General features: G+C 45.7%; 7 protein-coding genes and 2 pseudogenes across 8 annotated transcripts in view; 3 read left to right on the top strand and 6 right to left on the bottom strand.

Moving 5' to 3' along the window:
* Positions 1 to 1,374, bottom strand: part of LOC125513457 (cytochrome P450 76M5) — a 1,676-nt gene extending 302 nt beyond the window's left edge. Inside the window, exon 1 of the mRNA XM_048678573.2 lies at positions 1 to 1,374. This exon is cut by the window's left edge and continues 302 nt beyond it. Within this exon, the coding sequence (XP_048534530.1) occupies positions 1 to 1,317 (1,317 nt within the window). The 5' untranslated portion in view covers positions 1,318 to 1,374.
* A 13,542-nt stretch (positions 1,375 to 14,916) lies between these two features.
* LOC125514133 (histone H4-like) lies at positions 14,917 to 15,456 on the bottom strand. The gene has a single exon (XM_048679402.2). The coding sequence runs from the start codon at positions 15,374 to 15,376 to the stop codon at positions 15,065 to 15,067; it is 312 nt and encodes a 103-aa protein (XP_048535359.1). The 5' UTR covers positions 15,377 to 15,456; the 3' UTR covers positions 14,917 to 15,064.
* Positions 15,457 to 20,841: 5,385 nt separating this feature from the next.
* On the top strand, positions 20,842 to 24,980 carry LOC125515910 (uncharacterized). 2 transcript variants are annotated; one of them, XM_048681396.2, is made up of 8 exons: positions 20,844 to 21,369; positions 22,544 to 22,591; positions 23,022 to 23,159; positions 23,239 to 23,382; positions 23,917 to 23,993; positions 24,085 to 24,140; positions 24,218 to 24,321; positions 24,433 to 24,980. In XM_048681396.2, the coding sequence occupies exons 1-8, from the start codon at positions 20,899 to 20,901 to the stop codon at positions 24,754 to 24,756; spliced, it is 1,362 nt and encodes a 453-aa protein (XP_048537353.2). In that variant the 5' UTR covers positions 20,844 to 20,898; the 3' UTR covers positions 24,757 to 24,980. The 2 variants fall into 2 exon arrangements, with proteins under 2 accessions (XP_048537354.2, XP_048537353.2); XM_048681397.2 differs by lacking the exon at positions 22,544 to 22,591 and having other exon boundaries at positions 20,842 to 21,369.
* Positions 24,981 to 25,197: 217 nt separating this feature from the next.
* LOC125515911 (L-type lectin-domain containing receptor kinase IX.1-like) lies at positions 25,198 to 30,844 on the bottom strand. The gene is made up of 3 exons (XM_087531143.1): positions 30,376 to 30,844; positions 29,794 to 30,271; positions 25,198 to 27,089 (listed from the first exon to the last, which is right to left on the bottom strand). Exons 1-3 carry the CDS (start codon positions 30,703 to 30,705, stop codon positions 25,783 to 25,785), a joined length of 2,115 nt encoding a protein of 704 aa, XP_087387269.1. The 5' UTR covers positions 30,706 to 30,844; the 3' UTR covers positions 25,198 to 25,782.
* A 5,302-nt stretch (positions 30,845 to 36,146) lies between these two features.
* LOC125517397 (uncharacterized) lies at positions 36,147 to 39,307 on the top strand. The gene has a single exon (XM_048682591.2). The coding sequence runs from the start codon at positions 36,246 to 36,248 to the stop codon at positions 39,003 to 39,005; it is 2,760 nt and encodes a 919-aa protein (XP_048538548.2). The 5' UTR covers positions 36,147 to 36,245; the 3' UTR covers positions 39,006 to 39,307.
* Positions 39,308 to 42,951: 3,644 nt separating this feature from the next.
* On the bottom strand, positions 42,952 to 51,287 carry LOC125515684 (uncharacterized). The gene is made up of 3 exons (XM_048681200.2): positions 49,871 to 51,287; positions 48,502 to 48,557; positions 42,952 to 43,350 (listed from the first exon to the last, which is right to left on the bottom strand). The coding sequence occupies exons 1-2, from the start codon at positions 50,988 to 50,990 to the stop codon at positions 48,544 to 48,546; spliced, it is 1,134 nt and encodes a 377-aa protein (XP_048537157.1). The 5' UTR covers positions 50,991 to 51,287; the 3' UTR covers positions 42,952 to 43,350; positions 48,502 to 48,543.
* Positions 51,288 to 56,258: 4,971 nt separating this feature from the next.
* Positions 56,259 to 63,399, bottom strand: LOC125516471 (uncharacterized). The gene is made up of 2 exons (XM_087531142.1): positions 62,255 to 63,399; positions 56,259 to 56,759 (listed from the first exon to the last, which is right to left on the bottom strand). Exons 1-2 carry the CDS (start codon positions 63,360 to 63,362, stop codon positions 56,710 to 56,712), a joined length of 1,158 nt encoding a protein of 385 aa, XP_087387268.1. The 5' UTR covers positions 63,363 to 63,399; the 3' UTR covers positions 56,259 to 56,709.
* Positions 57,031 to 59,713, top strand: LOC125516470 (cell division cycle protein 48 homolog; annotated as a pseudogene).
* A 6,710-nt stretch (positions 63,400 to 70,109) lies between the features above and the next one.
* Positions 70,110 to 70,337, bottom strand: part of LOC147963686 (uncharacterized) — a 1,125-nt pseudogene continuing 897 nt past the window's right edge.

Below are 70,337 nucleotides of genomic sequence, written 5' to 3'. Positions count from 1 at the left end.
GAGGAACTCGTAGTCCTTGCCCCGGAACTCCACCGCCCTATCCGCCGCCTTATCCAGAAACCTCTCCGGCACGAACTCGTCGGGCCTCTCCCACGCCGCCGGGTCCCGCATGATCGCCCACACGTTGAAGATCACCGTGGCGCCCCTGGGCACGGCGAAGCCGCCGATCTCCACGCCGTCCTCCGCCGCCTGGTGCGGCAGCATGATCGGCGCCACCGGATGCAACCGCATCACCTCCTTCACCACGGCCTGCAGGTACGGCAGGCTCGCCGCGTCAGGCTCCTCGAGGGTGTCCGTGTCGACCTTGCCGCCGAGGACGTCCTCCATCTCCGCGCGCGCCTTGGCCATGGCGCGCGGGTGCCGGAGCAGCTCGGCCATCGCCCACTCCACCGTGATGGCCATCGTGTCGGTCCCGGCCGCGAACACGTCGAACAGTATCACCGTCACCTTGTCGCGACCGATCTTGCCTGCGGAAACGAGCTCCAGCAGCGAGTCCAGGAAGTCGCCGTGCGCGTGCTCGCCCGTGCACGACGTCCGGGCATCTGCCAGGCGGCGGTCGATTATGCCGTCAAGTATGCCAAAGACCTTCTGGTAGCGCGCCCCCGCCCAGCGACGCCAGCCCTGCAGGTCCAGCGGCCGGAGGGAAGGGAAGATGTCGGAGACGTTGGGCTTGCCGAGCGCGGCGATGATGTCCTCCACGACCTCCCGCAGCTCACTCGCGGACTCTCCGCCCACGTCCACCACGTCGACGGAGAAGAAGGCGCTGGACACGAGGTTCAGCACGCCGCCGTACACGGCCTGGCCGACGTCCACCTCCTCCCCCGCGCAGCGGCGGAAGTAGCCCACCATGTCGCGCACCTTGCGCTCGCGCACGCCGCGCGCCACGGCGAGGCCACGCGGCGAGAAGACGTGTGAGGCCACGATGCCCCGCAGCGTCTTCCAGAGCGGGTCGGAGCTGGGCAGCCAGATCATGGACCGCCCGGAGTTGCCGACCGCGTTGGCGGCGTCCGGGACGGCGCGCGCGGCCAGGTGGCGGTCGTACCTGGTGAAGGCCTCCCGCGCGGCGTCATGGGAGGAGACCACCACGGTGGTGACCATGCCGAGCTTGAGCTTCATGACGGGGCCGTGGGCGCGCGCCAGGCGCGCCAGCGTGTGGTGCAGGTTGCCGCCCAGGTCGAGCAGGTTGCCGACGACCGGGAGCGGCGTCGGGCCCGGAGGCGGCCGTCGCCCGGTGCCCCCGCGGCGGGCTGCGCTGGTCAGGTAGTAGAGTAGCGCGGCGGCGAGCGTCGCGCATAGCAGCCAAACCTCGCTCTGCATGGCTGGTATGCTCAGGCAGGAGGCTGCCCGGTGGCCTTGTATAGTGACGACACGATAGATAGAGTGCTGGTGCGGGAGTGCGATGCCGTTTGTTTGGTCGAGAGAATTTCGTGGAGGTTTTGCCGGTGTGAGAGTGATGTTTCTATCCAATATCAAATACTAGTATATGGCAATGTCAAATATTAGCATCAAACCAATTATGCTCGAGGCGTAGATAGATAGGCAGCCGTTGCCTCTCCTCGCTTGTTTTTTCAGTTTTTGCATAATTTTTGTCATAGCCCGTCCCACTATGTGGTTATCTTGTTTTTTGGGAAATAATCCAAATCAGCCGACTGATCTCGCGTGTTGCATAGCTTCAAAAAAAAGATCTCGCGTGTTGCACCGGTCACGTGCCGGACTGTTCGATTCGTTTTGATCGGACCAACTACATGAAGGGCGGGCACAGGAGACGTGAAACTTCCCGGAACGCTATCTTCTCGCTCGATGTTATCCACTCTTTCAATCTGTCTTCCTCAGGGCCTATTCGGTTTGGAGGATTTTTATAGAAAACACATAGGAACAAGGATCCCGGAGAAAAATTTTCTATAGATGCATTCGGTTTGTAGGAAATGTATACATAAATTTCATAGGAATACTATTCATTTTTTGTGTTTTTGAGAAAATCACACATCCACTCAAAGCTCATTTTATGCGTAGGAACGAGGTGAGTCAAATTCTTAGAATGGCAAGTATCATCCTATAAAATTCCTATACTAATCCTAATTTCTACATTATAAAATCCTCCAAACCGAATGAGGCTTCAACTTTTCTTTTTTCCTCTTCTCTTCCTACTCCGGCGGTATACAGGGTGGCGCTCTCTCTTTTTTTTTTCTCCTTTGTGCTTCCTTGGACAGATGGTGCTGCGAGAAGATGTTGCGAGGAGGTGTTGCAAGCATTGAGTAGCAAGCATACGCAAGACGCAAGCACACACAAGCGACGATGAAGTCCTCCGCTCGTCGGTTGTGTTGCAATAGCCGAGGACCAGGTGGAACACAGGCATGTGTGCGACCGCGGCTGGGGCACACATGCGTGGCGCGGAACGAGGCAAGAAAGGGGCCGGCCCAAGCTGGAGCTTGTCCATGGCCATGGTCATGGCGGCCGGGCTCGGACTTGCAATTTTTTAATTTTTTGTAACAAGGATTCTGCTATGGCTTTTTGCAACAGCGGCGGTGTTGCAATACAGAGGTTGCAACAACAACAACAACAACAACAACAACAGCAACAGCAACAGCAGCAGCAATAACAACAACAGCAACAGCAGCAGCAGCAGCAACAACAACAACAACAACAACGGTGTTGTTGCAAATGCCAGCGGCGAATGGCGACTATGCTAGTGCTACTGTGACGCGGTGGCGATGTTTCTATAATGCAAAAAAAATATCTGCAACAAAAGTCTTGTTGCAGGAATAAGAGATGAGATAGAAGGTGTTGTTGCAATTTTTGCAATAAGAAATGTTTGTTGTGGTAACACACGGTAGAGGTCGAAATTTTATTTTTGTTTACTTTTGCAACGAAGGTCCTGTTGCAAGGGAGGTTTTACACCAAGGATCTTGTTGCGGGAAAATAGCGAAGAGAAACGATCCAATAGGACGGCGGGCCGATCTCTTGAAAAGATCAGCCAACGAACGCATAGCACACTTTTTTTCGTTTCTTTTTCTATAGTAGTAAATGCGCACGTGCAACACACGTTAACATTTAGATAATATATTAATTACATATGGATATTAGGTATAGCCACAACCGATGGAATAAAGAAAGATAGGAAACTAAACACCTATCATATTACATGACCACCATCCAAACCGGTTGAAAATAGTCCGTGCTACCGTCTCCCAATGGATAGACTCAGTAACCATACGCTCCCTGACATCCGTCGGAGTGAGTAGCGACCACATATGAAACAGTGTAGTGACCCAAAAACTAACCTGGAAGAAATGAATATGTGTAGTTCTTTTAAAAAACAAATCGTTGCTACAATTCCATATAGCCCATAATAAAGCACACACTCCTACACGAATCAGTTTTGCGGTTTCTGATTGTACTCCGTCCAGCCATGTCCCGAATAACATGTGGATGGTATTCAGAGAAGTAATGTTGAAAGCTATATGCACAAACCGCCATAATTTTTTTGCCATTGGGCAATAGAGAAAGAGGTGTTTGACAGACTCATCATGATCGCAGAAACTACATCTTCGCGATCCTATCCAGTTACGCTTAGCCAAATTGTTTTTGGTTAGAATGACTTGCTTGTGAACAAACTACATAAACACTTTAATTTTGAAGGGCACTTTGACTTTCCAGATATACAAAGATCGATGGATAATGCCAGAATTAATAATATCCACATACATGGATTTTACCGAAAATACTCCATTCTGAGTAAGTTTACAGCGCAACTGGTCTAGCTGTTGAGAGAGATGAACATCCATCAATCTTCTCACAAGATAGAACCAAGCTTTCCAACGGTTTTCGGTAGAGTCTTCATGAATTGAATATTAAGAAAAGTGAACTATAGTACTATTGCAATGTAAGCATCTCTACGTTGAACAAAGATCACTCACATAGATGTGTCAAGAAAGAAAAGACATCACCACGCATCCAACCGGAGACCTGGATGGAGTAGTAGCGTAACCGCCACGACGTCCCGGTTTTGCCAAGAAAACTCTAGAGCTACCTTGATCACTGGATTGAGTGAACGTAGACACGCCACATCGCTCTCCTGAGCTGGGACTATATAGACAAAATGAATCGCGTAGTAGTGTTACGTTCTGCTAGCTCCATCACACCCCTTAAGCATAAGTTTGAGAGTCTCAAAGCAAATGCGGTTAGCAATGCTTCCTCTTTGTTCTACCTATATGTATGCCTCTCTTTATCACAATCACAATCAAATTATTCTTTCGTTCATCCCTCAACCGAAATTTTTGAGGTCTTTTATGATACCCTCTGATGAATGCGGGTCGTGCATTCGCAAAGATCCAACAATGTATGATCTCGCGTGATTCGATCGGTGTTAATCTTTAGTGTATGTGTTTAGATCCGGTCTTCTTTCGTTTTTGCTTGGATGTTTTACAAGTTTGATCCTTCGGAACTACGATTTTCTTCATCGGTGATGTTTGCAGCTCTGGGCGCTGGTCCCATGTGGCCCTAACACGACGACTTCTCCACTGTCCGCTACAACAAAGTTTGCCCGACTTCGACAAAGGAGAGACGATGACAGCGACGCGCCTTCGGCTTGCTTCAATGCTTGTAGACATCGCTAAGGTGGTCCATGAACCTAGTGTAATTTTTATTACCTCTAGTGTTCTTTGTACATATTATGACATGATCCAAGAAAAACACAAATTATAATCTGCTCCCTGACTTTTATGAAGAGGAACATGAACAAACAAATAGGAACGCACCTCGGGTCCGAAACACATTCCACATAGCTGCAACCTCGTTGACGCCGGGGACTATGCATTTGGTTTGTCGAGACCTCAACCACACCATTGCCCACCGCCGGTCGAGCCCGAGAAGGATTTTGTCGACACCGAGCAAGAGATGTACTGCCTCCCATTTGGCACGAAAGACTAAAGGAAATAGATCAGTGGCCTTTCGACCAGAAACATCAAGAGCAGCTCATCTGACACCGACAGCAGGCCGTCGGACGCGCCATAGCTCTGCAGCCAAAGCCCTTGATGATGAGCACGAACCCATAGGCGAGCATCTTCTTCTTGCTCTTCCTCTTCTCCATGTCCACCACCTCGAGACGCCTTGAGAAGAATGGGGGCAGTGGATCCACCCCCGAACTCAGGGCACAAGGAGTTCTTGGCTGCCCGGTGATTGCCGGCGACTGGCGTGATGCCGCCCCCTTCTTTTCCTTTTCTCTTCTTCCCCCAGTAGATCTCTTCTCATAGCTCGATCCCGTCCTGTGTCCCCTTGATCCTCTGTTCTTGTCATCCCTCGTTCAGCTTCTCTCACCGGCGGGGAGGCCGCTAGCTACAGAGACTGGTGTTTGGTGGCGATTCCCGGCGATTGTCCGGCGACTGGTGTTCTGTCGTTCCTCCCTGCTTCCCCTTCTTGGTCTAATCTTTCTCTTCCCTTTCTGGATCTGATCTTCCTCTTCCCTTTTTTCTCTTGGACATCTCTAGATCCCCTTTCTCTATTGCCGTGTTCTTGTTGCTTTCTCGACCCCCCGCCCATCTCAGACTGATTTGATTCTCCCCTTCTCCTTTCTTACTCGATTTCTCGCTCTCGCATCTGCGTCCGGCAGCTGTCCCGCCTCCGTTTCTCCCGCTTCAGCCACCAAAGCCTTGTGCCGCCGCCGCATCCCGCTGACCTTGGCCCGCTCGTCTGCGCAGAGTGATCTGGTTGTTTCCGGTGCGCTTCTCCCAGCTCTTGCTGCTGTGCCTTCACACCTCGCTCCGCCGGTTCCTTTGCAAATCGACCTTAGCAAATCAGAGCATCTGCTGGATTTGGTCGGAGGGGCGCTCTCCGCTTCTTGGGGAGCGGCGCACAGCCCTATCGTGCCTCGGGCGCCATGAGGGCCATCGCTTGGAATTGCCGAGGTATGGGCCGACGCCTCGGCAATGAAAGAATGCTCTACCTAGCTAACTTAATGCGATCCACGAAGGCGCGTGTAACCTTTGTTTCGGAAATCAAATCATCCAAAGTTCGTTCTGTTGATCTTGTTAATAGGTTTGATGTTACCGATGGTTTTGTTGTTCCTTCTAGAGGTGCTTCAGGAGGTCTTTGGCTTATGTGGACTGATGATCTTAAAGTCTCTGTTCATAGTTCTGCTTTCCATTATATTTTAGCTAAAGTAGTTCATCTAGCTTCGGGGGTCAACTTTTGTTTAATTTGTATATACGGCGACCCATATCATAGGCACACTACTGGCATTTGGGATCAAGTTTCTTCTTTTGTGTATGATAATCTGGGCATGTCGATGTTGTGTATGGGAGACCTGAATGACATCCTGTATGATATTGATGGTTCTAATGGCAATGTGAATTACTATCGTATGCATGCTTTTCGTTCTCTTGTGAAAAATTGTGGTTTGTTTGATATAGGTTATAGTGGGCCTGCTTATACTTGGCGTGGTAGACAGAACACTTCCAATCCTATTTATAAACGCCTTAACCGTTGTTTGGTTAATTCCGAATGGTGCATGCATTATCCTAATACCAAAGTTCTTAATCTGCCTATCATTTTGAGTGATCATGCTCCCATTTTACTGTCTACTGAAGGTAATTTTGTCAAACCTAAGCAGACCTTCAAATTTGAAAATTGGTGGCTGTTAGAAAAGGATTTTTCTGCTTTTGCTAAATCAGCATGGACTAATTGCTCAGCTCAATCTTTTGCAGCCAAAACTTCCTCTTTAGCAGGGTCACTTAAAAAGTGGTGTAAAAGGAAGAAGCCCCTCCAACAGGACCTTCATGACCTTGAATTGAGTATTAACCAAATACAACAACTTCCCTTGCAGCAGCAAGATCATGCTTTAGAAAGTACTCTCACTATCAGGTATGAGCAAACTCTCTATAAGCTTAATCAGTTTTACAAACAAAGAAGTAAGAAAGGTTGGGCTAAAGATGGAGACTGCAATACTAATTTTTTTCATCAAGCTGTGGTCAAGCGTACAAAGAGGAATACTATTTGTTCTGTTAAGGATGAAAAGGACATGATGCAATTTAAGCCCACTGCTATCACTAACACTTTTGTTAGCTATTTCCGATATATATTTTCTTCTCCAAACAATAATTCTGAGAGACCTTACACTCATTCTCATTGGCCTAATGATTACCTAGATCCTACTTATGCTCTTCCAGATAAACAGGAGGTATTGCAGATTCTCAAGGAGATCAAATTAAATGCTTCTCCAGGGCCGGATGGGTTCAATGTGGAGTTTTATTTGGCAGCTTGGGACTGGATAGGTGATGAAGTTACGCAACTTGTCATTAATTTTTATAATACTGGTATTTTGCCTCCTCATATTAATGACACAAATATTGCACTTATTCCAAAAAAAACTTGAGCCTCATGTTCCCATGGATTACCGGCCTATTAGTCTTTGTAATGTTGTGTATAAGATCATTGCGAAGTCTCTTGCTAATAGGATTAAATTGCATTTGCGTGATTATATTGATCCTGCTCAGCAAGCTTTTATTGAGGGTAGACGCATTAGTGATAATATCATCATTGCCCAAGAAATCACGCACTCTTTCTCTCTTAAATCTTGGAATCATAATGCCTTTATGCTTAAAATTGATTTGGCCAAAGCTTTCGATCGTTTGGAATGGAATTTTATAGTGGCTGCTCTTACACATAAAGGGTTGCATGGTCATTTCATTAACTTGGTGCATGCTTGTATTTCTTCTCCCATGTTCTCGGTCTTGATTAATGGTCAGCCCTCGCGTAAATTTAGAATCTTCAGAGGTATCCGTCAGGGTTGTCCCATGTCACCTTATTTGTTTGTCATCGCTATCAATGAATTGTCTCTTGCTCTTAATGAGGCTCTGGCTGCTCACCATTTGCAGGGAATTTCTCTTGGACCAAACTGCCCTCCTATTCACTCTTTGTTGTTTGCAGATGATTTGTTGGTTTGTGGACAGGCAAGTCTTCAAGAGGTTCATTCTATGGATCAAATCATTAACCATTTTTGTGCCATCTCAGGACAAACTCCAAACTGGGCTAAATCAGCAATTCTTTTCAGCTCTCACGTTCCTCAAACTATAATTCATGCTATTAAGCATATTTTCCCGGTTTCTAACTTGGATAGCAGTTTTGTTCATCTTGGTCATCCTCTTGTGCTTCCAGCTAAGAATAGAGCCTCGGCTTACAACTTTCTCATTGAAAAATTTCTGAATAAGCTACCTACTTATAAAGCTAACATGCTTTCCCATTGTAAGGACATATTTATCCCTAAGTGTTTTGGTGATTGATGACAACGCATTTGCGGACTAATCGTGTGCCATGAGTATTCCAAACACTTATTTGCTAGGCACAAGACGATTGGATGCCCCTCGAAGACTGACGAAGACGGCGTCTTCTCTACGTTTCTTTTTGGTGGATTTGAGTCGTAGGAAAGCCGTACTATTAAGAGGGGGTCCGCGTTGGAAAGGTTTGGGTGGAATCATCACGTACACGTCTCCTTTTATCCCCTTCCTCTTCCTTGGAGCTTCCTCCATTTTCCTGCCTCCTTTGACTGGCTGTTGTTGTGGTTGCGGTAGTACTGCTCCTGGATCAACGGTAGTACCGTAGGCACCCACGGTAGTACCGCGCGGTGGCGCGGTAGTACCGCTGGTGCCCACGGTAGTACCGCTCCCCTGGAGCCGCACTACCGCTGCCCACCAGACTAGTGCCGCCCCCTTTGCGGTAGTAGGAGCGGATGTAATTTTTTACATCCGCACCTGCCGCGGTAGTACCGCTTTCGCCGTGCGGTAGTACCGCGCTATGCGGTCAGGCAGTAGTACCGCCCCTCGACAGTGCTACTGTGTCGGGTTTTTGCTACTTCCGTTTATTTGCGGAAGTAGGCACGGAAGTTCCCCTTCCCCCTGGCTGGGACTTTTGCCTTGCGGTAGTACCGCATGGGGGGCGCGGCAGTACCGCGCATGCAGAAGTACCGCCCCGAGCTTTGCGTCTGTTTCTGTGCTGGGGTCGCGGCAGTACCGTGGGTCGGTACGGTAGTACCGCACTGCCGTGCGGTAGTACCACTTGGTTGCAAGCAGTAGTACCGCGCCGCAGTAGTACCGCGCGGCCTTGCGGTAGTACCGCTGGCCGCAGGCTGGTTGGTGAGTAACGGTTGGATCTTTTCCACACACTATATAAGGGGTCTCCTTCTTCCCCGTTGACTCACCTCTTCCACCACTAAAGCTCCATTATAGCTCCAAGCTCCATTTTCGCCCGATCTCACTCCCTAGCCAACCAAACTTGTTGATTTGCTCGGGAGTGGTTGAGAAGGCCCCGATCTACACTTTCACCAAGAGATATTTGATTCCCCCTTACTAATCCCTTGCGGATCTTGTTACTCTTGGGTGTTTGAGCATCCTAAACGGTTGAGGTCACCGCGAAGCCATAGTCCATTGTGGTGAAGCTTCGTGGTGTCGTTGGGAGCCTCCAATTGAGTTGTGGAGATTGCCCCAACCTCGTTTGTAAAGGTTCGGTCGCCGCCTCCAAGGGCACCAATAGTGGAATCACGGCATCTCGCATTGTGTGAGGGCGTGAGGAGATTACGGTGGCCCTAGTGGCTTCTTGGGGAGCATTGTGCCTCCACACCTCTCCAACGGAGACGTACTTCCTCTCAAAGGGAAGGAACTTCGGCAACACATCCTCGTCTCCACCGTCTCCACTCTTGGTTATCTCATGCCTTTACTTGTGTAGCTTATTTGTTTCATATATCTTACTTGCTTGTGTTCCTATTCGTGTTGCATCATATAGGTTACTCATCTAGTTGCATATCTAGACAACCTACTTTGATGCAAAGTTTAAATTGCTAAAGAAAAGCTAAAAATTGTTAGTTGCCTATTCACCCCCCCTCTAGTCAACCATATCGATCCTTTCACCCATGCTGCCAGATTAGAATTGATTCGTTCGATTTTCTCGGCTATACTTGTTTATTATATGGCTAACATCTTGTTTACCAAGAAGTTCATAGCTAAACTTACTGCAATCATTAGGAATTTCTGGTGGACAGGTGTTCGAGAAAGTGATTCCAAAAAGAGCCTTTGCCTCCGAGCTTGGAAGGATATTTGTAACTCTAAGGAAGAGGGAGGATTAGGAATAAGGAACTTGAAGGCTATCAATGAAGGTCTCCTTCTCACAGCTGCTTGGAGATTAGCTAAGTCTCCTTCTTCTCACTTGCATCTTGTTCTTAAGGCTAAATACTTTCATAATGCCTCCATATGGACAGCCTCTGCTAATTCTGCTAAGTCGGCCTTTTGGGCTTCTATTCTTAAAATTCTACCGAAACTCAAAGCCCATTCTTTTTATCAATTATCTCAAGGCAATATCTCAATTTGGAGCATTCCTTGGTGCTCTCTTTGGATATCAGTTCATGATTGTCTTATTCATCAACGACATGGTTTTCAATATCCATCTTTAGTTAAAGATCTTTGGCTTCCGGACCAAAAAACTTGGAATCATGACTTGGTTTGCTCTCTTTTTCAAGAACCTTTGGCCTCTCTTATTGTGCAAACAGATATTATTGATGATGATAGTCCGGATACGCTTTGTTGGGATCTCACTCATAATGGTATTTGTTCTTCAAAATCTGCCTATAAACTTTGTTTGCAGGAAATTCAGGTCATTCCCCGAAATGCACCTTCTGTTGTTCCTTTGGATCTCTCAAATCTTCTTAAACTCATTTGGAAACAAAAGGATATGCTCCCAAAAGTTAAAACTTTTGCGTGGAGACTGCTTAGGAGGGCTCTTCCTACAGGGTTGAGGGCTGGTAGATTTTCCATTCATATTTCAAAAACTTGTTGCCGATGTGGTCAACAAGAGGATGAGGTCCATCTGTTTTTCATGTGCTCTTTTTCTCGTGCAGCTTGGTTTTCCTCTCCTTGGTTTGTTCGTTCGGATGCTTTAGTCCAGGGGCATTCCACCTTGCATTCTGTTATTGATGTTCTTCGCATGAGGCATCCATATGGTTCTCTTTCTAATATTTTTACGCTTCTTTGGTGTCTCTGGAAAGCAAGGAATGATTTTCTATTTCATAGGGCGAAATCTCTTTCTCATCAAGTTCACATTGTTGCTCTTGCATTAACCTCTAATGTGTATGACAATGCCCTTCTCTTGAATTAGACTCCAACTCCAACTCAGTTGTCTTCTAATCAAATTCCTTTGCCTGGCAGAATCCTTAGGTCTGATTTGTTGGCTGATGGGGCTAAAATCTATTCGGATGCAGCTTTTAGGACTAAGAAAATTCCAGGTTTGTTGCAAGGACAGGTTGGCACAGGTGTGGGAATCTTTATTTCCTTACCCTCTAACGGAGGAGAGATCAATGTGCAAGTGCAAGCTTCAGCTCCTCCAACTTCTACTCCTCTGCAAGCGGAGGCTCTTGCACTAAATTTTGCTGCTTATCTTGCATCTCAACTCAACATTGCTCAGCCTACTTTTCTGACGGACTGCTTGGTTTTAGCAGGGGCTGCTGCTCTAGGTAATGTCTCCACTTCTGAAACTCCATGGAGTATCAGGAAATCTTTGGCTAGTTTTTTAAGACTACTTATCAGCTTCAGCCAAAGGTGTTTCACATTTCTAGGGAGATCAATGGTATTGCTCATAATCTTGCTCAACAAGTTTTCCGTGCTATTGGCGACACTCGACTTTCTTGTTTTGCTGCAAGACACAATTATGGTCTTTGCCCAATACTGCCTCTTCTTGAAAATTTTCAGATTCAGGGCTTTAGAATTCATACAATTCACTGTTATTAATTTTCTCCCTGTAGGTTTTGGTGTGGCAAGTTTTTACCTCAGTTATAGATGGTAGCCTGGGCTTGTTCTTTGTTTCTTCTTGAGCTCTGCCTTCTCTCTGTACTTTGTGCTGTGCTTGGTTTTTATTCGTTTGCAGATCTCTGGAGTTTGATGCTATATCGCGAAGCTGGAGTACATCAGTTTCTTATTTTGTAGGGTTTTCATCTTGATTGCAGATGTATTTTGCTGTTTCTACAGGACCTTGACATGCTTGCTTCAAGAAAGATGGCAGTGAAGCAAAATACAACAGCAATTCATAGTTTCAGATTCAGAGTGTTCTTGTGCTAGAGTGTTCCTGTGCTAGTTCTGACCATGTTGATCATGGTGTAGTGGTCATTCCCACTTTGCCTCATATAGGGTCTTTCTTCAGCTCTCTTTTCTAGATACTGCTGCTACTCCTCTCTACATCTTCAGCAGATCTATATAATTCTCTTTGTACTTTCTCTACGAGCTGAATGAATTTGGCACTTCGGTGCCTTTGCTTGTTCAAAAAAAAGAAGGAGTTCTTGGCTTTGATTCCTGAAGCTGCTGACACCCTGCCACCACAACCATGGCCAGCATCATCTCCCACCACATAAATGTTGCTCTCCTAGTTCAATATCGTTTTATTTCTCTTTTGACCTGCTTGTATAAGGGTTGCCTCATCACTTTGCATCGGTTTTGCTGTTTGTGCCTTTATTTATGATGGGGGCGAGAGCCTGTTTCGAGAAATGCAATGCAAGTTTGAGTTTGAGCTATGCATCTTCCGTCTGAACACGAGCAAAGAGTTTCTTCAGAAATCTTGGCAATGAAAGAGATCAAGCGACAGGTGAGAACATGAGCTGAGTTCATGTGACCAGCATGCAAATTGCCGCACATGTTCATGCCTTGTTATGTGATTCGATCAGATATCTTCAGAAAAATCCCACCAATTTATATTCATTCAAGCATGAAGTTTTAGATTTTGATCTGCATGTGCTTGCCCTAGAGGTTCAGCCGATCGATGGATCGTGCACAAAATTAGGAACTAGGTCGACTAGCGTGGTGGCCGACACGGACATGAGGCGATGGCTAGACACAGAAGGAGAGACCACTGAGGACCATCGTGCCGGCGTCTCCTATTTCTTGTGTACGTCATGTCCGGTTCTGGAATGGTTCTAGAACCTTCCAAAACCTTTTTTATCTTGTTATTTTTTCGGGTTTTTCTTGTTTTCTTATTTTCCTTTGTCTTTTAATTTTCGCTTTTCCTTTTATTTCCTTTTTCTTTATCGTTTTTTCTTTCCAAATTTCATGAGCATTTTTTTCAAATCCCGGAACATTTCTTTAAAATTGGTGAACATTTTGTGATACTCTAACATTTTTTAAATCAGGGTGAACATTTTAACTAAAAATTTGTTCATCAAATTGAAAAAATGATCATACTTTTAAAAATTGCGAACATTTTTTACAAATTCAAAAACATTTTTCTATATCATGAACATTTTTTAATTCATGAACAATTTTTAGTTTGGTGAAACTTTTTTGAAATCATTATTTTTTCCAAATTCATGAACAATTTTTTGAAATTGAAAAAATTTCTTAAATTCGTGAACTTTTAAAAAATTGTGATCTTTTTTAATTCATGATTTTTTTTGTTTTTTAAATTGTAATATTTTGACCATTTAAAAAAATTCATGAACAATTATTTAGTTTTTTCCAATTATGAACATTTTTTTATAATTCGGAAATTTTTGAAATCCTAATCATTTTCAAAAGAAAAAAACTGAAAACATAAAAAGAAAGCAAGGGCGTGTAGGAGAGCAGGGTGGGGGGGTGCGCTTTCGTGGTTTCAGCCGCGCTGGTCGCCATATAGGAGGTCCCAATCATGGGAAAGACGGTGAGCGCAGCAGCGAAACCTGATGTCATACCTAATGGGCCAAAAATGACCCTCCTAGCAGGCCGAACAACACGTGAGCCTACCGTGCCTGTCGGGCCAGCGTGTCGGACGGTGTCATGCCAGGCCAGCTCTGCCTCGGACGACCGCTTCGGCGCCCTTAGGCGGAGTGGAGGGATCCTCCTCTCTCACCTTGTGTAGTAGGTTTTGTGTTGTGGTGGTACTTTCACCAACCTGCAACATAAATTTGTGGACTAGCCCACTGCTTGCATGTCCTTGGACTAATTCATTCCCGCCAGACAAGTTGTTTTATCCAAATGTAAGTTCTATCCGGATCATAATAACGCAACTCTTGATATTTTCTTTCCTAGTATGAATACTTGAGGTATTTCATTTCTTAAAGAGGTAATAGAGCCATGTCCACCATAATGTTGATTTGACTTTAATTTGGCCTCTTCCAAATCTAACTAATACAGTCTAAGAGTTTTTTTCTAGGGATTGAGAAATTTCATGTCTAAATATAGCTAATACAGTGTAGGAGTTAAAATTCAGAGGTTAGCCAACTCATTGGGTACACGAAAGAAGAGGGGGGAAACATCCCAGTAGCAACATGGCAGGTGACAGAGTAGCACAATATGATTGTGAGATTTATTTTTCTTCATATTAGCCCAAGTTAGCTACTGCATACTCCCTCCATCCGGTGAAGAACAAACAAAGTCCAGTGAACATTTGCGCATAACCAAATAGAAAAGAAATGCAATGAAGGGGAGCTGGAATCCCCAAGTCGTTTTGATCTCCACGCGCTGCATTCAGCAGATTATCGTATTGAACGAAATTCCATGTCAGTGAATTCAGCGAACAAAGCCGCAGCCAAGTACTGAATTCAGGTAACAAGTTGGTAGTGGCAAGGAGATAAAAAACATACAACAGATGTAGCAACCAAGATGATATCGCCAGAACAATGATTCCATTGCATTCATAATCATCGCCATCCACAAACCACGCAGGCAAAACCAACCCATGAAACAACATTCAGACAAGTTTCAGAGTTTCAGAACGCAGATCCGCATGGCTGCTGAAGAAACACATTTGAATCCAGAGGATGTTTCTGCATAACCAAATATGAATGCAGCGACAAATTGTGTCGCTCATTCAGCTAAAACCAAATTAAACGACTACAGCGTACTAAATCACACAAGCATCGAACAAAGACGCAGCAGAGTAGGATGTAACACATCGAGAGATGCAGAAAAGATAGTATAATACCAACGCTGATTCCATTGCATTCATACACATCGCCTTGCGCTAACTACACAGACCAAACCCTCACCAACGATTGAACAACACACTACACACGCACTGGGACAGATGGAGCAGCGGGAGCAGAGACTGGACGGAGCAGGGGGGGCTAGCCGCCGAATCCGTAGAGGGTGCGGCCCTGGCGCTTGAGCGCGTAGACGACGTCCATGGAGGTGACGGTCTTGCGGCGGGCGTGCTCGGTGTAGGTGACGGCGTCCCGGATGACGTTCTCGAGGAAGATCTTGAGCACGCCGCGGGTCTCCTCGTAGATGAGCCCCGAGATGCGCTTCACGCCGCCCCGCCGCGCCAGCCGCCGGATCGCCGGCTTCGTGATGCCCTGGATGTTGTCGCGCAGCACCTTCCGGTGGCGCTTGGCGCCGCCCTTGCCCAGCCCCTTCCCGCCCTTGCCGCGGCCGGACATGGTCGCCGGCTTCCTTCTTGGAGCAGATGGGATCCGATGGATTTGGAGGGGAACGGTGGTGGCTGCGTCTGCTGGAGTGGTGTGGGGAGAAGGGGGATTTAACGAGGGAGGAGGGTCGGCCTGCCGTTGGATCCGTACGCAGTGGACGGTCAAGATCTTGATCCGGGAGAGAGAGATTGCGCGGATCACTGACGTGGCTCAATTTTCGTCCGGTGACTCGGTGAGGCGGGCGGGAGCTCAGAAAATTTGGAGACCTGGTACGTACTCCCTCCATTCGAAATTACTTGTCTCGGATATGGATGTATATCTAAAACTAAAATACATCTAGATACATTCATTTCTGTGATAAATAATTCTAAACAGAGGAAGTACGACATAAGAACTTTTACGTAAGTATGACAGTTGAGATCAAGCCGTTTATATGCAAAAAGAATGACTAAGCTGTAGCATGCCATTGGATTAGGGATCGTAGCAAAATCGTACGGCGCCGTACGTGCAGTAATTTTGGAAAAATTGGACCCTATTTTGCCTTCCCGTTTTATTATTTGAAACATTCAATCCATTCATCATGGGTCCTCTGCTTCTTGCAGCATACTCATTCATCCATCATTATAAAATATTATTTTTGTGAACGGTAGCGAAGATCGTACCGAGCCGGAAAGTTACAATGGGCAACAGGATGAGATGAAGAAGACACACCAAACTGAAAGAAAAGGACATAAGGGCTATAGCGAAAGAGTCGCCACTTGCAATCACCAATCTCATCGACACAACCAATGCAGAGGAGGACTTCGTCTTTCATCTTCATCTGACCAAGCAAGCAGGGGCTTGAGCTTGGCCGTCTAGTCGCCACCCGGCAACACCCTCAAGGAAGAGGAGGAGAGTTGATATAGAACGGGGGGATCCAAGGTGGATCGCGGGCTCTCTTACCCGCCTTCAGATGAGAGCATCCGGCTCTTCCACAAACATGGACGATCAATAAGACCAATGCGCACAGCGGGCAGAAGAGCACCTCCAAGCCGCTAGTCCCCACAATCGGAATTCACTCCAAGACGAAGGCCTCAAGAAGCGCTTGACACATAGTGGCGCCATGGTCTGATCCAGAAACAACCGGATCGAGGGTTTCACCCGAAAGTTCGAGAAGGAACACGCCATTGCCCTCGACGACGGCTTCGGGAAGGTTATGGCGCTCGCGAGCATCACCGTCATCGGGCCGACCAAGATCACGCCAAGCTTACACCGACAGCTAGATTGTTTAGATCCGAGACCGGCTAGCCACCATCCCCTACCACCATCACACCGCACCAGAGACCCTCTTCGTAGTCCCACCTCTGCCACGTCTCCACTATCTCACTCGCCGGACCCAGTGGACGAGACGAAGCAGGGCCAGAGCTAGGCGTAGCCAGCGCCGCACCCCATGGACGAGGGATGCCAGGCGTAGCCACAACTAGAACGCAAGCCCAAGGTCCAGATCCGGCACCCCCACGCCGCCGAGCGGCCACTACCAAGGGCCGCTTAGGGAAGGCCTTGCCACCAGGTAGGGACGCCACCCCCACGAGCAGTAGGACCACCAGACCGCCACACAGTGCTGGATCGCCGCGCACCCCCGCCATCATGAGACCTATGCATGACACCGGCGGACCAACGAGGATGCCCCGCCGCCCCCCTCGAGAACATGCGGCTTTGCATGTGTCCCTCCGGCGGCGGCGAAGCGGTGGAGGGGCAGGGGAAGGCCTGGTGACGCGACTAGGGTTTCCCCCGCGTCACTAGAGAAGGGTGACTAAAGATTTCTATTCATGATATTCATTCATTGTTTGTGACAAGAAGCAGAAAGACAAATTGGATATGGAATTCCGAGCGGTAACTAGCACTGGCGATGGCTGTTGCTGAAAGTTTACATGTGCCTTCATACCAAAAAGATTACTACTAGTAGTAATATTATGGTTATTTCAGATTCGTAAAGTGTTTGTCTCCAGTTTGATGTTGCGTGTTTGGTACCTGCATGAAACCAACTAGATTCGCATGGTACAAAAATCGAGCGTTTGGTAGGCTGATGTGCACCAGAATCTTGGCCCGCATGAAACTTAAAGCACTTTCGAGCTAGGCCTGCTAGGAACGACCGAATCGACTGTTTCTAGAGAGCCAGGCTGAATCAAGCACACATGGTGGGTTTGATTGCACGAGAAAGTGCGAGAGGATGTGAGCGAGTACGCAACCTCTACTTGGTTTGTTTTCTTACCGCCCTTAATTTCCTTATCTAATATCTTTTTCTTGGTCTAATAAAAACTTCATAAATGTATTTTTATTTGAGATAAGCTCTATATGAAAAAGGTGTTCATCGATATTGTGGTTCTATTCAGGCAATCAGTTCGTAATTTCGTCAACCGTAAATGCTTAATTTGATGTTGATGTTTGGAGCTATTTTGGATGAATTTTGAAAGCGTTTGAAAATTCCTTTTACCGGTAGTTTCATCTCGATGTTTCACACAACTTTCATGTTGTACGTTCCCTGTTTCAATGATCATAGATGAATAGATCCACATCTATACCTAGTGGACTGTACAAATGCATATGTGTTATGTGTTTTAATGACACTTATTAATCTCCTTCAGCTAGTACCTTCCAATCTGCACATCAGTGCTTCGATTCGAGATAAGCTCTACTCGAAAAAGATACACATCAACGTCGTGGTTTGATTCGTATAGTCAGTTCGTAGTTTCATTTACCGTAAATGTTCAACTTCATGTTCACATTTGGAGCTATTTTGGATGAATTTTGTCAAACTCGTCGTGCACGATCGACCGTTTGAAATTTGATTTGGTCAGTACCTTCATCTCATTGTTTCAAATGACTTTCGTGTTGTACCTTTTCTGTTACGACAGTCGTAGACTATGTGTATCTCCCTATTGTATTGTACTAAGGTGTTCATCGTCAACCTTGTCGCATGGACGCCATGTCATGCCCAGCGCTGCCGTCGGCGTCATTCCTCTCGACCTCCTCGCCCGTGGCCGTCTACTACACTGACGTGACCATATCACACACATACTACACTCCTTCCCCTCAGTGCCTTCCTCCTCATCCCTCCTCACGGACCCCCCCTGCGACGGCGACGCTAGCAACAAGTTCTTTGTGCCGCCGACGAGGTCGCTCGCCTGCGACTTCGTGTTCGTCACGTCGGATGCAACGCCACGACCACTGAACATCATAGTCGCCAAGGCACTCTAGTGTAATCCTGTGTGTCATGTGTACTTGTCAACTCTTAATCACATCCATTGTATGCAAGCAAACACCGTGTAGCTGCATTTACCCCAGCCAATACAAACCACCAAACGCCCGATAGAAATTGTTGCCCTAATGCAGCCAGCCTACATGCGGTATACCAAACAACATGCACAACATTATTTTTATCATGTATGTGCTCAGCGAGACTCAACTGAATCACAGATGCAAGCAGGCAAAAAAGGTGCAGGTAACCAAATACGCCCATGGTGCATCTGCAAAGCAGTGCTCGTGTACTAATGATGTGTTTGATAGCCTGCATCATCCACAAATAGGCTCATTGGGTGTAAGAAAAATATGTTTGGTAGCATATATGGAGCCCTGACCTGCATGCATGAACCTTAAAGCAGCGGATAGCCCGACTTGCTAGGAACGCCTGAATCGGCCGTTTCCAGCGAGCCGGGCTGAGTGGCTCAAAAGCGGGGCACAACGTACGCGACGGTGCAGGGGAATTTGACACCAAGATGGCAGTAGACGGAAATGGATCTGCACGGGATGGCACGGAATCTAGCATCACCCCCTCACCCCCAGAATGATGAACTATGAGTTCTATGCACTTGTGTTATATATGAAAATGTTGAACTATGATACGTATTGAAGTTCAAGTTTAGTTTGTACTATTCATGAGTTTCTTTGGATATGCTCTCAAACTTTTGTTAATTTTTCAAAATTACTATCGTACATATCATATTTGATTGCAGGAGGAGCATTTTGGTGAACACTAATGTTTGCAAAAAATTCTGATTTTTTGTGGATCTTTGTTTAGCGTCGTAAGCATGGTTGACAATTTTCATGCGAAACAGAGCAGTAAATCAGTAATGTTTCGTCGGTGAAAAAACAATTTTGGGGGTGACATTTTATGATAACATTTGGTGTTCAAAATTGTTTTTTTTTGCACATGCCAAAATGTTTAAACTTTTTGCCTCATTTGGATGTGACTATAAATACATAAAAAATTGTTGAATTTTTTTGTCATTTCAAAAATTATTTCTCATGCGTAGGAGCACGTGCTCCCGAGAGCCAAATTGAATTGCCGATTCAATTGCCTGGTGTTAAAAATTTACAAATTAAGGGGTAGTATGACCACCTCGATTAAAAGGGTCATCACAACCCTAATCCACCATTCAACCCTCAAACCGAACACTTCTATGGATAGCCCCAGCCATAATTCATCCTTCGAACTGAACAAAACATCGGCTAACCTCATGCATCAACCAAACAGAAAAAGGGCTACCCCCAGCCAACTGGCTGGGGATACCCATGACCACCCTATCTTGTCCCTATAAGCAAACACATCCAAAGGTGAGAAGCAGGTCCTGCTGCGAGAGATTGAAGTCGTTGCCTTCGTCGCTTCCGTTGATCTGAGTCACCGCCGCCGACCAGGGCAAGACTGTGGTTGGGTTTGTCCTAGCGCTAGAGGTGAGCAAGGTCCAGGTGATCAGATCATGTTATTGGCACTCCTCTTGTCTCACTCTATTGACACTCTTCTTTTTTTTTCATGCGTGACTTACGGCTACTCTCTAGTGTTTGATCTGTTGCTCTTCTTCTATTAGCCTCTTCTACCTTTGGTTGAGACCCTCTATTGGCTACGTGAATTGGGTCAAAGGATAGGGGTTTTGGTGCCATTGAGTTGTTGTCTCTTCGTCTGTTGTCTTTCAAGGATTGTTCGCATCTGGTCTGAGTTAGCTAAGGTGATGCTCTATTCACCACATGCATCGTTGGCGGCTCTTTTGCTGCTTTCGGCAAAACACGACTTCATAATCTCATTTCTCGTTTTTCTTGGTTCTTGCCTTTTTTGGTAGCGTTTGTTATTGTCAATCTCTGCTCTTCGCGCTGGCAACAAGAGCCCGACTTGCCAGTGACATATTGGGTATGCGGCGTCCGATGGCTATCCCGATGATCATGTAGTACGCGATTGCAATATATGTTTTGTGTGACTTAACACGTATCCCATCCTTTGGCGATGGATTGGCCGCATGTGCTTGATTGGCTTTCTTGTAAAAACATTCTTTCCTGTGGGTTGTATCTGTAAATGGAGCCGTGTGCCTACCCAATGTGGTTTAACGCGGAGTTGGTTGCAAAACAGAAATTCCCAAGGGACCAAACCGCCCTCACAGTTTGCAAATAAATAGCCCTCGTCCCCCCTTTTCCCATCCCGCACCCTCCGCACGTTTCCTCTCCACACCCTCGCGAGTCCGCGGAATTGCCACGCGAGTCCTCCAAGTTTCTCCCGCCGCGACGCGATGGAACCGTCCGGTTCAGGAGCAGCAGAACCGGCCGAGGACGACCACCACCAAGAACCGGCCCATGGGGGCTCCAACTCCAACTCCAGCGCCTCCTCCAATGGGGATGGGGCCCCGAGCGCCGCCGCGCCGCCACCTCCCGCCGCGACGCCCCTCGACCAGGCCGGAGGCTCCTCCGCCCCCTCCCTCGACTACGACTCCTTCGGACCGTGGCTGACGTGGAGCGACCACCCCGTGGTGTCGCCGGCGAGGGAGGACCCCGACGCGGCGGCGGCGGGGCCGTCCGGCTCCGGGCTGGCGTTCGACCAGCGGCTGGCGATCGAGCAGGCGGCCGCCGACGTGGCGAACGCGCTGTGGACACGGCAGGTGGTGACCATTGCGATGCTGCGACGTGCTCGTGGCGTTTCTTTGGATTCTCCTGCGATGTTCAACTCGTGGCGCGCGGAAGAGGCGCTCCAGCGGAAGGAACAGGTATGGCATGAATCTGGCACTTCTTTCTGTTCGGGGTGTGGAATTGGAACTGTGATCTCTAAGCCTGCTGAAATCTTGGGGATGATTTAGTTTAGAGCAGTAGAAATGGAATCTTGGGGACAGTTTGGGGATTAGGTATTTTCTGATTGTTACACGAGTTCCTCTTGCGGCCGGCGCGTTATGAGATTTAGAGAAAGGCGAGGCGAAACTGCTCAAGATTTAGGTTCCCAGGCTTGCTACTTAATTTTCTTGTTCTTGTTCAGTGCTAATTGATTCTTCTATTTGGTTTGATAGCATGTTTTGCACTTTTGCTGCAACTGAAAAATGTGGAGATCATGTCTTGGCAGTGGTTGCTGACTGTCATATTTTGGCAATAAATCTTGATGCCAAAATGTATCAGTTTCCAGTGTAGATGAATAGCGTTATAGGGGAAGTTAACCTCAAGGTTTGCTTGGGATTACTTAACTTGATCTTGACGTACATTATCTGAATCTTGGTTAGAGCGTCATGTGGCATCCTTAGAATATAGGGGGAATCTTGGGCATATGTTGGCAGCAGTACACAGGTCCTTGTCCCTCGTGGGTCTTTCCACAATCTGTCATCTTATTCTGAAGCAAACGGCTATCATCTTGTTGAAACTGTTATCTATAAAATGTGGGGAAATCATGAGGTCATGTCCTGATTACTGCAATATTTTGGTAACAGAGCCTGAAGTCGAATGTATGAGCTTCCTTTGTAAACGGATGCTGTTATCAGAAACTTTAATCTAGACATTAGTTCAAGACTGCGTAAATGAATATAATAATTCCTGTAAATCAGTTGCCATTTACATGCAAAATCGGCAACCACTTTAGGATTTAGTCGACAAGTTTTGCCATTTAGGCGATTGGTGCCTGGAACTGATTCAGAAGCCTCAGAATAATTTCATGTAAATAGTTGCCAAAAATAAAGAAGCTTTGCACACACGTTTTGTGGTCTTGTTATATATCATTGTTTTATTTTTCTTTTGACCGGGAAAAGGAAAAAAATGATTGGTTGTTTGTTAATTACATTCACTTTTCATTCCCTTATTTCTTGTTTTGAAATACCCGATCTTCTTGTTGATTCTGTATAATTGTAAGACCGGCAGGATGTATGGTCTTTAACTTCGTTTTCTTCATTTCCTTTCAAATAGATTCGTAGAAAAGAAAGGGCAATATGTTCGGAACATGTGAAGCACCAGGTTTGTCTACATTTTGTCTAATGTAATGTTCAAAATGGAAGTGTAAAAAATCAGGATCAAAGCCCTATATCACAAGATACTGTGATGAGTGGTTCATGTACAATCAACTGTTCAGAAGGATTATGTTCTCTTTTATAAATGTTAAATTGTATGTTGACTCTTGGTTGTGATAGTCTGATGGGACCTGAATCGTACTTGTACTGTTGTTGAGTTTACCATGTGTTAATAGATATCTTCTTGTTTTGTTACCGAACAACAACCGATCAGTATCGGTGATGGGATTATATACTAGCTTTTTTCAAACATTTCCAGAGAACATGGAAACCTGAATATTTGAATGAAAACAAAATTTCCATCACATTTTTAGATATGTTGTTTCCATGTTCAACTCAGCGTAATTTGAATTCTCATATTTGTGTGTTCGTTGCAGACACATCCCATCACTGAAGTCAGAAGGCATCATAAGCTTGCTTCTGACGAGGCGAACCATCTTGATGCCTATTCGGAATGTAGATCGGTGATTGGAGATGGGGAGTGTTTCTACAGGAGTTTCATATTTTCGTACCTTGTAAGTTTCCCCTCTTTTCCTTATCATAGGATGTAGGTTTAGTTATTTAACTTTCTCTGTTTTCGCGAATGTACAACAGGAGCAAGTTATTGATAGGCAGGACACACATGAGGAACACCGTCTCCTTCAGGCTGTTGATATGGTGAATCTGCACTTTGCAGCTCTTCGATGGAACGAGTCTGAGTTTCGATGGAACGAGCCTGAGTTTTCCAGGAGCAGCAGAGTAAGTTCTCGCCTTGTCCATAACTGTTATTTCTTGGATAAACATGCTTGCAAGGGATGATGATTCTATTCAGGTTACTGTACACTTCAAGCAGCATCACTGCATCTGGCATCTCACTATCTTTGTCACTTGCAGGAGATGCACAATTGCTTTACAGTAGTTGGATGCCGTCACAGTTTTACACACTGTTGGCAATAACTGAATTGAAGTTTATTGTAAAGTTAACAGCCCGATGGTACCAACGGGCTTAAGAAAATTTACTTGCAAAGGAACACCGGCAATATAATGAGGAAATAACATAATTTTATGCTTGTTTGAGCACTGTAACAGTGCGCACCTACTGATTGTTGTTGTATAGGCATCACACTGTTCTGTTACTATGCTATAGTATATGCTTAATGACTGAAGCTTCTCAGGCGAGTTGTCTTAGCTGTGTTCTTTTATATCTTGCTATTGATCAGTGTCTGTATGTATCATTGTAACCTATGATATGTGATTATCAACTGTGAATTATTGCGTCGCTGGTTCTTTCAGGCATTTAAGAATCTGATGGAGAAAGTAATGAGATGGAAGAGTCATGGCAGGTGGAAGGGCATGGAATCAACTAGCAGGTTTTTGACTCGCTTGGTTTTCTGCAATTCCATCATTAGTATTGTGGCCGAATGCATTCCATCTCACTGACATAATATGTGCCATTTTTAGCTACCGTAAAGAGGAACTTCTTGAGTTCTTCAGCGAGTACGATACGACGCAAGACAGTGAGAAAAACACCCTTGAAGTCATATTTCCTTTTCTTCTCATGTAATTCATGTTTCTGACTCATTTTCTTGGATAGTTTTTATTTTCCTCAGATTAGTAGTAGCTGTCGAGATATGCTGGCACGACGAGGTGTATGAACCGCTTATACCAGGGCTCAGTGGAAATTACAATCTTAAAGATGTGAGTGATGCATATCCTCCCGTACATTACCTCATGCTGATTCCCAATGCATCCATTCTTGGATACATGACACTCAACTTACCTAACCTCCTGTTGTTGTTGTACGAACAGTGGTGCTTTCAGCGCGTCACTCCAGCTCGTCGGTTCACGGATCATGTTATGATGGTGGCCTTGGCCAGAGCGCTTGAGATACCCCTCAGAGTGGAGCGAGTCCGAGGAGGATATGATCCAGATATCTACACTGTCCCCGGAGTTCCCCGTCCGAGAGTGACCCTGCTGTACTCGGCAAACCATTACGAAATCATCTACCCACGTGTTCCTCCAGCTGAGAGTTCAAGTCATCAGGCTTCCCAGATAGAACATGCTGCTGATGAGGGTTCAAGCCAACAGACTTCCCAGAGAGAACATCCTGGCGATGAGAGTTCAAGTGAATAGATTCCGCTGGATCAAAGTTGAGTTGGGCTGCTGCCTATGGAGGAGGGTGTTGCTGAGTTTAGTGGTAGAGTAGATGCACCGACGAAGTTGGGGTAGGCATAGCATATACACTTGTGCATTCTTCTTCTGTTGGCTAGTATACAGTGAATCTTGTGTGATCACATTGAACTTGTTGCTAATTGTTGGGTGCTGCATACCTATGAATGAATTCACTTTCTTTCTTCTGTTGGCACATACTCTGCTGGTGCCACGGGGATGGATTGACATTCTTTCTTGTGTTGGCAAAGATACATACTGCTGGTGCCATTGGATTGATCAGTTTGGCATATACATAAGGTAGTCGTTTGATTAGTTTGTATGATTGGTTCATATGTGCTCGACTTCTGTTTCTGATTCTGTATCTCTGCTGGCTACGCTGCCTTGCCTGTGTTCATAAGGTAGTCGTTTGATTAGTTTGTATGATTGGTTCATATGCTCCTGAACATGTGTACGTACATGTGCAGGCTAGTTGGCCGCACGGGACGCGTCCTCCTGCATGAAGCAGCTCGATGCAGCCGACTTGGATGGAGCCATGGAGGCGGGGGCGGTGGAACGGAACAGTCGATGAAGAGGCCCGCGTTGGAGTACAGGCGCCTGGGATATAAAATACGAACGACACCAAGCCACCAAACTGATTTTAGATCGAAAAACAAAAAAAGAGTGCCGATCAAACAACCGGCGAGAGAGAGAAAACCGGATCAATGAATCAGAAAAACGATTTTCTAGAGCACCCGATCAAAGCGATCGACGTACGAATCCTAGCTACAAGTTGCGCGGCCCCCGGTGGAGATCGACCTCCCAAAGACGGTGCGACGTGGAACCTGTGGTGAAGCTAGTTCTAAGAACTTGCGATTGATACCATGTAAGAGGATTATTGAGGAGATAATTGACGTAACACGGTGCATGTCGTATCGAGCCTTTCGGGCGATGAGATGTGAGATGGATTACAGATTGTATTCTACCAAATGCATAGATATGCCTGTATACTCACTCAGTCGTTCTCGTCCCCAGTGTCTGATTCGTGGGTGTTGCTATCGGCCTCCTGGCGCTCTTCGTGCCAGCACTCGCAGAAGAACGATTCTCCTCCGCCCGGTCACTTGTCGACGAGCGGTTACCGCTGCTGGAACTCCCATTAGACGACGTGTAGCTCGACCTGTGCCCTCTGCACGGCGGTGCGTACATCGCCACCGGCATCTCCGGCGGCAGGTCCGGAGCTGGCGCCTCGAAGTGGAGCGCGCTCATGGCTTGTCGGATGGACGGCCGGAAGCCGTAGTCGGGGTGCACGCACCATAGTCCCACGACCAGCACACGCTCCATCTCCTGTGCATCGAAGTTGCCGTCAAGCCGCGTGTCCGCTGCGTCAAGGAGCGTGCCTCCCACGTACAACTTCTGGATCCATTGCACGAGCACGACTTTGTTCTCATCCTCCTGGAGCGGGGCGATGGGTCGCCGCCCGCAGGCGACCTCGAGGAGGACAATCCCAAAGCTGTAGACGTCGGTCTCCGCGCCGGCCCTGCTAGTCACCGCGCACTCTGGGTCCATGTAACCCTTGGTACCAGCCAGCATCGTCGTGTACCCGCCACGGCTGTGGTCGACAAGGCGTGCGAGCCCGAAGTCCCCCAGCTTGGGGTTGAACGAGGCATCGAGCATGATATTGCTTGGCTTGATATCTCTGTGCACCACGCACTGCTCCCACTCCTGGTGCAGGTAGAGCAGCGCAGAACCCGTCCCAAGAATGATCTTGTACCTGGTTGGCCATGTCAGTATGTTGGTGGAACTGTAGAGATGCTCATCGAGGCTTCCGTTTGTCATGAGCTCATAGACGAGCAGGAGCTCGTCAGCTTTATGGCACCATCCGACGAGCAGGACTAAGTTGCGATGCCGCAACCGGCCGATGATGGTAACCTCGGCGACGTACTCCCTCCTCCCCTGGCTTGACGTCTTGGAGATCCTCTTGATGGCCACATGAAGCCCCTGCTCCTGTAGGTACCCTCGGTACACTGCCCCAAACCCGCCCTCGCCGAGCTTCTCCTCGTCGGAGAATCCCCGGGTTGCCCGGGACAACTCATCGTAACTGAATCTCCGAGGCCCCGCCCCCTTCTCAAATACGTCATCCATGTCTTGGTCGAGCGGGACATCTGAATCTTCAGGTGCGTCTTGAGCGTGCATGCCCTTTCTTTTCAGATATTGTAGGTAACCGAGCGATGCCGCTACAGCGACGAATATGAAGATGCCAGTTGATACCAGCCCGGCTACTAGACCGGTTTCTTTCCTCTTCGAGGTTATTATCTCATCTGTCAATAAACATACCGGGATAATAAATTTTATGTGTGAATAACATTCAGAACTTCCAAATTCGTTATAAAAAAAATCCAAAATTAATTTTAGAATACTAGAATAGAGAACTCTGATGCCTCTGCATGGAGGAATCAACAACTTGCAACGATGCAACCACAACAAACTAGAAAGAAATGGTGGTTGATGGATGGTTAAGATCTTTGGCACTTGTTTCTCTGTGTTGTAATGACCTTATTAGCCTAATGTTCTGTTTGTAATAGTGAAGTTGAAAAATGCTTATATGTTTTTTTTTGTGATCAGAGGATTAGACACGTCCGTGGTTTTCTTGCGTACGGCTCCTCTGCCGTACTGCCCCCTGCCGTTGGCTCACTGACACGTGGGGCCGGGCCCACGTGTCAGTGGGCTGACGGCACGTCAGAGGAGCTGCGTCCGGTTTTCTTATAGTTGTCTTTTTTATGGTTTGTAAATTATGGCGGGTTCTTTAATGAAAATCTGTGAGGGGGCTCGTTGTTTTCTAGAAAACTGCATAGAAGCGTGAAGATAGGCAACAATTAATCGAGTGAAAATTATTGGGTCCCGCGGTCCCCCTCCACTCATGTCACTCCATTCATTTGTCCATGCTTCAATGTGTCTGTCCGCCTGCAACCACTCATTCACAAAAGATTTTTCATAGGTTTAGACTTATTTCTTTTGCGACATGGTTTAGACTTATTATTATGTGGGACATTGTAGCTTTTTATTATAGAAAAACACAATACAGACGTAGACACTCAGAAGCACACACATATCTATTCCTACAGAGCACACACATATCTATGAACGCATGGATGCACACTCTATTACTATGAGCACATCTGATAGATTGACCCAATGGGTCATGACTTACTTTGGAATTGGTACACATAGGGATGAATTCGTATGGAAATTAGCGTTTTTGGTTGGAAATGGGAGGAGGTGCGCCCACAATGAAAATTGATGTGTGTGGACGGAAAAATCTAGAGTTAATATCATTTTTAGTACATAAACTTGTCCCAGTGAGAACATATTCATACAGGAACTAAAAAACCTCATAAAAGTGGTCCTTAAACTTGTCTAACAGAACATTTTCATACAATTCCGTCAATTCTATCTGTGCACGGTCTCCTGCTGTTATAACAGCGCGTCAGGTTGGAACCGGGCCCTCTTGTCAATGTAATAGAGAATGAATAAACAAAACAATATAACAGATCGCTGTGGGGAATCAAACTAAAAAGACCTCCCGCACATGCAGCTCTGATGCGCCAGCGAGCTAAGGGCCCGTTCGCTTCCTAAGATTTTTTTTTTGAGCATGCTTCCTAAGAATTTTGGAGGAACCGTACATGTGTACGTTCCTTTGGGAAAAATTACTACCAGGCCGTTCGACTCAGAGGAATAGCTTCACGAGTTTCTCTGGAAAGGCTTGCATTCCTTTACGTTGGCAGTAGTTCTGTACAGGTGCAAGACGATTCCAGTACATAAACAATAAAGTTTGTGTGTTGTGTGGGGCCTTGAGCCAAATGAAATATTCTACTGATATCTCTCACTGGATAAGTTTCCATGCATAACCGAACATGCGACCTTCATTTCTTTCCATTGTTTTTATTCCTTTGTTTTGCCACTAGCTGCTAATCACATTCCTCTACTTTTTTGCTTTCCTCTGTTTTACAAGACTCTATTCCGAACAGGCCCTAAATTGAGTTGCAATTCTTATATTAGTTTCTTGACGCAAAGATTTTTCGGTTGTTATCGACAAGGTCAGGCCGACTCTAGTATGGGAGCGGTGACCGCGGCTCGTTCTGGCGGCGACAATGGTCGTTCGATGGTCCATGGACCTTGATGTAAGTTTTTTTTATGTTTGAGGTGTTCTGTATTTCCGGTAAATCTTTATAATAAATCTGATAATTTTCTAAAAAAAACAAATATGGACCATTAAACATATATTTAGCGAGGAATACAACTCTCGGTAAGAAAAAAATTATAAGTGTAAACTGTGCGTCACGGCAAGAGTAGAAATAGTTCAACTCTCTCTAAGGCAACAACTTAATTCGGTTGGGTTGGCCATCACGCTACGGTCTCACAGCTGCTCGAGGTCCTCTGTTCAAATCCATCCCCACCCTTTCTGTCTTATGTTTTGTTTATTCTTTCTCTGTGACACTGACAAGTGGGCCCAATTCCACATTAGTGAACCTGACGCGTGTTACAACAGTAACAGATGGTTGCACCGATAGAATTGACGGAATTGTATGAAAATGTTCTGTTAGGCAAGTTTGAGGACCATTTTTATGGGGTTTTTTAGTTCTTGTATGGATCTGTTCTCATCAGGTTAAGTTTATGTACTAAAAATGGTATTAACTCAAAAATCTAATCCGAAAGCTTAGCATTTTTTAGATAATTTTCACTAAAAAGACCAAATAAGTCCCTGTTTCTTACTATAGTTGACACGCAAAAGAGAAAATACAAGCCCGTTCGGAGATAATTACCCTGATTCAGTATAAAGTTATCAGCATCAAGTATTTTATGAAAGAACAGAGGCTGATTTAGTACAAAATCAGCATCAAGTATTTTCGGTCGGAGGCTTATTTAATACCACTATTTGTATTAAATAAATCAGTCTCAGGTATTTTCGAATGGAGGAACTAGTATGTATGAATACAGGTACGTAGAAGGAAGCCACATACGTACCTGTCAGAGTGGATTCGAACGACCAGGAAAAAATCTGGTGCTGCTCGACGTAGTCCCCGATGGCCGCCGAGAATCCCACCGCTGCGTCCTGCGTCAGGCCGGCGGCCCGGCAGTCGACGTTTGTGCTGACGGTGTAAGAACTCAACTCCGGCATGTCGTCTAACCGCAGGGTCGCCGAGAGCGTGGCCGTGCCGGCGTCGTACCTGACCGACGCCGACATGGCCCCATTGAAGCTCCCGTCCGGCAGCGCCGTGTAGTTCCTGGACCTGATGTCGTTGACGTTGAGGCCGAGGTGGCTGATGGTGTCATTGGGGTCCCACTCGACGTTCCTGAGCGTGTCAAACTCCACGCCGACGGTCGGCGGGAAGTAGGTGTTGGCCGGGTTGCCGCGGTTATTGAACAGCGCCAGGAAGCCGCCGGTGGCGTCCGTCGGCATGCTCGGCGGGTAAGGTCCCACGAAGAAGGCCATGCCATCACCCTGCACTTGGCCGGCGAGATTAATGGTACGGGTAGTACTTAGTAGCTCAGATCAGAAGAAGTCGGACGGACGGAAGAATATTTCAGAGAATTTCTGGTGCTTGCCTGGCTGGTGGTCACGTCGAGAGACTTGATGGCGAAGGTGAAGTTCGTGGTGAAGCTGGCGGCCTTGCCGGTGGCGTCGTCCCAGAGGCGCACGGCCTGCCCGTGGGCGACGCGGCCGGTGCTCCAGCTCCTGGAGAGGTTGGTGAGGTCGATCCGGTCGAGGACAGGGGCGGAGTCGTTCATGTACTTGAGGTCGGCGCCGGTGAGGACGCCGGGGGCGGAGAAGTTGTAGTCGAAGCTAAGCGAGGTGACGACATGCGGAAGGCAGCTGGATACGGCTAGGAGGAGCAAGCTGAGGACGGGACGGCACTTGGGTGTCGCCATGGCCATGAGCGTTGTGTGCACGCAGGAGCTCTTGCTGATGAGGAACGGCGTTTGATGATCGACACGCGAGCAGCTATTCTTATCATATAGGGACAATCTAACTAGAACTAGAACTGTATGATGGAGCCCTAGTACGTAGAGTAGGGGCAGTGAAAGGAAAATATATAGGAAAATGGCAGTGCGGTCTTATCAGAAACGAAAAGTACAGGTCAACGAGGACCGGCGAGACACCCTAGCTATTAATTACTGAGTATTTGATGAATACTCCCTCCATCGCAGTTTGTTAGGCGTATCTCGCATCGCTCTAGGCCCAAGGTGCGGTGTGATTGGCAGGAAATAAGGAGGCGCCGGAGCTGCGTTATTGAAGGAGGTGCGTCTAATAAATCACTAAACCAACGCATGCGGGAGGCCATGCGGAGCAAATAAGAAACCGATTCCCACTTGCACCTCATGTTCACACTTACATGCGCTGCACAAACCAGTGGGAAAGGCGTAACAAGTGTGGACGCGCAACGGGAGTGGATGGGGACCCAACATTCTCTCCCGCAAGAGGCGTTACATCAACGGTGGGAACGACTTCACGTCCATATAATTTGCCTCTGCTTTTCCTCTGTCTCGGTGGTGCTCTAATCGGCGGTGTCGGGGAGCAGGTGGCTTGGTCTTATTGTGGTCTTTAGATCCGGTGACATTTGTGTCTAGTGAGCTCGATCTCGTCTAGATGGTTTTGGCATCGGTTGATGCGGTTGTGTTTGATGTCTTGAAGCAGGATGTGTGGATGGCCGCAAGCGGGGATGTTTCTCTTCTTCGACCGTATTGAATGAAAATGATGATGTTGGGATTTAGTGAAAAGCATAAAACACCCGGCCCTCGATCTCGTTGTTTGCGGTGTTCTAGTTCATCGGCTCGAAAAATATCCTTGTATGTGAAGGCGCTCACTCCGATCTAGGTATGGTGGTTGTTATCTTTTTTCTCTAGCGTTGCCTTCATGGCGCCGGAGGACGATGGTGGGCAAGATTCAACGAGAGACAAGGTTCTTCACTCTTGAAATTATAGTTTTACTAGTTGCGGGATCTTTGATGTAAAAATGTAAGACAATAATGGCTAAAGTATTAAACAGTGCCAAACAGTGATCCTGTAGCTACAGCCAACGAACGATCTTGTCGGCACGCCTTAGGCCACAATCCTGGTAGCCCGGGGCCTGGCTACACCCCTGTATGTATGTCTCATCTGATGACCGCATGTGTATTCTCTATAATATGTTATCTAATGGGAGCTGAGCAACCCCGTGCCCGTCTGCTCCTAACTCATTTCCATGCCATGTTGTGTACATGGTTTAGTGAGTTCATGTAATCCCATGTTGTACCTCTCTCCTTCTATCAATGAAAAGATACGCAACCTAAGTGTATTTATGAAAAAATATATTATCTAATGAAATATGTTTGTCTAATGGAATATATGTGATTACCTTAAAAACGAAATATATATGGTTATATTTTAAAAGAAGTGTGAACGCGCAACAAGAATTCTTCTGGTACCTCACTTGTTGTGTTTGTGCCGCCACATACATCTTACTATTAAGCGCGCTGCCGTGGCCATTTCTGTTCCGAAAGCCTAGGTTACTAAATCGACGATCATTTCCAGGAAACGCATGACCTGAATTCTTGTCATCGTTGATCGTCTTGACTTGCCTTCTACTCCAGTTCACACTGCTCATACATTTGCTTTTCCACGCAAGTTCTATTTCCGTTGTTTATGTCGCTGGGTAGGGATGCACTGCACGCGCAATCAAGGCTGCTTTCCACCGCATGTCAATATTGCAATTTAAGTTCATTGCATATGGTTAAAATTCCTTCTGCAAACAGAGATCAAAACAGTCGCCTTGCGATGATGTATGATAAAAGGGTGCATTGCACATATTACATGCTAATCGTGTGTGATAGGGTTCAAGGATGAAGACATTTGAGGGAAAACAAACATAAACTATCGCAACACCCTTTGTTACGCCGTACGCAACTAACTACTAGCAGCGTTCGGCTCACACGCCACTTGTACGGTTCCGCTGATAAGTCATTACTATCAGCGTGCGGGCCGGACATTGCTAGTAAGAAAACTAACAGGGGCATGCGCATCGCACGCCACTAATAAGAGGTAGACTAAAAAATGTTTGTGTTATTAAAAATCAAAATTTAAAACTGTTCATGATTTTTGAAAAATGTTTATGAGCTAAAAGAAATCTCTTGAATTTGAAAAATGATGGCAGATTCAAAAATTGTTCGTTATTGTGAAAAATATTCTTGAATTCAGAAGATGTCTGAGAATTACAGAAAAATATTTGCGAATTCAAAAAAAAATCATGAATTTTAAAGTCTGTGCATTCAAAAAAAAATTCATGAGTTCAAAAAAATGTTCACAAATTTCAAAAAAAATCATGGATTTTAAAGTCTGTGCATTCAAAAAAAATTCATGAGTTCAAAAAAATGTTCACAAATTTCAAAAAAAAAATCATGGATTTTAAAGTCTGTGCATTCAAAAAAAGTTCATGAGTTCAAAAAAATGTTCACAAATTTCAAAAAAAGTTCATGGATTCCAAAAAAATTCACAACTTTCAAAAAATGTTCATGAAGTTCAAACTATGTTCACTAATATCATAAAATGTTCAGAAGTTAAAAATGCTCATAAATTTCAGATACAATAAATAATTCCAACAAATGTTCACGAATTCAAAAAATGTTAGTCAGTTAAAAAAATATTCACAACTTTCAAAAAAAATCACGAGTGTGCAAACATCTTCAAAAATTTCAAAAATGATTCTTGAACTCAAAACGTGTTCACAACCTTTTTAAAAATTCACAAATTTGTCGTCACCAGATCAAGGATCTTGAGTTTTCACCCTCGAGAGAGTCAGAGATCCCAAAAACAATGCCTTAGCAAGACCATTGCGAGGTACAACCAATGAAGGCCAGACCTTGGCTTTCACCCTGGAAATCATGGCTCGGTACTCGAGTAGCACCCCCCCCCCCCCCAAATGTTGTCCACTTGTGTTTGCTGCCCCCTCCGGCCAAGACCGCCGTTGCAAGTCCTCAACACCCGACACATAGGAAAAAACATCTGCCACCGTTCTTTGACGACGCAACCAAAACTCCCCTCCGCCATTACAATTTCTGATCGCAACCACCATGACTTTCTTCACCGCTGTCAACGCCCTGGAAATCAATATTTAGACATGTCCCATGACACTGACAAGAGAGCGAAGCTTCGCACCACGCCCTCATGAAGCCTCTCCGGCCGAAGATGAGGGCGCGCCCGACTAGATCAATTTCTATCTAGATATCCAATGGCGCTATGGGCCAAAAACTGAGATCTCCGAGAGGAAGACCGGAACCCGTCGGTGTCCAGATTGAGGAGACCGGCCTGAAGCAGATCGAAGTTTTGGAGCTCGAAGAACAGTAGGGCCAACCACCACGGAGCTCCCCTGAATCCGGACAGACTAGATCTGGGAAGTGCCCGGCCTCTGCCAACCCATTCGAGAGCCGCCGCTACAAGTCCTCGGGCACCGCACCGCTAGCCCAAGGTCGGGCGAGGTAGCCATCGGCGCACCGGACATGACCACTCGCGAGGAGGACGTCAGCAGCCCTCTCGGTTGTGCCCCCGAATGGGACAGACTACCGCTGGGCAGCAAGGCCACTTCCCAGTTCACGCCAGCCCTCCTCGCCACGAGCACCACCGCTCGAGATGGACGACCTCTAGGGGACGATGCGGGAGCCCAACCGATGCGGAGCATCCCAAGGTCTTCCCCATGGACCTACCATTGTCTCATCAAGTGCCTAGTGGACCCATGACTCGATCACGTGCAAGAGCTCTTAAGACCGAGGTGACATCTCTCCTCTCACAATTCCACTTCGATGACCATGAGACATGGCTACTACCTCAAACGGAGACATTGTGCATACTCAGGTATCAAGGAGTTAGCCATGGAGACGCCAAGGAGTAAGGAGAATCCGAAGAGGAAGATGGACGTGAAGATGGAGAAGGAAAGGGGCTAAGTCAGCAGAAGCCCGGACGTTCCGGACCGCCGTCCGGACGATCCTGCCTCAGCCCGGATGATCCGGACCCCGGCCCGGACGATCCGGATAATATGCCCAATGACACCCAAAGCGTCAACATGAAGCCAGGTCATCCGAACCCAGGCCCGGATCATCAGACCACACCCGGACGTCCGGACCAGGTCCCGGACATCCGGCCCTCCCGCAGTTGCTCCAACACAACCGGATCATCCGGACGCTGACCCGGACCATCCGGACCCCCGAAGCCCGGATCGTCCGGACCAACTCCCGGATCATCCGGCCACCACCTGCGTGCGTGACTTGGGCCGAGGCCCGTATACCCGTTTCGTCCCCTCACTTACCCCTTCGGCCCTTGGGCTATAAATAGATCTTCTCCTCCCCATTTTTAGGGTTAGCAAAGGTTTAGCTCATGTTTGTGTGAGAGCTTTGCTCATCCACTTGGTTACCTTCTCCACGGAGATTCGAGCCTCCACCGGAGAAGATCCCCCAAGCGGATTAGACCCCTTTTTAGGGAAGAACTCAAGACCTCCTCACGGAGAAGACCGGCTACCCTTGTATCGTCCTTAGTTATCCGTGAATCGTGTATCTTTCCTTATGTACTCGAGGGTCTAGACCATGTGTGACTTATTTGTGTCGGTTTAGTGTTTCCTCTCGTGTTTCTCATTGTGATTTCTCTCCGTTCTTCCCCGTATTCTTCGTGATTTTAGCGGGATCCGCTCCTTTCGTGAAAGATCGGGCGATTAGGGCCTCTACCCTACATCACCAACTGGTGGCGCTGAAGCCCCCCGCAACCACCAGTGTCCCGATCTGTCCAATCTAGCCGTCGTCGCGCCACGGGAGACCACCACTGTGTAGCCCAACGCGCTCGAGCATGACGACCGCGTCACCGTCTCCCAACACCTGCTACCACGCTGCCGCACCCCACGCCAACGCGCCGTCGCCGCCCACCGCCATCTCCCCGCGCAAGACGACTTCGAGCAGGAGGTGAGGAAGTCCGCCCGGTGACACGTCACGGCGGCAGCAAGGACGAGGGATGGAAAGCGGGGCCAAGGGCCGGCGGCGCTAGGGTCCCCCCCGTCGCGATGCGGGCACGGCACGGGAGGGATATGGTTTGTACCATATTAGGCGAATATACTCCCACGATTATCAAATATCAATAGCCGTGTCTGACCCGGTCAACACTATTTTCAAGGTGACGGGGCTTACTTTCCGCACAGATATTTGCATATGTGTGATCACCAATCCACCATTCCTAGCGTGAGGTCGAGGGTCATCCGTTGCTCTCTGAAGTGTTTGTTACGACAGGCAAGACGGCCAGACGATCGACGGCTTCCACACAACGCGCATCTCTCATTTACTAGTCTCACTGGCTATGAACGACGACTCCACGTTACAAACAATCAGTTGCACTCCTCAAGAGCAAGCACCGGGCCCCTCTTTCTGAAGCCTGAAGCCTGTAGCTACTAGCGCTGCACTTTCGCCATGCATCGCTCGGTTGCCAAGCTCGCCTTGCTCCTCGCCACGGTCATCTTCTCCATCGCTGCTCATGCCCGGCAGCTCCAGCCGGCCCATGCGGCTGGCGCGAGCTGCTTGCCGCACGAGAGAGACGCATTGCTGGCCTTCAAGCAAGCCGGCAACGACACCTACGACTTCCTCGCCTCGTGGCAAAGACGGCACAAAGATTGTTGCCGGTGGAGGGGTGTCACCTGCAGCAACGAAACCGGCCATGTGATCGAGCTTGACATTGGTGTCACCTTTTTGGAGGGCAAGATAAGTCCTTCCTTGCTTTCTCTTGAGCATCTTGAGTACCTAAATCTCAACAACACCAACCTACTTGGACCAGACGGTACTTCTTTGTTCCCAGCATTCTTGTGTTCTTTAAGCAACTTGAGGCACCTCGATCTCTCAACGACACCATTCTCTGGTAGATTGCCTGCTCAGCTTGCCAACCTTTCAAATTTGGAGTACCTCGATCTCTCATGGACATCCCTGCACTGGCCTAATGGTCGTGCTCCGGAGTTCTTGTCTTGTAAAAATCTGAGACATCTCGATCTCTCATGGACATCCCTGCACTGGCCTAATGGTCGTGCTCCGGAGTTCTTGTCTTGTAAAAATCTGAGACATCTCGATCTCTCACACACACAATTGTCTGGTAGAGTGTCTCCTCAGTATTTCAACCTTTCAAAGTTGGAGTATCTCGACCTCTCCAGCACTAGCATGTCGGGAATACTGCCGCCTCAGCTCGGAAACCTTACAAACTTGCGCCACCTTGGCCTCAGTTTCATGCAAGATATACACACATCAGATATCTCATGGTTAACTCATCTTCATTTCCTGGAATTTGTTGACATGAGTGACATAAATCTCAGCAGCGCGGATGTGTTTCTCGTGGCCAACACAATCCCATCTCTGAAGGCCCTTATTCTTATCAATTGCTCGCTTCCAAATGCAGACCAGTCGCTTACGCACATAAACCTCACGAAACTAGAGCAGCTTTATCTCTCCAGAAATTATTTGGGCCACCGAATTGAAACATGTTGGTTCTGGAACCTGACAAGCATCAAGGACCTATCACTCGTTTCAACCTATCTTTATGGCTCATTCCCTGATGCGCTAGGAGGTATGATTTCCCTCCAGCGCATGAATTTTAACTATAATGGTAATTCAGCCACAATGACGGTGGACTTGAAAAATCTATGTGATTTAGAGTTCCTAAAGCTCGATGGGAGTCTTGCATCTGGGAACCTGACAGACTTTGTAATGAAACTGCCACAATGTTCGTCCAGCAAATTGCAGACGTTGAGCTCAAATCACAACAATATGGCAGGAATGCTGCCAAATATGGTGGGGCACTTCACCAACCTGGAGCACCTTTACCTTTATAATAATAGCATTACTGGAGCTATACCAACTGGTTTAGTGAATTGTACTAGTTTGCGAACAGTCGCTCTCGGTTTGAACCAACTAAGTGGGCAGATACCAACATTGCCGAGAAGCCTCACCCAAGTGGACTTATCCATGAACAGCTTGTCAGGACCTTTGCCGTCAGATTTTGGAGCTCCAGCTCTTACAGTACTAAGTCTATCCTCCAATTACATCACTGGTCACGTTCCTAGTCCTATTTGCAAGTTGCAAAACCTAGCTTTCTTGGATTTGTCCCAGAATAGGTTTGAGGGAGAATTTCCCTGGTGTTCTTCAATGCCAAACTTGAGATTCGTACACTTAAGTAACAACAACTTCTCCGGAAATTTCCCGCCATTCCTCCAAAACTGCTCGCAGTTGACTTTCCTTGATCTTGCAATGAATGGGTTCGATGGAGCACTACCAGTATGGATCGGAGACCTAGTGAACTTGCGGTTTGTCCAGCTAAACCATAACATGTTCTATGGGGATATTCCAGCTAACATCACAAGTCTTGTACTACTTCAACTGTTCAGTTTAGCGAGCAACAATATATCAGGATCAATTCCATCATCCTTGTCAAAATTAATAGGCATGACCCTGAAACATCTGCCAAGATCTGAACCACAGTGGTTTGAATTCACAGGCCCTACAGATGAAATGCTGCCCGTGGATATTTTGTCTGTGGTGATGAAGCAGCAAGAACTTAAGTTTAGAGGTGCTGCATTTACTGACATGGTCAGCATTGATTTGTCTCTCAACCACTTGACCGGTGAAATTCCAGATGAGATAACTTCTCTGAACGGACTGTTGAGTTTGAATTTATCATGGAATCACCTGAGCCAGAAAATTCCTTCGAAGATTGGGGATATGAAATCACTGGAATCACTTGACTTGTCAAGGAACAATATCTCCGGTGAAGTCCCAACGAGCCTCTCAGATTTGACATATCTAAGCTCCTTGGACTTGTCATACAACAATCTTGCAGGAAGAATTCCAACAGGCCGTCAACTGGACACTCTGTACGCAGAAGATCCGTCCATGTACGATGGCAACAGTCGCCTTTGCGGGCTTCATCTTCAAAGGAATTGCCTAGGCAACAGTCCACCAGGGCACAGGAATCAGCAGAGAAGTGTAAGTGCTTATGACCCAGTGATGTTCTTCTACATTGGGCTAATGTCTGGCTTTGTGGTCGGACTATGGCTTGTGTTCTGTGCTTTCCTGTTCAAAAGGGCATGGAGATATGCCTATTTTCGCGTCTTCGACGAGCTATGTGACAAGTTGTACGTGTTTGTTGTTGTTATTTGGGGCCGGGTAAACACCAAGGCGACTGCAAGTTGAGTGATGTGTTAATCGAGTTATGCCGGTGGCACTCTATTGCTCTGCTCCATGGATATAACGTGAAGAAGTGTTTAGCAGATTGTACAAGTGTGTGTTTCTGTCTATATACTTGTGATATGAACATTTTCTGATGCATGTAACTGTTATTGGTTTGTACTCGTTGGTCATGATGAACCCACACGTGATTTTGGCTTCCTGCTCTGTTGTGTTTCATGTCGATGGTTGATGGTTTGTAACACTGAACTGCACTAGCAGAGCGGGCCTGTACAATTTTGCACGTCTTAATATATATATTGTATTTGTGCGCTTTAAGCATACAAATTTTCTAGTTATTTTGTTAATTCTCAGCTGGCTAATTCTAATAGATCTCAATCGTCACAGCAAAAGCAAACTTGTTAGTTTCTGAGGTAGGGACATGCGGCCAACACAGATGGAAGGCAAGATACATATCAGGTAGGAAAACGCTCACCGACGAGTAAACAGAGGCGACGGCTACCAAGAGATCACCTGGAGATGGTCGATTTCACCGGGAGCACGAAGCACCGCCGCACCGATGGAGGTTTTCTTCCCCGGTGATGGTGCCCACACCAGGAGCTGCGGCTGCTTACCCGTCGTCCAGCGGCGCCGCCGCCGACGACAAGCGGGGGCGGAGTTGGAGGCTGCTAATATTGGGAATGCGTTGGACTGGAACCAGTGCGATTGTAGCAGGCCCCCCAACGTTATAGCAAGGGAAGACGTCACGCTGAAGTTGTGAGCCCAAAACTCAAAATGAGAAGCCCATTATGAGTGTAACAGTATAGAAGCAGATTCACTATGCGACCTCAAAATAAAACCTTGAAAAAAAGGAGATTTGCTACAGGATGTTCAAACTTGCGAGTTCTAAAAAAATGTGAAAAAGATTCCAAAATTTCTCAAAAAATCTATGAGTGCATATAAGGACGCATTTGGTTGCTCGTATATGGGCCAACCAGGCCCGTGCGGGACGAAAACCAGTTGTTTGGTTGCCTGAGCGGCACCCACATCCCGGCCCGCACGGAACTTAAAGCAGTCCCGGGCCAGGCCCACAAGCTACAGTAGCCAGGCTGAGCGCGGCCACACGTGCCTCCTCGCTGCACGCCTCGGGAAGCGCAGGAGACGGGACCGAACGTCTCATAACTCCCCCTCCCTCTCTTGTCACCGCCCACTCCCTTTCACACCACACCTCCTCACTCTCCTCTCACCGCCGGCCCCTTCCACTCCTCTCCTCTCCACCGATGAGTCGCCCTCCGCCGCGCCCTCCGCTGACCCCATCATCAACGCCGGCAACAACCGCATCCACGAGCGGTGGGTTGCCGGCTTGGCGAACTCTGGGGTCGATCTAATGCGGGCTCTGCACGCGGCCTCCCCTATCTACACCAGGCCACCTCGTCCGGTCAATCTAGTGCCGGCCTCTCCGGCTCCACCACAGTTACCGGACCTCATGGTCCTAGGTTTGGTGACGCCGCCGATGGGGGTCGGCACCGCGACGCTGCACGGAACCCCTTTGCTTGGGGAGGGGGGGGGGGGTTACCTCCATCCAAGGTTTTCTGCAGGCATCGCCACGGGCCCATGGGCGACGGCGACCTCCTCCTCGACTGCACGCGTGGGCAGGAGCACCGGGCCAATGCCGACGGCCGTCGGCATTGGTGGCTCCTCCTCCTCGCCCACCATCTCCTTCCCACCGGGGTTTTCTCCCCGGCCGACGTACGCTCCAACTCCACCCACTCCGGTAAGAACAATCCCTCTGCTTGTAGATTTGTAGGTTAGGGTTTTCGTCATTAGCATGCTCTGGTGAGATGTGAATCGATTTGATACGATCCGATTCGATTGGAATCGAATCGAATCGATTCCTTCTTGTGCGGTACTGTTCATGGGCAAGTTAGTGTTCATGCTTGTTCTGTATTTCATGTGCATGCGTAGTATAGTGTTCATAGGCATGCAAGATTGGATTGTGCTTAGTGCTGATGATGTAGAATGTGGTCTTGGCTATGTTAGATATAGTTCTTTTGATTGATGTTCATGCCTACTAGTGTTCATAGGCATGCAATATTGGTGTGTGCTTAGTGCTCATGATGTACAATCTGTTCATGGCCATGGTAGATTGTTTTTTATGTTCACGATTAGTGCTCATGTGCAACAATTTGTTCATGATGCTAGCCATATTGTTGTTGTCTTTGATGTTCCTCCTACTTGTTCATGTGCATGTTATCTAGATTGGTGTGTGTTTCATGTTCATGCTTAGGGTTCATGGGCATGCTAGCTATATTGGTGCTGTGTTGTCTTTGATGTTCGTGCTTAGCGTTCTAGTACAAATGTGCATGTTAGGTTTACGTGCATGGTTCTCATGGTAGGTAGGACAAATGTGTTTGCTACTTTAGGGACTAGTACCAATGTAGCATGCTGCCAATGCCTTGCTACTAATCCATGTCATCTTAGCTGACAAGGTGATGAAGACGGACTGGGATAGGGCCGGTGGAGGAGCCCATGTCGTAGACGGCGCCGAGGCCACCGTGGACTTCGTCCCCATGAATCCTGGCTCAAGAGTGTGTACCTGCCTGGCAGGGTCGCCTTCATTAGCCGACCACGTTCAAGGGGACGAGCTCCTAGGACCGGCCACGAGGAGGGGTCCCGAGAGCTGCTACGATTCTACGTGCAAATCATGGACGAGGAGGATCTAGCCATGCTCATCATCCCTCCCAAGTTCCGGGAGGCGATGAGGCAGTGGCTACGGTGATCGGAGAACTTGGCATGAACCTGTTAATATTTTGTCTAGGGTTAAGCACCTGTTGTCTTTAAACTTAAGTCTGTTTAGCAGATTTGCTGTTTAGTTGCTTGTTTATCTGCTGTTATCTGTTGTTTAGTTGCTTGTTTCTCTGTTGTTAGCTTGTTTAGCTGCTAGTTGTTGTGTTGTTTAGTGCTCTACCTGTTGTTGTGCCTAATGTGGTGGCCGGTAAGGCCATCGCCTAATGTGGTGGCCGGTAAGGCCATCACATTTGAATGGGGTGAGCAGAACACAAACATGTATGTAGCCAAACAGCTGTGGTGCTCACCCTTAAGCACAAATTCGGACAACCAAACAACCGGCCCTAAAATGGCCATTAATGCAATGCAGGCAACTAAACAACATGCAGATGTTGATTTGTTGCCTGTTTTTGCTAAACCATGCTGGGTTGAGATGTGGCTGAAATGCAGGCACTATTCATCCAAGGCAACCAAACGCGCCCTAAATGTTTTCTAGTACGGGTAAAACTTACGTATTAAATAGTACATTGATCTAAATGTTACACAAAATGACAAGTTTCTGTTTGAAAAAGAAAATGTGACCCCATTTTGATACATGTATTTGCCTTTGGTGTACACCACAGAAAAGATATAGATGAATCGGTTAAAGAAAATAGTACTGCCCATTCAGGTAAAGCTGCTGGAGCTAACCTCATAATTTTTGTATGACTCAAGCAGAAAAAATCAGCATCACAATCATGAAGATTGTGCCAAAAGCTCCGAAACTGAACCATCTCAAACAGAGAACAGCGGTAGGGAATTTGCAATGTGGTAGTACATGTTCAGCCTCAAATTTTAGAATCATTTTTGGCCACACTAGTATGAGTAGAGGGCGAAAGAACAGTAGGCGTACGAGGGGCTCATGCGGTAGGAACATCCCAGCTCATAGGCATGCTTATTTAGAAATGTACGAGCCAGCTAGTCACCAACAAATCAAAAAAATTGATCAAATTCACGGAGTAAAAGCCTCAAGCAAGGGACCGCGTATAATCTTACTAATTGGCACTTCCTTCAACCGAAAACATATATAACAGCCATTTCTTACTCTTGACAGCATTAGGGAGTACTTTCACCAGTGTTCCATATGAAGTGCACCTGCCTGATCATGCTACAAATACAACTCACAGTAGCATCACCGCAGCAATGATACCTTCTCGACACACAAATTTTTATCTAATAAGAATCCAAAAACACGCACACACGCTCACTATACAAAAGGGAACGCCATGGGATAAAACATAAGCAGAGATTTAAAATTGAACCCTCGACCTGACACAATGGTACATAAGAAAACAATGGCGCAACTGACACTTTGGCTTGCATCAACATGCTTGCTTGCGAGCATAGAAAAAAAAAATGAAGAACGAGATTAACTGACAGGGCCAATGCTAATTATTAATACAAAACAAGTGATTGTGTCTTCATGCCAGTTGACTAGTGTCTACAGAAGACCCGGTATACACAACATACAAAATGGACAAATCTACGCGGAGGGTGGGGGGGAGCCACTTCTTCATCTCAACCACCGGAATGCATTTCTAGATACCTGCAGAGCAATCAATTTAATCAGTCAAACCAATTTGTACAAGACATTCATGGAAAAGCTGTTAAAGTTATATCTCACAATTTCTGTATGACTCAAACAGTAAACGTTGGCTTCACTAGTATTGTGGACAAGTGCCAAAAGCTCCAATTTTGGATCCCTTCAGCAGTAACACAAATACACAATGCCAACAACACAAACATAGAGAAGCAATAGGTAGTTTGTAGAATAGTGGCATGCCTAGAAATTCTAATGTCACCATCTGGTTTTTGACTACATTTGATCTTAATAGAGGCTAAGATGTTAGTGGTTAAAACTTATAATAAGTCCATTAGAAGCCAATTCTGAACAACCTAGCTTATCAAAATATTTCAAATATTGTTTGTTATCATGGGCATAAGGGGGGTTCATGGAGTAGAAAAGGGAGAAACGTCTGATTTCGAGCTCGTGGTCATACTTATATACGAGCTAGCTAGTTTCTAGCAAATCAAATTTAATTAAATGCATGCAGTAGAAAGCCTCAATTAAGAGATCAAGCATCATCTTTTACTAGTACATACACTTCCTTCAATCTACAATATATGTCATCTTTTTCACTCTGTACAGCATCAAACAAAATACTTTACCAGCCACTTAATGATAATATGTTAGTCAAAGATGCAATTCATGATGAAAGCAGTATTTAGGGTGAATGTGTTTAATATGAAATGTGGGCAAAGTAGCCCAGGGTATCTGCAGTGTTCATGTTTGGCTTGTTGACAGACTTGACATTGCTGAACAAAATTTGCCACAACCTCCTTGAGACCATCACAATGAAACAATTTCTTCACTCTTTCATAAGTGAATTGAGTGCCTGAATGACCTCCCACAGGGGAAGAGTGAAGGGCTTCAATGATTTTTGTTTGCAATCCAGCATTAGCCCCTATCCAAATTCTGCCCTGGTGTTTAAGCAACCCATTCTCCAGAGAAAACTCAGGTTCTTCATCAGAATGGACCACTAGTTTCTGCAAGAGGTGCTGAGCTTTGCAGTCAATTTCATAGGAATTGAGAATTTCTTGAATCCAGACAGGTTGGCTTGAAGAAACCGCAGGCAAGGCAAACAGATGTCCTACTCTGGACAGAGCATTCTTTGTTATGCTCCCCTTTCTTGTACTGGAACTGGAATTGAAGGCCAATCAACTTAGTCATGGCTTTTCTCTGGAGATCTGAAGTAAGAGCTTGAGTTTCCAAGTGACACAAACTCTTGTGGTCTATTTCATCACAAAAGGGCCCCTACATACATAGGGTCTCCACCTCTCAATGGCCATAGTAATAGCCATAAATTCATTTTCATAGATGATGTAGTAGGCGACAGGATGGCCCTCCTGTGTGAGCACAGGTCCAATGCTAGAGTCACAGGCATCTGTCTCTATGCAGAAAGGTTTGTTGAAATCGGGTAGAACTAGGACAGGGGTAGATGTCATATCCTTTTTCAGTAGATCAAAAGCAGCTTGAGCTTCAGCACTCCATCGAAAGGACTTTTTCTTCAGCAGATTGGTGAGGGGCTTGGCAATAATGCCATAGTTTTGAACAAATTTTCTATAGTACCCTGTGAGTCCCAATAACCCCGTGAGTTCAGTGACTGTAGTGGGAGTTGGCCATTGTACCATGGCAGTTGTTTTTGCTGGATCTGTGGCCACACCTTTGTCAGAAATGATGTGACCTAAATACTCCAGCAGTTGCTATGCAAAGGAGCATTAACTGAGCTTGACATAGAGTTGATGTTCTCTTAGAATTTGGAAGACCTGTTGCAAATGTTGTTGATGAGCTGTTAGATCTTTGCTGAAGACCAATATGCCATCCATAAAGAACAACACAATCTTTTTGGTGCAGCCTTTCAGAATGAAGTTCATGAAACCAACAGGACAGGAGATGCAAAAGGAGACATGCTAGGAGAAATAATTCATGCAGCTAACATTTCAGACACTTGCCTCTCTATCTCATCTTTCTGCAGAGGAGAATATCTGTAAGGTCTGGCATTCACAGGAGCAGTATTGGATAGCAGAGAAATTGCATGATCAAATCCTTTGTTGGTGGTAGTCCTGTAGGTTCTTGGAAGATATCAGCAAAGGAGTCTATAGTTTTCTGAATGCAGTCAGGAGTTTTAGAAACAAAGGGCATTGTGTTTACAGACAGCACTGCCGTTGCCCAGATATCATTTCCTTTGTGACACTTCACTACCTGATCTATAGTGAGCTCTTGTAGTTGAGTGATGGGTTTTGCTTTCAGGCCTTGCAAGGTGATAGTTTCCTTGTTGTCTTGGAACTGTATCCACTGCTCTTCCCAATGACAGGCCATGGGACTCCACTGAGAGAGCCAATCCATGCCAAGTATAGCCCCCTATGGACAGCACTCTCGTATCAGTGGAGAAAGTGTGCCCTTGTGCCCACAAATTCAGGCCGTGCACCATGTGTGTACACTTTAGTTTCTCTCCATTAGTTACCTTGACAGTCATAGCACTTGGGAGCTACACTGTAGGGCATTTTAATTTGTCTACAAGTTGTTGATCTAAGAAAGTGTGAGAGCTACCTGAGTCTACTAAGAGCAGCATCACTTGATTTCCCACCAGAGCTCGAATCTGAATTGTTTTTGTGTTGGTAGTACCAGCCAGAGCATTCACTGAGAGATATGCAGCAGCTTCTTCTATAATTTCCTCTTTAGCAATGGCGTCCAGCACAACATCAGACAGATGAGCTGCTTCTTCAGCCATGTGAAGTGCCTTGACCTGTGCCACCTGTTTATTAGCACAAACATGTCCAGGTGCAAACTTATCACCACAACTATAGCACAGCCCATTCTGTCATCTGTAATCCTTCAGTTGCCATGCTTTCCACATATCTCCAGCAGCTAGTTGAGACTGTGGTGTTTGTTCTGGCCGGGACTGGGTTTTTGTGTAAGTTGAACTTCTGAAAGTCCTGTTATTTCCTTGTTTGGCCCTATCGAGCAGAGCTTCTTGCACCAATGCATATTCACAAGCACTTGCTATTGTGGTACGTAACTGCATCTCAACAACAGCTCGCAGTTCCTCTTTGAGCCCCAGGACAAACTGCGTCACCAACATTGTTTCACTGATATTGCCCTCATACATCCAGACCTGGTACACCAACTGATGAAAAGTCGTGAGATATTCCTGAACCGTGCCCTGTTGCCACAGCACCAGCAAATCCCTCATACAAGTGCGGTGAACATTGACCTCAAATTCCTGTGTGATAGCTGTGCAAAAAATGTCCCATCTACTGCAGTACTCTGTCAGTTTGTAGGACTGAAACCAGTGAGCGGCGTTACCATGCAGGTGCATCGACACGGACATCAGCTTGAATGAGTATGGTATTTGATACAGCAGGAAAAATAAGCCTTGCAATTATCCAACCAGATACGCACATCCTCGCCCTCAAATCGTGGAAACTCCATATTTGGCATCCACGGCCACTCACTGCTCTGCTCCTCTTGAACAGGTTGTGACTGTGATACCTTTTTCTTTTTTTGCGGAGTGTGACTGTGATACCTGGGGTTCTGCTGGTGGGCGCGGTTGTAGGGGCGGAGGTAGTGGTGGTGGTGGTGGTGCACGGGATGTAGTCGGCGCCCCAAAATTTGCTGCAGCCTTTGGCGACACGCCCAAACAGCCCTCCGCCACGATCCGATCCTACTTTGCATCTCTGACGACTGACGCTGGTGGATTCCTTCAGCACTAGCGCCACCTGAACTTGCTCGTGGTGGATCTCTCCGATAGAACTCACCGACAGATTTACCTTGGCCTATACCTGATCCAACCGCGAGACTTGCTCTTCGAATTTAGCATCCAGCCCGTCAAGACGAGTCTGAATCACCTCAATCCCATCCACCTTCGCCTGAAGTACCTAGTCTGCGTGCTCGGCTTGAACGGTGCCGTTGTCACTTCCTCTGAATTCGACCGAACACTGATCTCGAATTTACAGTCGACTGCACAAGGCAATCAACCAGTCGATGTTACTGGTGAATCTCGAGTTTGTGAAGCGCGATCAGGACCAACGAAGCTTTGAATACCAATTGTAATACCTGAACCCTAGGGTAGCCAGAAGAATTGGGGATCGGAGGAGATGAGTTCAACTTGGAGAGGAAGAAGGAAGGTAGGAGAAGCAATGTTTCATTTCTCATCAATCGATGCCTGTTAGTTGTTACAGACTAGACTCGGAGCTTATATCCTCGCTCGTACATGGGCCTGTGCCGTAAAGGTTGGTCACTTACTCACACACTCAGCCCACACGCATACTGTATCCTATCGGGCACTTTTCGCCACAGTAGATAGTCTGGCACGCTTCAGTGACAGCTCACTTGCGTTGACATCAATACATAAACAAGGTGGCTTTCTGAAGCTAACACCCTAAACCTCAAGGCAATTTCCAGAGCCGTTGCGGCTCCGGTATTTCATGAGCCGCTACAATCTAACGAAAGACCAAACCAGGCAACACCCCTAGGGGAAAGCAACAAGCACGCCACTGACACCCGCTCAAGTAAAACCGAAACTTGTTGTTTCACCTGGAGAGCCGAGACTCAAATGACAAGCCGGTCACGGCTATGGCGATGAGGGGCAGTGACATGCACCCATCGGCTAGGTTTCAACAAATAATTGATTTGCGAGAGACTTTCATCAGATAGCCTATTTTTTAAATGGCTTTTAATAGAGAGGATTCTACTGGGCAAGGTTCGCTCTATTGTTTTTTACAAACAAGATTCATTCCATTCCCAGGTCAAAAGGGGCAACACACTACGTCCCCAGCTCACCGAAGAACAGGGGTATATATGCATTGTCGGTACGTTTCATTTCTCAAGAAGACGACTCAAATTCAGAGATGCTGTTGGACTAGCGTACAAATTCAAACACACAAAGAATGAAACGTCATGGGCATAAGCAGAGATCGTGGCACATGAGCAAACAACGCCGAAAAATATTTGTACACACGGAAAATAGTGCATACAATGCAAGCAAATGAACTGCAAGATTCAGAGACAGGGCAAACGGTAAGCAAGTTCATTTCTCTTCCTGCCAGTTTGAATATTGCCTACGTGAATCACTAAACAGACGGCAATTCACAGTTGAGAAGATTAATTCCATTTCTGCATACAGAATGGACGAACCTGCAGCGAATAATCCATTTCTGCATCTCAGACAACGAAATCCTAACTCTTGATACCTGTAGAGAAATCAATACCATCAGCCAGACTGATTTGTAATATCCCAACTTATCTCGCAATTTTTGTTTGACTCAAACACTGGAAATTGCGCCAGAAGCTCAAAACTGAATTAAGTCAGCATTACTGGACAAAACCAGCATTATATAGGAGATCAATTAATTTGTAGCAGCACACCTTCATTTCCTACTGTTAGCATATTCTCAAGTTTTTCGCTGCATCTGGTCTTGTCATTTTTTTTCAGGTGTTCAGTACAACAAATATTAAACATCCATATTGATCGAAATTGAAGAAAGTAGACTGCACAGAAACCACATGCTTTTAGAAAAACAGGGCCCTGCCCCAGTACCGTTTTCATCGAAAACAAAACCAACATTCGAACAGAGTGCCAGTACGCAGGGAATGGCCGAATGCCAACCCAGCAGAGCACAAAGAAATCGTAGTTTGGATCAGAAAAAACTATATTGGATGTTATCTGAGTTAAACTAACAAATAGAGAGCCATGCTGAGAAAATATATAACCAAACCGCTTAAGATTAACATAATTATACAATAACAACTGCAAGCGATCTTAAGGTATTATAACGATCCTGAATGAGCAATAATGTGAAAGAAATTGCAAGCCCATATTAATCAAATAAAGTTTAAAGCCAAATACTAGGACATTGTTAGTTATCAAATATTTGCATTGATGGAAAAACAAATAAATCATCCTCGAACTTGAAACTTGACATACACACAGGAAAAACTCAATTCAATGTAGCAACCAGCAAAAGTAAAAAACAAAAAAAAAATACCCTGGAAGGACAGGAAAGAAAAAATATTCCATTCGGCTACTACTAACAGATAGTTACCTGCTCAGTCAATACATCATGATAGTATGCCTATCCGGAAAAATCATATTATGTATTGTGCAAGAGTTTAACTCCATCGTGTCCACCCCCAATGCCCATGTCTACAAGAATAGGAAGTCCAGGAACCAACGAGATTCCAACGAACAGTTAAATGCATACAAGGGGGCACTAACTAGATTTATGCACACTACTACATAATTCCAGAAAACAATTCAGCTGTATCTGATAATGAAATTTTTGAATATGGCAATAGGCCCGCAACAATAAAAAATAGTTCGCTAATTATATACAGAATTTGCCAATCCGCCTCAAATATATTATTTCTGCCAGTCATTCTGTTCGTTGTTTTACTCTATGAACATCTAAAGAATAAACGGATAAAGTGTTTGCTACCTCTGACTCGAAGCACATAACTCAACAATAACAACACGAGAATATCAAATAACTTGGTTTCTCTTTACCTGCAGTATAGACACCTTCGAATGGATAATAGCGACGCCAGGAGAAACTGTGGTGGGATTCGAAAAGTTTCTTTAACTGTGATGATTTAAACTGAAGCATGAAAATGTCACCGATAAATGCCCACAGTAACACCACATTGTTGTCCTCGGCAAACCCAAGTATCCTTGCCTCCTCTGAATTCATGGAAAGTAGCTTGTCTAGTGCAACAGTTCTTCCCAGCACCCATGAAGCTACACCATCACAGTCCGTCTTCTTCTTCCATAACTGGATGCAGTTCTCCGAAATGAAGAGGAAACCAAGGCCACCACCCTCAGCCTGCATAACCGTGAGCAAGCAACTGCCGACATCGATGATTTCCACTGGCACATTTATCACACTTAGGCTCTGCCTATCCAAATTAAATTCAAGTATTCCAAACCAATTCACAGAAAGCAACCAGTAAAGGGAATTCCCAACCATCACAGAGCACATGTCATGGTAAACCATGGTGGGTACATGAGGATCGTCGGCCAGAAGCAGTGTCCACACCAGATTACTCCATAGACCAGTCTCCGACGAGTACACCGAGGCGACAGCCTGTGTAAGTTTTATGTCGCTGTTGCCAACCAAGACAACCTGGAAGTGGTTGGCTTCTTCGGGAGCACGAAGCACCGCTCCGTTAATCACGGTTTCCTCCTTGTCGAACCCTGGGGGAATGTCTAGGCGGTGCTGGTCACCCGTGAGGGGGTCCCATGCCAGGAGCTGGTTCCGCGTCCAAAGGAAGATGAGCATGAGGCCATGGCGGCATCCGAGGATCATGACGGTGCCGCCGGTGTCGATGGGAAAGGGGAAGCGGGTTTGCGGGACGCGATTGGGGGCCTCCAGCGTAGGTTCGAAATGGACGGTGTAGAGAGTTTGGACGAAGCAGCCGAGGAGGGGAGGGTTGCGGCGGTGGTGCTCGCGGAAGCGGCGGAGAAATCGGGGGTCGGATACGATGCGTCGCCAGAGCTTACAGGCGAGGGACGCGCGGGGGAGGAATGAGGGCAGCGGGGGGAGGCGGAGGAGGATCTCGGAGAGGAGGTCTTCGTCGTCCAGTGGCGCCGCCGCCGACGACCTAGGGCGGCTGCGGGGGCTGCTCATCTCCTCACCGATGCGCGATCTGCAGGCTCTCCAACGAGACAATGAAGAAGAAGAAGAGCCCAAAAGAAAGGGAAGCCCAGAACAAGGTTGGAGAATGAAGCCCACGGAGAGTGTAAATCCCAAGAAGGTTTTGAAGCTTGTGAATTTTCAGGGAAATAAAATCTCAAAACAACATACATAGTGATACGTAGGGATGGCGAACCAATCTCTGATTGAGATGGTTAGGTGGACAGTGGTATCCTCAACCCATCAGGGTTCAAATCCTGATACTCGCATTTATCCTGGATTTATTTCAGGAATTCCGGCGATACGCTTTCAGTGGGATATGCCGGCTCAGTCTCTCGGAGGTGCTTATAGGGGTAGGGTGTGCATGTGTGCGTTCATAGGGATGAGTGTATGCGCGTTTATATGAGCGCTTGCGTCTGTATTGTGTTCAAAAAAAAAGATACGTAGGGATGTACCGGGTCAACCTACTTATTTTTTCATAATAACCTTCTAAAAATATGCTTTCTTCAAGTTATTGGGAATTTCCTTCAAACGTGCAAGTTCAAAATGTTGTGTGTACTGGTGTGGCCTTCTAAAACATATAAACCATGTTCCACCACCGTCGTCGCAGTGAACATGATGTTGTTGTATGGTTAAGAAATGAAGTACATGTGGCTTTATTCCACCAAAAAACTCTTTCTCCACATACCGCTTTTTAAAATAACTCGCAATATCAATAGATCTGGATTTTTTATACACATGTACATATAGATGCAAGTATGTCTTTATAAAATTCCACTGCTACAAATTTATTTTCTGGAATGCACACAAACAACATTGATACATATTTTTGTTTGTGATAGCGATGATGTTTTTGAGTTTTGGTCGCACCTCTCCTCTCTCTTTCCGTGCTTTTGAACTCTTTATTTATACCCGGCTCATCAATGAATCATTATTTCGGCATCCTTTCTTTCAAGCAATTTGTCCCCTGGTATTGTTGTATATTCAGCAAACAGTCTTTTAATTCTGCCATTGGGATGTGAGGGTCATGCGATTGCGACTTTGTCAAACATCTCTGCTGCAGGTTTTTCACTAGAGGCTTGTAAGAATACACCGATGTGAATGGGTGATCAAGAAACTACAAGTTTGGTCGAACTTGATGTAACTTTGTTTATACCGAGGCTCCCGGTTGGCCGTGTTTTTTCATACTACAATTTAGACCCTTTGTACCATCTTTCTTTGATCAATAAAAATCATTTCATCCGTTTCAATGCTATATATATATATCCATTTGAGCGTCAACTAATTTTGGACGGAGAGAGTATATCATTGCCGAGAAGGCCTTGTTAAATGGGGCTTTTGAGTTGGGTTGATCTATTGGATTATGGAGTGTGTGACGTATATCAAGTACTCTGTGAAATTGAACAAGAAATTATTGAAAGAATTTTCGCCTGCTCGAGGCCTCCCACGAAGTGGTTCATTGTCCCTATTATTATTATTATTATTATTATTATTATTATTATTATTATTATTATTATTATTATTATTATTATTATTATTATCTGTTGTTGATGCACTCTCTCCTCTGATGAAAAGGAAGTGGCTGATGGGGGCTAGTACCTTTTAAAATTTGTCGGCGGACATCAGGTATCTTTCACCTGGTCTTCGCTGATAACTCCTTGTTGTTTTTGTATGCTAATGTGGGACAAGCCAATATTATAAAGAATGTTTTGAACACATATGTGCATCCTTGTCTGGACAACATGTGAATCCGTGAAAGTGTTCCATTCTTGTTTTTTCTGTGGCATGTTTGTTGAAAAAAAAGAAATTTTGGAGCTCTCTCGTGGAGTCTCTGAACCGGGGGCAATGCACGAAGGTAAAATCCAATCACTACAAAAAATAATTAGAAAGAGACTAATTGACCGCGGAGAGAAGTATTCCTCTTCCAAGGCAAAAGAGGTGTTAATTGAGTCCAACCAATGTTTTAAGTGTGTTTAGGCTGCCCGCATTTATTTGTGACGAGCTCAAGAATTTGACATGACGATTCTGACAAAGATATTTCTTTTTGAAACGGCGGCAAAAGATTTGTCTCGTCTCACTTAATAAGAAGTGGAGAGCAAAGTCTGTTTGTTACATGACCACAAAGGTCAAACAAAAAACACAAAGGGATCACTCTCCCGGTAAAATGTTACTCAGAAATTTTGCCCCTGCAAGCACCCAGAGTATCGCCTCCGCCTTGATCGACGCAATAACGTGTGAGGGTAAGGAGGCCTTTTTGCGAAACACATTTGCGTTCCTTTCATTCCAAAGTGCCCAACAGACTAACATCTTCAAAGAATTATAGGCCTTCCTGTTGACTCCTACCATCCCACCATGTTTGTTCCACCATGTTGCCATGGATGGAAGAACGGACCAGGAATTGACCTAAATTGCATCCCCAGCCATGCATTGACCGCATCCCAAAACCTAGCAGCGTAGCGGCATTTGAACATTAGGTGCGCCCCCGTTTCTGGTTCACTTCCTCGTCACCTCCCCCCTCCCCCCGAGATAATATATCTGCCGTTCACACACGATCTTGCAGGATGAGCCATGAGAAAAATCTAATTTTTGGTGGACCCATATTTTTCAGACCATCCTTGGCATGTACGACTTTATCAATCTTGCGAATTGCATTATGTATGCCATGGCGGCAGAATAGCACCAATCCGCAGGGAATTTCCATCGAATTCTGATAGAGAGTGGATAATGGAAAAAGGAAGATGGATTGTTGGCCTGGGAGATCCTCCCCAAAACTCATGGCGGAATGAGTTTAGAAGGTATGCAATTTTTTAAGCAGACCTTGTTGGCCAAACAAGCTTGGTGTCTGGTCGAGGGACAGGCAAAGTTTATGCACTTGTCTACTTTGCGCAAAATATTAACTAATGGGTCATAGTGGATATTGTCTTTATCGGGAACGTCTCTACTGTGTGGCTGGAATTAATAGAGCACAGATGAAGATGAATTCTCACTACAAAATCAAGGTTTTTTGTGACGAGCCACTTGTGTCACGTAAAATTGATCTTCGGAAGAAAAATGCACTAGTGATGGTTTCTGGCCGTCACATCTCACGTGGTCCATCACTGAATCATCGTCACAAAAAAACAAAATACTTATGGTACCACTTTTTCCATGACCTAAGATCTGTCACATGGTTCGTTCAGGTTTTTTCACTGGAGTCTATTTTTCTTGACGGTCAGGACTGTCACCATTTGAACAACCGATTTGCCACATAATATCGTTATTTTTGGTGACGAGGTACCGTCACTAACAATTGGTGCGTCAATTTTGACTGGTCAACGATTCTGACATATGGGCCCAGAAAATGCTGACGTGGCTTCTTACATGTGAGTCTAGACGGTATTAATGTGGCTGTTTATGTGGGTCCAGACGGTGATGATGGCTTGCATTTCCGTCATAATTATCGTCACTTATTGAAGCGTACCAACATATCTCAGTATGTGGCTGACAGAAAGTTTCATCAAGCCTTTCAGTTTGGCTAATCCTTTTGTGATGGATAAAGCGGTAGTACATCTTCTTTTATGCAATAAGATAAAGGGTAGTCACTGAAATGCTTAATCTTGTAAACAACTAGAGATCATTCTTTTCTAGTTGTGAAAAATAATAATCATTTGGAATCCCTTTCGTAAACTAGGGATAATTTTTTTTATATATATATATACAAGTTCTCACCCTTATCTTGTCATAACAATTGAAATATGCTACACATTTCTTAGTATTATTAACGCCAACCGTCTTTTTCTGATTTATTGAAAAAGCAAAGGTTTTGCCTCATTTTAGAGAAAGAGTTCTTGAACAGTCGATATATACATACTAATCCTTGTATATAATGGCAGAAGTTCGCCAGATGCATTTGAGTCTGATCTCCCACCTTCGAAACCAGCCACTCTTAAAACGGTTCAGATATAGTCAGTTCACTATTAGTTTTCTTGCCGCCAAGTAAACATGCAAAAAAGGTGGCTTACCGAAGCTATACCCCGAACATGAAGACAATTTTTGGAGCCGTTGCTCTGGTTTCTCGCTACCATCCGATGGGAGACCAAACAACGAGCACACCGCTAACACTCGCTCCAGGTCTCCAGCAAAAAGCAAAAACTTGAGTACTCCCTTCGCCCGAAAAAGCTTGTCTCAAGCTTGTTTCTGAAATGGATGTATCTAGCACTAACTTGGTGCTAGATACATTCATTTGAGGGACAAGCTTTTTCTGACAGAGGGAGTATTCACCTAGAGAGACGACATTCAAATGACGAGCCCGACGAGGGGCAGCAACATGACCCCAGTGGCTAGGTTTTCGAGAAACAATTAATTTGCGAGGCTTTTCACCAGGTAGCCTCTTTTTTAAGCAAGTAGAACGGGCGGGCAAAATCACGTGAGATCTGTTATCTAAATGGGACTGACTCGGCTCCAGAACAGGCATCATAAACAAAAAGATCCATTCCATTCCCAGGTCGAAAGGGGCGACACACTATACACTGAAGCACAGGGGTACATACGTCAATGCAAGCAAATGAAGTGCAAGAGTAAGTGACAGGGCCAGCGCCCGAGCAAGTTCATTTCCCTTCCTGTCAGTTGGAATATTGCCTACACAAATCTCAGATAGCAGACTGCAGTTCACAGCTGATAGCAGACTACACAAGTTCACACCACATTTGCTACAAGTTCACACCACATTTGACCAGGGCGTGATGTATATAGATTATAGAATGGAACAACCTACAACAAAGCAACCAATGCAATCAGCCAGACTGATCTAATCTCCATTCACGGGAAAAACTTTTAAACTTATCTCACAGTTTTTGTTTGATTCAGACAGTATAGCTTCAACATTGCAGAAATTGCGCCAAAAGCAAAAAATTGAATCAACTCTGCATTATTGGACAGAACCAACATTATATAGAAAGAACAACAAAAGGTGACCAATTAATCTGTAGCAGCACACCGCCAATTCCTATTGTTAGAATTCTTAAGTTTCTGGCTACAGTCTTATCATTTTAATCATGCGTTCAGTTCAAAAATTATTAAACATCTATAATGACCAAAATCGAAGAACATAGAATGTACACAAACCACACCAACAGCCAACATTTTGTAGAAGAACAGGGCCCCGCCTTGGTCCTTTTCATCAAAAACAAAAACAACATTCTATATTTCCCTGCGTGAAAAACGGAAGGTAAAGGAAGCAATGATTAGGCAACTCAGCTTCGTATAACAGCAAAAAGGGGAAGAAACATGACTTCCAGGTCAACATTTGCCTCCTTTTTTACCCACAAGTCACATAGCTGCTTCTTACGACAGCATAACACTCCCATTCTTGGACCATTCCTACTTAAGCTACTCAACAGATAAGAGGCAAACATACTAAACTGAATAATATTTTCTGGCCACATGATCAGGATGAATTGAACAAGAACAACCACAATTGACTTGCAACCGCCCTGTTTAAACTGCTCAACAAAATATGATCAGCTTGATGGTAGTATACTAAACTGAAATAACCTTTTCTGGCCACATGATCAGGATGAATTGAACAAGAACAACCACAATGGACTTGCAACCTCCATGCTTAAACTGCTCGACGACCAGCTTGATAGTTGTATCTTCGAAAAGGCAACATCAGCAGACTTCAGATGATGGATTTTGTCCACTATGCAATGTAACACTAATGCGCGTGGCACACTTAAGAGATCAGTTTGTCCTCGCCAGCGATCGACAACATTCTGCCACGATCTGTAAAGATACCAAGCACAAAACTCATGACCAACTTAAGACTTTATAATTTGCTCTGCCATGTACCTTTTCTTAGTTCAAAAGATTCCATGGGTGGATTTCAGATATGACCTTTAGTTATGCCAGAAAAAGAAAATAACATACAGTTTTTGAAGAAAATCTAAAGCCATGTAACAGGACAATATTATATCAACAAGTCTATTTGATTGTTTGGTAATCTCCAATTTAGCCTAGAAGCAAGTTCATGCTTCATCATCTACTTGACCAATCAATGGCTCTAGAGAATGGAGAAACTTCATTCTGGGGGTAATATGCAATTGGCTTACTCCCAAAATGGTCCGCGTATATAGCACATGAGTCCACATTCGCCAATGCATGAAAGAAGAGATGCCTTCTATTTTAGGATAGCATAATGTTGAGTACTTAACATCATTTTTCCATGTTTGCGGTAAGCGCGTAAAACATCTGAGTTACATGCACTTAAACTAAAATATGTTCTTGAGATGATTTACAGATGGCAAACGTTTTATGATGAGATTAAACTAGATCTTGGATCGCTGCATCTCTAATTGTATGCCCAAAAAGTCTGAAAATGCCAATTAGTCCTTCTGAAGATGAGATCGACACTGAACTTCAGATTTCAGGAAAGACTACACTCTTAGTTTAGTTTGAACTGGCCGAGTCAAGCATTATCTAGACAGTAACTTACATCAACATCATCAGGATAAATTCGACAAAAAAAAGCACAATTGATTATAACGACTTGCATGATCAGTATGTAAGCTGCTCAGCAGAGAATAAACGACTCCAAGGTCAGTTAGTCATAGACTCATAGTGATAACATTCTGCCATGATCTAAAAAGACACCGTGCACAAAAATAATAACCAAAAGTTCAGCTCAGCATTCCACTTTGGTGAGGGGTATGTACTAGTACTAAATATGAAGGTTACAAGAGCCTGATACGTGAGCTACAGCCATATGCTAGAAAAGAGAAGTGTCCTTTTTCTACTACCCCTATAAAAGCAAGAGAGGGCGGAGAACCAGATCATCCTATTCATCGACCTGCAATCCGATGGTCTACATCACTCCAGCATACTAAACGCGTTTTATGCTTTAATTACCCACCATGCCATTGCCTTAATTATTTACCCACCATGCCATTGTCTTAATTATTTACCCACCATGTCCATTGGATTAACATCGTCCCGAACACGTCGCTGCCCTCTCGCTACCACGCCGTCGGGGCAGTTTGGCCACCGCCCCACACCTCGCCCCACCTCTTCCCTACAACCTCTGCGCCAGCCACGCCTCGACCGCCGCCGGACAACCTCCACATGTGCCTGTCCACAAGCGCCGCTGGACAGCCGCTCCGTCCACGCGCCACGCGCCGCCGCGCCGTCCGCACTCGCGCTGCCCGGACCATCGCGCCGCCCAGCGCCCGCACCGCCCACGCGCCGACCGGGCCGCCACGTCCACTCCAAGGATCAGTGTTGAGGACGCCGCCCGCGTCGCCATCTCCCCCTTCGAGGACTCCATCGACGGCATCAGCGGCAACCTGTTCGACGCCTACGTCAAGCGTAAGTAACCGTCATCAGTCGATTCTTGAGCTGTTGATTGATTCTTGGTCTGTTCTTGCGTCTTTTTGATCTGTTCTTGCGTCTTCTTGAGTTGTTGATTGATTTGTTTTGGGCGTGGATGCAGCCTACTTCATGGGCGTGCGCCGGCCGGTGCGCAAGGGCGACCGCTTCGTGGTGCACGGCCACATGCACGCCGTGAAGATCAAGGTCGTCGACACGGACCCTGACGAGTGCGTCATCGTGGCAGCGGGCATGCAGGTCTTCTGCAACGACGCCAACCCGGTCAAGCGGGAGGACGAGGGGAGGCTCGACGGCCCGGGCTACGATGACATTGGCGGCGTCCGCAAGCAGCTCGCGCAGATCCGGGAGCTGGTCGAGCTGCCGCTGGGCGTGAAGCAGCTCGCGCCACCCCAAGCTGTTCAAGACGCTGGGCGTGAAGCCACCCAAGGGGATCCTGCTCTACGGCCCGCCCGACACCGGCAAGACGCTGCTCGCGCGCGCCATCACGGCCGAGTCGGGCGCCAACTTCGTCGTTGTCAACGGGCCGGAGATCATGTCCATGATGGCCGGCCAGAGCGAGGACAACCTGCGCAAGGTGTTCGCCCAGGCCGAGGCCCGGGCGCCGTCCATGATCTTCATGGACGAGATCGACGCCATCGCGCCCAACCGCGAGAAGACGCACGGCGAGGTGGAGCGCCGCGTCGTGTCCCAGCTGCTCATGCTCATGGACGGCCTCCGCCCGCGCGTGCAGGTCATGGTCATCGGCGCCACCAACCGCCCCACCAGCCTCGACCTCGCGCTCCAGCGCTTCAGCCGCTTCGACAAGGAGATCGATATCAGCGTGCCCGACGAGGTCGGCCGCCTCGATATCCTCCGCATCCACTCCAAGGACATGCCCCTCTCGGACGACGTCGACCTGGAGCGCATCAGCAAGGACACGCACTGCTTCGTCGGCGCCGACCTCGCCGTGCTCTGCTCCGAGGCGGCCTTCCAGTGCATCCGCCAGAAGATGGACGTGATCGACCTCGAGGCGGACACCATCGACGTGGAGGTGCTCAACTCCATGTCCGTGATCATGGACGACCTGGTGCACGCCAAGGAGGTGACCAAGCCGTCGGCGCTGCGGGAGACGGGTCTGGTGGAGGTCCCCAAGGTGTCGTGGGTGGCCTGGAGGATGTCAAGCGGGAGCTCCAGTAGACGGTGCAGTACCGTACCGGGTGGAGCACCCGGAGATGTTCGAGCTCTTCGGCATGGAGCCGTCGCGGGATGTGAGCTCCTCGACTGTGACGTCGCCGGGCGACGTGCTGCTTGTCACCTCGATGTCCGCCAGGACGGTGTCGGCCTTGCGGTTGATATCCGCCGGCGGCGGTCCTTAGCCCACACCTTGAACGTGTCCCGCGGCAATGGCGATGCCTCCGCCCTGATGCACACCACGGACGCGGTCGCGCCGGGGCCGAGCACACTGCCGACCAGGCGGAACGCGCGGTCATCCTCCTCCCTGAGCAGCAGCCGCCAGATGGGGCAATGGAGCACGCTTATGTATCTTGACGAAGATCTCCCTCCGCGAACTGCCCTTCGCCACCGTTGCGCCCCTTCTCCGGCCGATTGATGCGCGACGATCTCTTCCTTCGCTAGGGCATGGAGGAGCGACTCAGCAGCCAGCCTCGGCTTATTGGTGCTCTGCTGGTCGAACCTCTCCATCGCCGCCTGTGAGTCCTCCGAACCAGCTGCAACCTGCATCCTCCCCTTCACCTCTGCCTTTCTCCAGTGTCTCTGCTGAGCTGTAACTGATCCCAGCATTTAGGAAATGGCTTTGTAATCTCCATAGAATGTATACCTTCTTACTTCTATCATGAAGTCTCAACTAAGTATGGGCTGATTTTTTACTAGCGTAGGAGCAAGACCACTGACTAGCGGTGTTCTGGATAATTTACTAGCCACTGAAGTCCAACATCTAGACGACATAAGAAGAAAGGTAATAAGTAAGTCTTCTGCTAAATGAAGGGCTTGGGAATGTCACTAATCAGGATTGGCAAGCTCAAAACAAGGAGGTTAGGATGTGATTGCTTAGAAGTTCATATATGTTCTGTTTCAAGTCAGCATTAGTGATTACCAACTTAACAAGAGAATGTGCAGGTTATCAATGGCAAACCACTAGATTCAAATTTCAGGATTACAAATAACAAATGCGTTTGGACACCTTCAGGTTACAATCAGAAACTCTTGTATTTAGGATCATGCGCATATTGAATGTAAAGTAATGTTTTTAATCACCCATGTGTTCATGTTTCAGATTAGAAAAAAAAGATGACCTGAAGAGCTCCATGAAGTCAGCTGTGATGTTGCAATAAAATAATCAATGACAGAGGTTTCGCTGGTAAGCCATCTGAGCAAGACAAATTGGTGCAATCCTAATATGTCATTTTTCTTTAATTTGCTTATGCATGTCCTTATACTGATTTGTTCTGAATGTTTGCGGCAGAATGACTTCTGCAATGAAGCTTCTAACCTTTATGGGGATGAAGCTGCATGTCTCCATTCCAACTGTGCAACACATTTATCGTTTATAAGACAATAAAAAACATAATTCTTCATTGGTGTACATGTGCTTGACTTATCAAAGCTCATATTCAAGTGCTTAATATTCATGACTGTTATATATTTTGGAGGTAAGCAGTCAGGGAACAAACAGACATGTCATTTAAATAATACTATTTCACAATGAAATGATCTAACTATCTCAAAAAAATAACTATGCATCTAGCTAAGTTGTTCTTGTGAAGTGTTATTTTTTTTATCAGAACAGGGTAATGAGTTTTGACTGTTACGGCCAGGCGTTTATCATTTCGTGTGCCATATATGTAATTAAGTTTGATTAGAAAACCATTCGGATATGTAGCACATTGACCGACATCCAATATTTTTTTTCTCATATTAAATCACTCTTTTGAATGTCCTAAAAATCGGAATATATAGGTATATTTAAATTTCCTGCATTTTTGTGGTTCCATAAATTTCATCCACTGATATTTCATAGTTCCAGGTTTTCAGTTTTCTACTGCTCCAATTAATTATGAATACATGTGGAGTTCATCACTCAGAAAGTGAACCTTTGGCTTGCTGAAACCATCAAGGAAGATGCTACAGAAGCTCTAATCACCTTGCACAAACAGGGTGCACAGGATAAATAGGACACATGAAGCAGCTGTGAACATGAGGCATCAAGTTAGCAGGGTAAGCTCGAAGCCAATAGTTTCTGTTGTTCGCACTGAGATTTAACCTCTTGTTTTTTCTTCTCAGTGAGACACTTCTAGGAAACCTTGAAGGGTTCTTCTTAGATCCTGGATGCCAAAGAAAACTATGCAAATCAAGTGACCAGCAATTATGCTCGCAAAAAAAGGGCGGCGGAGATTGCTGCAAGAGGTTTGCATTTTCATTTGGCCCAAACCATGTTGACTTTCGGCTGGAAAGTAGTTACCATGTCATATGAATTGTTACCTTGGCTGTTTTTCATTGTTGTCATTTTCTTACACCGTCATTAAGAACTATAACTACAGACAAAGTGTTTTGATTGGGAATATATGTATCTTAGAAAAGAGCATTAGTCAAGCCGTGCGTTGCATGTGCAAACTTACTATAACAAAAAGAAAATCTGAAGCAAGGTTACAGAATAATATAAGATCACCAAGTTTGCGTGCACATTTAGCAATACAACAGATCCATGTCATGGCCCTTAACAACTAAAACATGAAACATAAAAGTACATTGCCTTTTTCCATGCCACATATTCAGTTTTCACTAGCATACAAAAAATTGTATGCATAATTGTTAGTGAACCAGAACCAATTGACTAAGCAAGCATACAGAAGCTGTAAAGAAAATGAAAGACAACAGATAAGCAAGGGCCAGTATCATACCTGGAGTGTAGAAGCTCATGTAGGGTAGGACGCTAAAGTAGACCCCAGGCTCATCAACCTTCTTAAGCTGCCCAGAGCTGAGCTTGATCATAAATAAGCCAGCACCTGTGCAAACAAAGATGACACCCACACCCTCTGCAGACCCAACAACAAATGGTTTCTCATCTTGTTTGGCAACAGGTACCGTTTTCTCCAGTTCGATGACCCTGTACTGCACCCATTCTGCAGGTCCTTCCGTATCCACCTTCCTTGACCACATATTGAGGCTGGAATCCTTAATGTAGGCAAAGCCAAGTGAATTGTTCTCCTCCATCGCCATGAGGGCAATGTAATACATGGTGTGCGGCGGCGGGTCAATCATGGATAAGCTGTTCTTGCCCAAGTCATACTTGACGATTGCATTACCCAGCCGAACTGTGAAGTAGACTGCATCTCCGACAAGGGTGCCTCGCTTAGGGTGGAGATAGGGTGTGTAGCAGCGTCTATATGCTTCTCCCTCTCGCATGTGCTTTACAAAGGTTTCACAACTGTTGTCGAGACACACCGGCTCGGTCCATGCCCCTGTCTCCGACGAGTAGACGCTCGCGCATATGGTGTCCTCGTAGTCGTGGGTGGCGGCGAAGAGCACGCGGAAGGGGCCGCCGTGGCAGTCGAGGTGGTCGCAGCCCTCGGCGGCGCAGAGCACTGCCGCGGACTCGATGAGCCACTCGATGTCCGGGGCGGGGACGGCGTGGCGGTCGCCCGTGATGGGGTCCCAGACGAGGTAGTCCATGTCATCGTGCTCCAGCATGCGGACGAGGACGCGGCCGTGGCGGCAGTCGAGGGGGCGCGTGCGGCGGCCGTCGGAGCTCGGGTGGGGGAAGTCCGGCACGGAGGTGGTGGAGGCGAAGCGGGCGGGCGCGTCCCCGTCGATCACCCTGAGCCTGTGGAGGAGGCCGAGGAGGGGAGGGGCGCCGTGGAAGGCGCGGTAGCGGCGGAGGAAGCCCGGGTCGCAGAGGATGCGGAGCCACGGCTTGCAGACGAGGGCCGCGCGGAAGAGGTGCTCCGTCTCGTCCGGCGGGAGGCGGAGGAGTATCTCGGCGGTGACATCGTCGATCAGCGGCGCCATTGACGGCGGAAGCGAGGGTTTTGGGTGGGGATTGGGGGAAGAGTCGGAGCAGAACGAGGCAGGTTGGGCTCTTCAACGGTTCAACCAGAACCGGCTTCAGCCTTATTTTGACGTGGCCATCTGGGCCGTGCCAGCTGGTCCAGCCCGTTAGCACACAGTCACGGCACAAGCTGAACGGGCCATGCCCCGGCACGGGGCACGCCAGGGAACATCGGCCGACACGACATGGCCAGTTTAACATTTTGTTTTAAATTTATATATATGGTATAAAAGAGAAAAAGTCCAAAACAAACCTTGAAGTTGTAGACAAAAGCTAAGTCAAACCTTGAGCTTTGAATTCCGGAAATTAGCACTCTGAACTTGTAATCCCGGTCTATTTTGGACCCTAGACCTGTCTGGTACACTGGGAATACTATAATCCCGACCGTGATAACCCGCTACTCTCTCATGGACAAGAATTTGGGCCGGCCCACTTTAACACAACAAGAATTCGTGAAGACTTAAAAATGTTCACGCATTCCTGAAATTGTCCAGTAGTTAAAAAATGTTCATATATTCTATTTTTGGCACAAATTAAATTATTTTAATTTTTTTTGGAATATTTAAATTATATTCACATTTTTTAAAATTATAAGAGATTAAAAAAATCACATTTGTCAAAAATTGTTCGGAGTCAACAGTTCTCCACATGCTATGAAAAGTGTTTTGAACGTTAAAAATTGTGTCACGTCTTTTAAATATTGTTTTTGTAATTTATTAAATTGTTTCGTAAACAAAAAATATTTCGGATTGTCGGCTGCGGACTGGACCGGGCCGGCCCACCAGACATGAAGCTAGTTTTTTTTCTTAATATGCGATGTAAAAATTTGTCCTTTCTTTTTCTTAATGTGCAACATAATAATAATTCGAAAACAGAAACAACTGCTTTGGATTCGAACTATGTTTGGAATTTTGAAATTCTATTTGCATTTTTCAAAATTGTAAGTGATTTAAAAAATCACATTTAAAAAAAAAATCATAGTTCCAACAGTTCTTCACATGCTATGTAAAGTGTTTTGGATGTTCAAAATTGTGTCAAATTTATTAAATAATGTTTTTGTAATTTCTTAAACTATTTCGTAAATAAAAAATGCTTCGTATTATCGGCTGCGGACTGGACCGGCCCGGCCCACCAGACATGAAGCGAGTTTTTTTCTTAATATGCGACGTAAAAATTGTAAGTGATTTAAAAAATCACATTTAAAAAAAAATCATAGTTCCAACAGTTCTTCACATGCTATGTAAAGTGTTTTGGATGTTCAAAATTGTGTCAAATTTATTAAATAATGTTTTTGTAATTTCTTAAACTATTTCGTAAATAAAAAATGCTTCGTATTATCGGCTGCGGACTGGACCGGCCCGGCCCACCAGACATGAAGCGAGTTTTTTTCTTAATATGCGACGTAAAAATTCGTCCTTTCTTTTTCTTAATGCGCAGCATAATAATAATTCAAAAATTGAAACAACTACTTTGGAGTCGAACTTGGGACCTGGCAGGGTTGACCCCATTCCGCTATCCAGTACAGCAAACGACTATGACTGACATAATCAGAGGCTCGAAATATTTAATCAGAAAGCAAAGCGTCGAACTTTGTAAACATTTTTTAGGAGCAAACAAGTATTGAAAACGTATTTTTCTCTAAAATCTTCGAACATTTTATAAAGTGCGAGCATTTTTTTAAAATTTCGAATACTTTTAAAAACCAACAACTCTTATTTTTTGCGGGTGAAAAAACCAACAACTCTGAAAAGGCAAGCACTTTTTGAAACCTGAATTTTTTTTTAAAGTGTGAACATTTTTTGAAACATAAAACATTTCTGACGCCTTGACAAAATTTTAAAGTGCGATCACTTTTTGAAACATAAACATTTTCTGAAACCTGAATATATTTTGTGACACCTAAAAAATATCACAAGTTTTAAAAATGTATGGACCAATTCAAAAAAATGTTTATACAATGAATAGTAATATTGGTGTGATTCAAAAAAATGTTTCGTACATTCAATTTTTTTTAACATTTCAAGAATGTTCACGAGTTTCAAAAAATGTGTGTACAATGTAAAAAAATGTTTGTGTGTTGCAAAAAATGTGTAGTACCCTTAACAGATTATACGTGGCATGTGTTTGAAATAAGTGTATACAAATTTAAAAATGTCGAACTATGTAAAAGAAAAGAGAACAAAAAAAACATAGAAAAACCAGAGTAGTGCGCGAGCGCGAGTGACTACGCTAATGGGCCGACCCAATTCAGCAAATACTGGCTAAGTCCCTTCAAGGTTCGCAATAGACCGGGATTAGAGAGGTTGGTGTGCTGATTCCAGGGATTAAGAGTTCAGGGTTTGATTTAGCTTTCGCCTATAAATTCAACTGCGAATTGAGCTAGTTCCAGTTTTGATTTGCCACCTACTTGTTTCATGGCTTTAATTTGAGCCGCCCTAGTACGAGAGGACCGGGAAGGACGCACCTTTGGTGTACCAGTTATCGTGCCTACGGTAAATGCTGGGTAAGACAAGATACAACTGTTGGGAAGGGGACATGATCAATAGAACCTGGCTGGATCCGGGCTGGGATAGTAGCGCCCATTCCTAACCAGTTCTGAAAAGGTTTGTTTTGGACTTTTCCCCATAAAAAGCAGCCCAATAGGCTAACAATGGCTCAAAAAATAGTCCCGACAGGCCAATAAACACGTGGGCTTACATGCCTGGCGTGCTGACGGGCTGGCCCGATTAGCAAAGGGGTTGTGCTTGGGCCTGAGGGCGCAACACACATGCCAGCACAACATGACCCATTCACTAATCGGGCCTTGGTGGGCTATGTCGTGCCCGGCATGATTAGCATAGTTCTGTTGTGTCAGACCCTTTAGCAAGTTGTGGGTTCTATCTAAAAGTTTTTTTATCATAAAAAAATCCTAAAAGTTTTTTTGTACTAACAAAGTGTTTTCCCTTTAGGAAGGCTGGCTTTATTATACTAGTTTACCGAGGAAACTAGGGGCAGCATCCCAAGTGCTAGAGCAATATATAGATACTAGAACAATGCCCGTGCATTGCAACGGGATATAAATCTTCTAGTACGCTGGATTGTGATTTACCTGTCTATAATAATACGATTGTGTAAATAAATGATCCTCAAATTCTGCCCATGAATTACCTTATATTTTCATTTGAAGTTTGGTAAGTAATTAAAGTGGAACTGGCTCAGAAGATAAGTCAATTAAGTTGATTTATGATAATTAAGTTGATTTATTATCATACAAGGAAGGTTGGACGAAGGTGGCGGGAAGAAAGATGAAATGGGAACCTTACGTTCTTTTTAAGTAGTAGAGATAAATGTTTTCATCATCTACTAATTTAGCGAGGAAACTAAGGGCACCATCCCAAACGCTAGAGGGTTTATTACAAAAACTAAATTAAGCTAGCTCACGAGCAACACTCTACTACAGTGTTTCAGGTTGACCTTTCGGTACCCTATAGCCAAGTTCAAAATATGTGCATATGTTCGCCTCCACCTCCCACCACCACCCCTCCATGCTGGTTTTTCACCCTTCCACACAAAAACTGAATCGATTCACCCGATCCTCGTTGCTCTTTTTTGGCATATGTCGATTCAATTCAATCGCATAAATACTAGGTAATTCAGGTTTCAAAAATCACACCATATATGTGAGATCACTTTCCTAAAAGTCAGATAGAAGATCTTTGTGCAATAAACTATGAAAACAAAATCGGATATTTCTCAATGAAAAATCGTTAATCCCATGTACTTGCCCAATTTTCAAAAAAGGTAAGCGTAAGCCGAGCGAAAGGCCACAACTTAGAGCAATGGCCTCTTAAGTGCAGCTTAACCCGGAATAAGCATTTTTTAAACAAAAATTGGCCAGAATTCGGCTGTTTTTTTAATAATATGCACAAAAAGGAAACATAGCACATAGATAACTGAAAATCCGAAACATCATATAAGGTTGTGGTTCAGTGGTTCACACACCATAACAAATAGCGAAATAACACATAAGAATAAGGTTCAGTGGTTCACGCAGCAAGGATAAATGCATAACATTTTCTTAGAATGATTGTATAAGATAAAGGGGCCAAATGGTAGCAACCAAGCAGCAGCTCACATAGCTACAACAACAGCAGCCAAACAACAATCCTTGCCCAAGCAGTAGCTGCTCAAGCAGTAGTTCATGACTTCATGGATGATTCATCACCCACATAAGTGCGCCCAATCACCACTCCATCTTCATCATTCTCGTGCTCTATGTCCTCCCTTCTGAACATGCCTCCTCTAGTTCTTCGTCTGACTCAAACTCTTCATCATGGAGATCTCTAACTCTTGCACTTCGACGAAGCTCAAGTTGTTCACTATTTCCCATAGCCTCTTCAATCACACTCCAATGTATGCCATATGCTCCCTCATGTCCATCTGGAAACACCATGAAAGCATGATCATGTCCAGGGTCCCATTTTCAAAATCTCTCACCAGTGCCATAAAATCATTTTTGATAACCTCCCAAAAGTGTTGATAAAAAAGAAATGATAGGCCATCAGGGCCAGGGGCCCCATTAGCATATGAGCTCATGATGGCTTCTTTAATTTCCTCTTCTGAAAAGGGCTTTTCCAGGGAAGCATTCTCTGCTTCTGTCACCAGTTCTTCCTCAGACCAAAACTGATCATCTAGATGGATATTGGGTCTGGGTTCATAACCAAAAAGGTTTTTATAAAATTCAGTAGCAACATCCAACATGTCCTTAGTGGAGTATACATGGCCATCTGGCCCTTCCAGGATAGATAGTTGGTTTTTCCTTTTGCGTTGGTTAGCAACAGCATGAAAATATGATGTGTTTCTATCTCCCTCTTTGATCTTCCTATCTCTAGATCTCTGCCACATGGCAGTTTCCTCTTTTCTCCAAATCTCTTCAAGCTCTCCCTTGATTTGTTTCATTCTGAGGACATCCCCAGCATTGGTTCTGTTTTGTTCAGCAAAGACATCAAGGATATCAAATTCCTGTAGTAGGTCTTTTTTCCTTTTCTTCATGGCTGCTTCTAGGTTTATACTTCATCCTTTAATACTTTTCCTAAACAGCTTGGTTTTGAACTGCCAAGTCCCAATAGCAGTTGTGCATGGTGAAGGTGTGGCAAATCCTTTCCACCAAGGCTCGAAAATCTGGTTGTTCCAGCCACCACTTCTAAAATTTAAATGGTCTGGATGGGTTAGAAGTACCCACCCCAGAGTCAAGGAGAATTGGGGCATGGTCACTTCCCACTCGAGGTAGCGCACACAAAGTGGTAAGGGGGAAGTGACTGTCCCAGCTAGTAGCAGAGAAAACTCTATCAATAGTGGTAAAGATTGGGTTGTCCTGATTATTACTCCAGGTATAAACCCTGTTAGACAGCTTATACTTCATAAGGCCCCATTTATTTATCCAATCATTGAACAAGAACGTCCAAGAAGTGTTAATATTGCCTGAAGATTTATCTTTAGCCTCTCTAATCAGATTGAAGTCACCCCCAAACAGAACAGGATAGCACAAGTCATCCATACTTTCATGTAGTTTAGCAATAAAGTCAATTTTGTCTACAACATAAGCTGTGCCATAAACCACAATCAAATGCCAGCAGAAACCATTAGTTTTGTTTTTAAGGTAATGATAATACAATATTTTTTATTACTAACACTAAGGACCTCAAACATATTAGATTTAGTACCCAAAAGGATACCCCTAGCAGAGCCTACTGCAGGTAGCATATGCCATTCATAAGCAGTAGAGCCAGCTAGGGCATTGAGGAAAGAATCAGACAAGGTCTCTCTCTTAATTTCTTGAAAGCCTAAAAATTCAGGATTATACTTGTTAACTAAGTCAGACAGGCACTGTAGTTTCCCTTTTTGGCCCAAACCCCTAATATTCCAAAAGATACCAATCATGGGATTTTGAATGGATGTGTCAGACTAAAAAGCCCCCCTCTTACAGCATTCCCAGAACCACCCTCAACATCAGCAGTGCCCCCTGGTGTGTTGGTGTTGGGAATGTCTCTTTGGAGTAAAAACTCCATTGCCAGCATTAAATCCAGTATCTAAATTGTCAGGCAGAGATATCTCAGGATTCTGAGAAGCAAATAAAAGGTATTTTTCAGTTTCATCTCTAATAATGTCATTAATGATCTGTTTTTTTTCTATCTCATCATCACCAATCTTGATATTAACTGCAGAAGCATAAGCCTCTAAATTAGATGTAGATTCAGCAGCAAAGGACTTACTTTTAAATGTAGGTGGGATTTCCAGGTTTTACTTCATCTTGTATGCTGCAGCTTTCTCCATAATATTTTGCCTGTTGTGGACCCTGGAGCTCAGTCTTGGAGCAACCACTAGACCCCACTTGTTCTTGGGTGTAGCCCTTTCCTTGGTTTTCTCCATAAGTCCCATTATCTTCAAGCCATGAGCTTCAACAGTGTCCATCCCCTCATCTGGTTCAGCAGTTTCACTGTCAGTATCAGAAGCAGAGTCCTCCAGCTCTTCCAGCAGGCCAGAATAGTATAGTGTTTGAGCAGACACTGGGGAATTGATAGCAGCATCACTGCTTGACGATGCAGCAATCACACTGGTCTCATTTGCTTTGTTGTGGGGAGTGCTAAGGATTTTGATTGCCTCAGAGAAGGGTATCGAAGAGCACATGCTCTGGGTCACAGTTTCTTCTTTAGTCTTCTTATTAGCTCTCATAGGAGATATGCATGCCTCAACCAGAGCAGGGGGTGTAATGTAGCACCATCATCAGTTGCTTTCTTCCCAGCTGGAGTTTTTGTGGGGGCCCTGTTGGCAAGGTCTAGGTCATCTATGGGTTCCTCTCCATCATCCAGGATGTCCTTATCTAGTTCCTCCTCATCAATTACCTTGTTGTCATCATCCACAACTATGTCAGTAGGTCCATCATCATCATTAGGATC

This window comes from Triticum urartu, chromosome 6A (genome assembly GCF_056163025.1).
Source record: "Triticum urartu cultivar PI428250 chromosome 6A, HENAU_Tu73, whole genome shotgun sequence".
NCBI lineage: Eukaryota > Viridiplantae > Streptophyta > Magnoliopsida > Poales > Poaceae > Triticum > Triticum urartu.
This window is presented reverse-complemented; position numbering and strand designations above follow the sequence as displayed.

Coding starts and splice junctions, on each gene's coding strand:
- LOC125516471 (XM_087531142.1), bottom strand. CDS start 63,362: ATGGCGCCGCTGATCGACGATGTCACCGCCGAGATACTCCTCCGCCTC. Junction 56,760..62,254: donor CATGAGCTTCTACACTCCAG/GTATGATACTGG, acceptor GTATCTTTACAG/ATCGTGGCAGAATGTTGTCG.
- LOC125515911 (XM_087531143.1), bottom strand. CDS start 30,705: ATGGCCATGGCGACACCCAAGTGCCGTCCCGTCCTCAGCTTGCTCCTC. Junction 30,272..30,375: donor TCGACGTGACCACCAGCCAG/GCAAGCACCAGA, acceptor GGCCAAGTGCAG/GGTGATGGCATGGCCTTCTT. Junction 27,090..29,793: donor GTTCGAATCCACTCTGACAG/GTACGTATGTGG, acceptor GTTTATTGACAG/ATGAGATAATAACCTCGAAG.
- LOC125515910 (XM_048681396.2), top strand. CDS start 20,899: ATGGAACCGTCCGGTTCAGGAGCAGCAGAACCGGCCGAGGACGACCAC. Junction 21,370..22,543: donor CGCTCCAGCGGAAGGAACAG/GTATGGCATGAA, acceptor CCTTTCAAATAG/ATTCGTAGAAAAGAAAGGGC. Junction 24,322..24,432: donor GAAATTACAATCTTAAAGAT/GTGAGTGATGCA, acceptor TTGTACGAACAG/TGGTGCTTTCAGCGCGTCAC.
- LOC125514133 (XM_048679402.2), bottom strand. CDS start 15,376: ATGTCCGGCCGCGGCAAGGGCGGGAAGGGGCTGGGCAAGGGCGGCGCC.
- LOC125517397 (XM_048682591.2), top strand. CDS start 36,246: ATGCATCGCTCGGTTGCCAAGCTCGCCTTGCTCCTCGCCACGGTCATC.
- LOC125515684 (XM_048681200.2), bottom strand. CDS start 50,990: ATGAGCAGCCCCCGCAGCCGCCCTAGGTCGTCGGCGGCGGCGCCACTG.